Genomic DNA, 72,089 nt, shown 5'->3' on the forward strand with positions numbered 1-72,089 from the left:
CAAATTAACTTAACAAATATAAATGATTGTAGCAATTACAGTAAGGATATGGATTTTATAAAATACTACTACCTGACACGAATTAAACTTTTAAAAAATCATTTAACAAGGAAACCAGAGGAGATGCATTACACGTATTACATCAACTAGGAAATTAGTTTTTTAAAACTTCCTAGATAAGGAAATCCCAGTCATTGGATTATATCGATAAAGAAGTCAAATGAAGAACAATGGTGATACATTAAAGAATTTGTAAGAACAAGCAGACTATAACACGGCAAGAATATATGTTATCTAATCTAACTAAACTAAGATTTTAGTTTAGAAAAATAACTGTCAAATCAAAGAACTGAAGAACTGACGGTAGTTGATTTTATCGATTGTCGTTTATTTTAAATTCAACTTATCTTGCATGGCAATTGGTTTCTAGTCTGTATTTGAATACGCACTTTTTTATAATATGAATTTTTAGACTTTTTCTGCAAGAATTTCAAGAAACCCCATATGACTCATGTTGTGTAATAATTAAAGATATATTTCAGACTATGTAGTAGTAATTGAAACAATTCTAAGAATTGTTTTGATCCAAACACTATTGACATCGAACTCTAGTTTGGATCAAACAGACGCTCAGCTGTCTCCGTTAATCTCCAACAAGAAAGAGAGCCTCTATGCTTGTTGGAGATTTACGGAGACAGTCGAACCTTTGGTTAAACGAGACTTTATTAAATTCTGGCGTAGGAATACATGAGACTACAAAAATATCTAAATTGTTCGTATTGTATAAAATCTGACTATTTTCAATGTATTTCTATATAAGATTCCTTGAAAAACAATGCTTCAGCATACTTTACTTTGAATTTTTCTATCATTTTCAAGAACTAAGTATTGTCAGCGGTGATGATTTGTGCTTAGGTCCACACACTGTTTCACTTTCGGTTTGCAAGAGTAACTGCATAGGAGAGTAGATTAAAATCAACTCCCAAAAATATATATCAGCATATCAAAAAGTCACGCCCGACTGATTATTTATGTATCTGATCAGTGATTTGCTAGCAAGTTTGGACAATTGAGGGTTTCTTTGTTCTATATCAGATAAAAAATATAAGTTGTAAAGTTATTATAAAAACGCTGAATTTTCCGACTGGATTAAAAGGGTCTGGCACATTAAGAATATTGCATAACGTTTTAGACACGTAATGTTTGCATTCCGCATAACTTTATCGAAAGTGGAAATAAAGAACTGATGTCCCGTCTACCAATAAAAATGGAAACATTAGTTATTTTTATATACTAAGTCACAACGTGTTCAGTTACGATGAATATAATAAAATCGAAAATGATATAAACATAAGTTTCTCTTATCAATGAAAATGGAAACATTGGCACCACCCAGACCCCGATTTCAGACTATTTTATTTGGGATCAGATTTTGTATCTGCTATTATGTCTCAATTTACCTTCCGGTTGGGCAGTCTGTTTTCTTTTTTTAACATTATAAATTTTGCTTCTTTTAAATGGACAGCAAAATCTAATGTACTTCACTTAAGACAATATGACGATGCTTTTCAGTTGAGTCTCACACCTCTTCCACCTGCTAGACCATGAAAACTCGTATAGACGCTCTGACTTCCCAAATCATTTCCAAAAATTACCGACTGTTCTGGTTTGACATGATTAAAACACCTAACTGCACGTATATATGATATTTGTACACTGTGAACTTGTCAAGTGCAATCACTTGTTTAAAAAAACAAACCTTCTATTTTCAAGGACAAGTGTAATAAATACTAATTAGTTTATTAATTCACACTTGTAGAGAAAACATAAGTGCCAATTAAATAAGAAATATTTAGCCAGGTACAGGTATTTTTAAATAAAGCTGTTAAGATGAATATAAAGTCTCTAACTTTTTTAATGATAAATTGAGTGTTGTCTGTCCAAATTGAAGTGTTATTATTTTTTCAGCCATTATTGACAGAAAGACAAAGAAAGTGCATTATGGGTTACTAACTACTGTTTTAACTTAGTAACCAGTGCTTAGATACCTATCCGCTTTGACCACTGGTTATAAAACTGACCACTGGTTTTTAAACCATTGTATACTGACTTTGACCAAAAGTTGAATTAAACAGTGATTAAGGCTAACCAGAGTTTTGAGCAACCAAGTCCTGAATGCTAACTTAAAAGTTTTGAGAGGGGACTGTACATATGTAATGCAAGGCTCTGTCATGTGTTCACCTTCTAGTACATGTAACCCTTCAGACATATCCCACTTGACTGATTGGAGAATATTTATCTTGTGTTTGTTGTATGTGGCTTAGATTCTTTAGAGCGACTTTCAGAGGTAAATCAATTTTCTGGAAAGCTCACACCAATGAGATACCGATTTTTGGGGGTACCCTTTAGATCAAATAGAATATAGTCTCCAAAAAAGCAACAACAAAAACCCCCAAAAAACAAAGAAACCAACATACCGAGTACATGTAATATCAGTAAATTTAAATAGGATGTTCATTATATCAACATGTTTGCTTTTCTCTAATGAGAGCAAACTAAATAATAGAAAGTTATATCTTTTATTCTAGTGAATTAAACATGATTTTGACGTCAATTAATTCCGTACATAAAATCAGGAGAAAAGGGGCAATAATCGATGAATATACCCAAAATATTGTATTCATACCTTAAAGTTCATAGTAATTATACCTATAAACAATATATCAATAAATTAAAAAGAAAACATCAAAAGTGTCTAATTTGATTAATTTTGACAAGATTTCTTAATCAAAAACAAAGGAAGGAAAAACAAAAAATTCTAGAAAACAAAAGCTAGATAACAGTCTTTATTAATTATTATTTAGTATGATGTTGAATATTGTACAATCAATAGTGAAATTCAAAATGGCTATGTATAATAAGTTCTTCACAAAATCCAATTGAATGTAAAGGTCTGTCTCTGTTTATACACAAGATGGACGGACAAGCTACAAATTATTTTGAGTTCCTGATCCGTCGATCTGTTTTTACCACAAAAAAATTGTGTAACTGTCAATTACACAATTGAGTTACACAATTTAGTTTTACATTTTTCACCATCTAGTCTCCATGAGTAGCTTGTATATACACCCTGACTTCCAGAATCACTTTTAAAAGTTACCCACATTGCTTGTTAAGCAGGATTAGTTCGCCTCATTACTCGTGGCTGGAATATCTTTACACTGCGCACTGTCAAGTGCAACCACTTTTTAAAAAACCCTTAAATAGGTTATTTAAAAGAAAACAAAATGTGTTTCATAAACTTGGAAAGTGTTTTATAGATTTGTGGTATATATATTCGAAATAAAAGTATTTTAAACGAAGTGTCTCAGGAAGACCTTGTTGGATTAAGTGAAAATCGGAAGTATAGGAAGAAAACAATAAGGAAAGTATTTCAACTGATCGAAAGTGCATCGATGGAAAATTGACTTGTCCATATAAAGTTTGTTAGGCACATTTATTTCACGCTAGAACACAATCAATTTAGCTCCATTTTGCTATTATTATAGTATTGATATTTTTTTGGACTGAATAACAATAAAAACCATAATTCGTTGATCACAAACAGTTGTATTTCAGATGACAGCACTAATATATTGCTATTTAATATGAAAGGGAAAAATGTGTATAAAACACCCAGTATAAACATATAATCTATCATTTATAATAACAGTAGACTTATTTAAGTTATCCAGACCCCTTACGTATCCGAACGCTTTGACTTGGGGCCGAAAGAGTTCTGGTGACAAATGATCCACTTTACATGTAAATGCACGGAGTTTGTGAAACCTAAATAATAAAAAAAAGTAATATATTTTTTTAAAAATGGTAAAATTTCAAAACGAACATTATAATGATGCATCACATCAATAAGGAAGTTATTTTTTAAGAATTCTTAAGTTAGAAAACCCAACCCATTGGATTACATGGAAACGGAAGTTATATTAAAATGAGTGTAAACTGTCTCGTTAAGAGAATTATTGATGCACTAAACATTTTATACATACATGCAGACGTTAAAAAGGTAAGGATGTACATATATGTTTTATACATCTTTTATGTAGTAATGGGCCTTTAAAAGATCTATAAAAAAATAACAGTCGTTGACGATTGGGCGGTTTCATACTACATAGATTGTATTTTAGAATTTACAAATTATAAGTGGGAAAGGAAAAGTATAGTAAAACACTGCCATAACTCATATATAGGTAAAAACAGCCTGACAGATTAGAGTATTATCATAACGAATTTACATGTAACCTTTTTTAAGCATTTCTTTTAAACTCATTTTAAAAAGAATAAACCTATGTCGCCTATATCATTAAACATGAACAAGTGGGCGGTATTCGTATTCTTAAGGTATAACGTATTCAGCGGATATAAAGTACATTTGAATTCAAAAAGTAACAGTTAATGACTTATGCCTGTTAATAATAGTTTAATGCCAATGTAGTTAATCTAATTATTTAAATCCAATTGATAGTTACAACTCTTAGTATGCCTACAGATGTGTAAGGCTGAAAAAAGTGAACAACCAGGAAGCAGCAAGTCTGATTAAAAAATACAGATTACGTAGAATGGAAAAAAAAAATTCATAATGGCCTTTGTTTTTATTTAATTATTTCTTTATTTATTTATTTATTTATTTATTTATTTATTTATTCATTTGTGTTTGTTTGTTTGTTTGTTCCATCTATTTGAATATGATGAAAAAACCCCAGATTGATATACCTTGGTACAACTTTCAAAATTATCTCCAAAAGTGTATAATCTTAATGAAATATACAAACTATTGCAAACAATCAAAACAAACACAGTTACTATCTGATTCTCATTATATTTGACGAGATTCAAATAAAAAAAAAACAATAAAGGAAACAAAAGCTTTGATTATACTTTCATGTTAAATACTGAAATCTGATTGGTTTAGACGCAGTAGGTAATCCCTTCTATTACCCTCAGCGTTAGCAACACACTTGGCAACGGGGACCATAACGAATTGTTACATGCACGTAAATTATGCGCACACGGTTCGCTGTAGAATTCACTTCCTTTCTATATTAAAGCAGTAGCATTTTCTTTAAAATCAGGACATTCAGCATTATAAAATAATTAGTGCCTGTTTGGGAGGGTAACTGTTGAAATTGAAACCCCTCGAAAACCATTGTCAACCTCCGTTTCGCATCGGTTGACAATGGCTTTCTCGGGGTGTCAATTTCAAAGTCATTGTCAACCGATGCGAAACGGAGGTTGACAATGGTTTTCGAGGGGTTTCAATTTCAACAGTTACCCTCCCAAACAGGCATTATTTATCTATTGATAAAAGTTTTTATTAATGTTAATTGAACTCGTTAGTATAACATTGGAAGATATGCAGTCAATAGTGAAGTACAAAGTATGTATGCGTAGTTGATATTTTATTTCTAATTATTGTAATATAAAGGAACATACCTGTCTATGCACAACCATGGGTCAGCAACAGAACATATTCAAATTTTAACAAGCCCAATGATTTTTTACCTGTTTCATGTATTTTATGTTTTCGTTGCGTGTTTTATCATTCCATCTCTTTGTTGATTTTTGCATACATTTTGACAGTTCAGAAAAAAATCAATGTTTACTTTCAGAGCTATATCTAAACTCTCTCTTTCCAATTATTATTTGAACTGTGTCATTAGTGATAAATCATACATTTTGAAGGATTAATATGCACTTCAAATGAATCAATTTTCTTAATATAACACTTCCCTCGAATTAGTTAAGAGTTCCAGAGACAATATCCTTGTTTCAGAAGATATAAATTTATCATTACATATAAGAAAAAATCCCTTGAAAACGTTATGGGAGAAAATATTCCTTGTAGACGAACAACTTCTAAATAAGCGTTTGAAATTTGGAAAACGACACTGTCTTGTTATTTACCATTAATGTTAGTTTGCCTGTAAGGCATCGTGGTTTTTTTCTTTGAGATATCATTTCAAAAAATATATAAAGTCATACAAATTTACCCCCATATCACAAGGTAATACAATCAGAAAAAGCATGTTGATTTCTTTTAAATAATGGAAGGTATAAAATGTCACAAAAGGTATATGTATTAAAATAAGTTCATTGAAATTTATATGTAGTACAATGTAAATGAAAGGTAACTATAATTGTAAGTACCCATTTTGTGTTTGTTTTAGATCGATATGCTGGTCATGCTGTATTTACCCATCTTACTCTTCCTGAAAAGTGATGTCTTTGCTTTTGGTAGGTTGTCATTGCAAGAACAACTCGCTTGATTTGTTTTATTTAGTAAAGCTGTATGTATAAGCATAAAAGTATAATGTTATTTGTCCCAAATATAACACTACATGTATAACTAACCAAAGGATTTCGCATATATTTTAGCTACACTGTAAAAGTGTGTTTTGTTTTGATTTTTTTTTATATTTGCATATTGTATATGAGTTTTTTTAAGTAAGATGAATTAGGTTCTCATTTTTTGAAAAACGCCTATCAATATCTTTTGAGATACGGTGAATTGTAACTTTAAATAACATTTCTTACATGTAAATTTGGCCTCCATGATTCGTCATTTTTTCAAGTGTTTCGGGTAAAACATAATGTAATGTTATTTTTTAGAAGATTTCATGTAAAATATATTTTTACCTATTTATTTGAAATATTTGAACTCACTGGAAGTATATGACGTCAAAAGTGACGATATTTCTATAATTCAACAAATATTTTAATGAATGGGAAAATATAAAGCACATGCTTGAACTAGGAAAACAAAAATTATCACTTATTAGTCTTGGCTACATACATCTCTGATTAATATATTTTGTTTGTTCAAGTCTGCCCTCTATGTTTTCTAAAACAAAAAATGCTCGAAAACAAACTGTTTTATGCTAAAAATGGAGGGAAAAGGTTGTCTTTACGATGTCATATTTTTAAATTGTAGGCAGTTGAATCAAAATAAACAATATTTAAAAACATCACACATATATCTGTACAAAGAATGCAAATAATCATCGTAGACTGATGATGTTCATTTTCGGGGTCGTAATAAGCTCACGCGGGGGTGTTAAGGAAGCATATGGAATCTGAGTTGCATGTAATTCCGTGATATCACAAATCTTAGTTATTATGTACATATTCAAATATCTAAGCAACGAAACGTAGATCAAAAACAAATAAAAAATACTGAAGACAATTTTTTCCAGAAATTAGTTTGTGTTACGTAGATTTACACATTGATGACGTCATGACTGAAAGTTGTATGTCGTGTGAATTTGATCGGAAAGCATTGTAAACATATTCAAAATATAACTAATCTAAGAACTCTAGTAAAGTATTGTGGTGTGATTTATTGAGAATTGTACATAAGAATACTGGGGGAGATGTTAGTTTTATCAATAATTCGCTAAAAGGTATGTAAATTTGCTTTTTTTTCTCGGCCAGGCTTTCCTCTGTCGTTGTTTACGATGTGAAAATCCGACTAGAACAACACTACCCCGTATATATTGAACTTGAAATTTTATACGTATCGTTAATTTGATCAATGCTTAAATTGAAAAGTGCTGCTAGAATCCCATACTGTGTGTTGTTTTGATGCAATTTGTCGTTTTCCGTGCAAACTATATCAAAGTTTGGAAGGTTTTACTAGAACCGGATAAATAACTTTTTAATAAGGACAAACATAGGATTCTAGCAGCGGTTTTGATTAAACTGAGATGTTTTGCTTTCACTTGGTATGCTTATTTCATTTTGGAAACCACGGGGTAGTGTTGTTCTATCTCATTTTATGTTAAGGAATATACGTAAGCTATTTATAGTTGTCACGTGATAATGTACCAATGTGGCAGTAATGTACTACCCGATTTTATTGCACTGACATCTATTGTAAAGGATAATACTAAGTTTTTGATCTTATTCAAAATAATTATTTAATTTCACGATTTTGAATATAACAGTCAAAATAAGACGCTAAATTGCCCATATGCTTCCTTAACACCCCCGCGCATATACAATGAATATAGTCCATTCAAGAGGATAATATAATATCAATAAGTATTTTAGGTGTTTTTTTATAGTTGTTAATGACAACTGAATGAAAATAGTTTATACATTCTTTAAGACAAGAGAACTTCAGTTAAGCTGCAATTATATTGGTTTCAAAATATAACAAAGTGAAAATAACGATACACATGTCAAATCACATACATAATTGTAAATTAGATTTTCTTCATTGTTAGTAAATAACGTAGATTTATCAACAATTGTATTTCTAATAGCTCTACAGACAATAACTCAACAGGAATTATCAATCATTCAACTAGCAACAACTTTACATTTTTTTTTCATTTTTTATTATATTTTTTGAGTAATATTTTATGATTAATTCACAATCCCATCTTTATATAAAATATTTTACATGTATTCTACATGTATAATACTTTTAAGCACGAGGTTTTTTTTTGAATTGTTATGAAGCAAAGGTTAAGATTTAAAAAAAAACCCGAATTATTAATTTTTGTTGTTGCGGGTACCTGTTAATGATATTTCTTATCAGATATATTACTTTTAAAGAAAACATGGCACTTCATAAGAATGTGTTTGAAACTAATCCTTGGAGAGGCAGAGAGAACTGGAGAGGTGAGAATGCAGTGGACGGACGGTACACCGACCGCAGTGCAGCTGGTGGCCAGTGTGTAATATCAGAAAACAACAAGGAAACAGCTGAGTGGAGAGTCGACCTGGGGAGTGTGGTCAGCATTAGTCATATCAACATCTACTATATGACTGATAATAAACCAAGTATGAAAAAACAATGTATCTGGTCAAAAAATATAATAACAGCGCATGCAGTATATATAAAACCTAAACGTAACAAAATATAAATAAGCGAGACAATGCAGGACGGATAATCGACCAAGTATTAAAAATGTTATGATGTATCATTTTACTGATCTTTTTTATTATCACATGTTAAATAATAGTATTAATACATATGTTTATATGAATGATTAATTCCTAGTTCTCTGATTGGGCCATATCCAACTATATCGAAAATAAACCACAGAACATTATATTCCCCTGTACGTGACATAGGAGGTCAATATAACATTTGATTTTCTCTACATTTTACTAAAAATAGATCGTTTAAAAAAATATATCCTTTCAGTTTGTAGGCTATGGCTTCAAACTAAATTCTTTGCTTGATAACATGTTATATGTCTGTATCAATTTGTCGCTAAATCATATAATAAAATAAGTATTGCTGTTTTTTCGATCAATACGATGATTTGACTACCCTCGAATTACAATATTCACCACGCCTCCTTCTCGCTAAATATAGTATTTCTTGGGTAGCAAAATCATCGTATTAACCTCAAAACAGCAATAATTGTATAATATTGTTGTTAAATATAGGATACGTGTCGTAATAATGTGAATGTATATTATTTGTCATAAATAAGAAAACAACACAACCTTTTTGAATTGTCGTTTTGTACATGTATAAAACAAATAAACACCACTCTTCATACATGTACACATTAATAACATTTTTTTTTTATCATAATATACATTTTGTCTACTGTTGATAAAAATTATGATCAAAACAACGAGTTGAAGATCAATTGTATGTAATGATGTAATGATCTAAATCCGCAAAGTCAGCAATGTTCTTCATATTTCATAATATTATATGCTCTGTTAAAAAAATGCAAAATGAAAAAAAATATTCCGATTGGTAATTTTAAGCTACTGAGTATTTTAAAGATAATAATGTAAATGGTTGCAGCAGTTGCTAACAAATTCTAAATTTAAAAAAAATACATTAATGAATTGTAAAAACATTTTGCTGAACAATGAATGTACTTCTGAATAAACATTTTCTCCTATTTTATGAAAACATTTTTTTTTATTGAACAAGTATACATGAATGAAAAATGTTTTTACAATATATTAAATTTATAATTTGTTCCTACCTTAACACGGCTAAAGATAACTAAAATCTTTACATACTTGGATATAGTTTAGAGAACTATTTATACATGTATCTATCAATCAATGGATTGGAATGATTGAAAACGTTTTCAACTTTCACGTTGTAGCTGCGTATTAGTAAAATGAACGGCCGTTGTTATGACGTTTAAAAATAAAAAAAGAAATAACTATGAATTTTTTATTTTTTCCCTTAAGTATACATATCTCAATAGCAACGACAGTTTTATGTTACTGACAACTGCTGGAACACATTTGACATACATCATTTTGACATGAGAAATTTGTCCTAATAGTTGGGCAATGTGTATTTGGAAATGTTTTTATATTCAAAAATATTTTTCAAAACTTTGTCAGTGAATGCAAGAAATAAAATGATTGCTATAGCATCTGATTCAAAGACCAAAATATTGAAACGTTTTAGGGAAATGAATACAGCTTTATTTTTACAGAGTCGATTATGGATTTTTTTTTTTGCAGAACCAACTGTGTATACAGCCCGTATGGCAGGATTCTTTCTTTACGTGTCTAATACAACTGTAAAAGAACACGGGTATAGCTGTTTCCATGAGATGCAGAGAGTAAACGGAACACCATCAGAGGACCAACGAATCAACTGCCCTGTTCACGGACGTTATGTTATATACTATAACGAACGTATAAGGGGTTATGTTTATCCTAGTTATTATTCGGAATTCGCTTACTACGAATTATGTGAGCTGGAAGTTTATGGTGAGTTTACAATGATCACCAAGATTTGTAACAATATGTTATTTCAAATACTATAATAAATGTAGAACGAGTTCAAAGGTGGAAATAATGTGGGAATTCCCAAAAGAGAAACATTTTCCTCAAATTGTTGGTAAATTTAATGGTTAGGTTGTAGCAGGGAAGGCTTCTATGGTGAACATTGTAACCAACAGTGTCCCATTAACTGTCAGGATAGGCGGTGTCACATCATAACAGGTCACTGCCTTGGTTGTCTCCCAGGATACCAGGGATCAACTTGTGATCAAGGTGAAATATTGTAACGCATTCTACAAATATTAAAAACTATGTAGTCTGGTCTTACATGTATATCGGAATATTATATAGCAATTGTTTATATATCTAATAAAGATCCTTTGTTAAGACGTTATGCAACAGTTTTCTATCAGGCATTTGTTGATCGTTATCGAGTAATCACATTTGTGTGTATTGATTAGTTTTCAAAAAGTAGAAATAGATAAAAACATTTTTTTAATCACCCATTACAATTAATGAATAATTGTAGAATGTCAGCCAGGCTACTATGGTATTGGTTGTGCAGACAGTTGCAATGTTAACTGTTACTTGACAAGCTGTAACAAAGCAACAGGTCATTGTGACAGAGGGTGTTACTCAGGATGGACAGGAAACTCGTGTAATCAAGGTGGTAACACTTTTTGATTCCAGTTTAGCTAAATGCATGAAGATATAGAATATACATAATTGTAAATCCATTGTACTCAATATGCCAGGGTTTTTTTTCCAGATACGTCTAACGTACATGTACATGTATTCACAAATTTATACAGGAAGTTTTTGTTTATACTGTGTGAAATCCTTAGAAACAAATTGTTGAATTATAAACAAAATTCAATCAATTAATCATTAACAAAAAAAAAGTGCTGAAAATGTGCTGAAAATGTGGAGTAAAAATAAGACGCCCTACCTTTAAACTAGGACATGCGCTGTTTATGTTAGACCAATTTCCTATGCGGGCGGGGTTTTTTTTACCGAAATTTTGCACTAAAAAAGTAAATAGTTGCACCAACATTTGTCAAAAGTGTGTTGAATAGGCCAAATAAAACCGTTCTAGAAAAATTCAATACTAAAATATTGGGGTGTCGATGTTGGGCCTGACGACGAAACTAATGCTTATCTGATTAGATAAGAACAATTTATTTTGCGTTGGGGTGTTTCCAACGATCATTTGGTACAAAAAAGGTTCTAGGAACATTTAATACTGTCCAGGAAGTCAGACATATACCAAAATGAATTCAGATCAATTCAATACTGACAGTTAGGTTCAAACATGTAAAAATGTCCTTTTGACATAAATCTGTGCAGCAGTGCCCTTTTTACCACTTGATGATCGTGGGGAATTTTGGCCTGATTTTGCCCAGGAAAATGTTTTAACAAAATCATGAAAAATCCTAGTCTGATAACTATAAGTGAATAGTTACTATGTGTTTATTTTCTTGATATTCCCTATCTTTTGATAAAAATTGCCAAAATAAATGAAAGAAAAGAAATATTCTTTAATTTGATTTTTATGTTTCATAGAAATATTTCAGTATGTCAACAGGGTGTTTACGGTAGAGATTGTAGAGGCGTATGCAGTATAAACTGTCTCTTTGCTCAAAAGGTCTATTTAAATATCTGTGAAATTCTTATAGAATAATGCAATGAAACATGCAAAAATTTAACCGATTTCTATTATTAGTAGCCTTTCACGAAACGTGTATTAATCACTTTAGAGAAAAACAATTCTTAATTATATTATGATGCTTTTTTAGAATGCCAGCCGGGCTTTTATGGGATATATTGTAGTCGCCAATGTAGTGTAAACTGCTACGTTGCCAGACAATGTGACCCGTCAACGGGACATTGTGATGAGTGATGAAAATGCGACAAGAACAGCCTCTTTTGTTGATTTTCGTTATATCATTTCTTTTACTGTTTTAGGTTATATTTTGCATATGTTTCATTGGTTAAGAATTATTTTATTAAAAGTATTGTTATAAATCAAAACGATTTTGAAATTAGGTAAACTTTCAACGTGTTTTATATCTTATACGGATGTGTTACTTGCAGTTTAGTACCTCATTAAAAAGTAATAAAATCTGGTTAGATAGTTGTGGGGGGAGGGGGTGTGGGAGGGGGGTCATTGATTTTAATTGCTTCCAAATTATTACTATAACGATATAAACGTAACATTTTAATTGTTTTCAATAAAAAAAAAATGTCAATTGAAAGTTTAACTAGTGTGACCCTCGATCTGTTTGATCAAACGTCAGTTACCGTGATAGTCTTTGCATTACTATTGAAAATTATGTTTTTAAAAAAAAACCCAAAAACATCGCAGAGTGTAAGATTGGAAACTATGGAAAAAATTGCACAGGCATATGCAGCGTTAACTGTCTCTATAGCAGTATATGCGACAGGTTTACTGGCCATTTTAACGAAGGATGTAAACTAGGATGGATAGGAAACACATGTGATCAACGTAAATTTTAGTTTTTCGTCTTTTTTTAATCAATGTGTTTTTAAGGTAACGTAAAAAATGTGTGTTTTTGTATGTCATTTTATCTTTTTAGTATTTTAACTGAAGTATTCTGCTGGTATCATGCGAATTATCCGCTTAAAATCGAACTTGTCCACTAACTTTTTTAACAACCTTCGTACACTGAGCTCGAAATATATATCTTTATGAAATGATTGATATCGAATGATAAACACAAAAAATTGTAGAATGTCAGCAAGGTCATTACGGTAGAGACTGCAGTCAGACATGCAGCGTGAACTGTAACTTAGAGAATCAGTGTGACAGGATTAATGGGACGTGTGATGAAGGGTGTAAACCAGGCTGGACAGGAAAAACATGTGTTCAAAGTAAAAAGTTTGTTCCACATCATGATATTGTATATAATGCGTTGAAGTAATTTAAAATAACTAATCAGAGTCGATGTTTTATCAAATCATAAGGCCAATTAAGGTTAACTTGCACGCCAAGAAAATTTCATTTTTTTTTATAAAATGCAGGATTTCAATTTCAATATCAGAAAATTTAAAAGCGATTTGTTAATCTAACTAGAGCAGAGCTCGTGGCAAAGCCCCGAGTAGGTCTTCCGTTGTTGCTGCGAGTTGAAAATATATGTTATATGGTGTCAAACGATTATAATGACTATTCTTTCAGTTCTGCTTTTGTTATAAAAACGTGTTGTGATTGAAAGCCTGTATATAAAACGTGTTTTGAAAAAAGAAAGGAAGAAAATATTTTAGGAAAACTATTTGTCGAGCAGAGTTTATGTAATCGTTTCAAACATTCTTTAAAAAATGAGATGTTTTATGGCGAGTTAAATTTTCAAAGGGTAGCAAGCATTGTTATAAACAGTATGTACTCGTGATTCATGTCAGGAAGTGTATTTCTTTTTTAAACTAAACCCGCCTACAAAACACGTAAACTTTTCTCAAAGATAACTTCTATATTAAAATATTTCTAAATTTTTTGAAGACTATGTGCAAGTTTAGAATTGCGTGCTGACAAAATTTACAGACCCTAAAACGTACTACTACACCAAAAAAGCGTGCGGCCTACGTGCGAGAAACGTTTCGTGTAAATCTTTTAGAGTTTCATGTAAACCGTTTAGCGTTTCGGGCAAAGCGTGCGAGAACCGTGTGAAATGTTCATCAGATTTCATTCGGAACTCTCTGACAAGTTAATTGTTTCAAAATGGCGCCCGTGTTTTACATTACTTTAACAAAATTGAACGAATTTTAACAAACAAAAGAAAGGTATATGTATTAAAAGACGACTAGTTACAGAGTACATGTATATTTAACGTTTTCATGCGATGTTTCAGTACTGAAACAATATTAAAATTCGCTATACATAAAAAAATATTAAATACAGTTAGTGAAACATGATTTCTATTTGAACAAACCTAAATCAACTTTAACTTGCACGATCATGTTTTGATAGGCATGTACTTTTATTATTTATTTACATCGATAACTCCTACTGATAACTCTTACTGAGACCATTCGGCTGTGTACAAACAGCACACATAACCTCGGACATCGGGTGAGACCTGCACCTGGCTGAACCTGTCAATCAAACTCTGTGTATTTGTTTTCATTGGATGGTCAGGCGTCTCTCTTTTGTCAAAAGCCAATGGAAAATTAATGACTTCAAGGTAATCGGAATCAGTATTTGATGAAGCACACAATTTAAATGATAGAAAATTTATTAATTATTTGAACAAAATTAAATGTAAACATAGAGAGGAAATAAAAAAAAAATTATCATTATTGGAATCTATACGCATGGTACTCAATTCAAATAGATTATATTATGATTTTATTATTTTATGTAGTAAAATCACCCTTCCAACTGTTACTCAATTACATAACAATTGATGACCTGGGGCTATAAATGTTCTGAGCTGTGTGCGCTGAAGCGACACAAGATTCTCGGTCGCATGCGGCAATTGAATTAACACAGACTGGCCGAATAAACAAAGGGGTGGGAAAGTGAAACAAAATGTTACACATAAGAAGAATCCACCAAAAATGATTTTCGACACATCTTATTATCTTTTCTCCAATTAAAAAAAAAAATCCAGCGCGAGCACCTGTCAGCGGGGCGGGAGGAAAGGGGGGGGGGGGGGAGGCAGCAATGAGTTCGCTTCCACAATGAAACTACAGAAGTGATTAATATGTGACCGATAGAATCTAATCTAAAGTTGTTTAAACTCATGTGAATATTTTTTAAAATAATAATGGAATGCCTCAATTCAGGGCATTCCTTTATCGTGCTAGCCCCTACCGCAAACATGGAACTTTGATTATAATTTGATTTCATGTTTAAACTACCTTGTACGCTATCGTATAAATCAATGCTTAATCAACTGTACAAGTAAAATCAATTTATATTTTCGTCTTAAACCAATATAATAGTTGAAAACATAATAAAATATAGTTGTGTCCGTGCAAAATATGAAACATAAACGCGTCATAAGGTACATGTAGAAGAATACAAACCGACGGCGGATCACTTATCCACTCGCGCCGGATCTCCTCAGCCATGTGCGAGGGATGATCATCATTTAAAGGTTTAATATTTGAAGGGGGGGGGGGGTGTTGATTTAAAACATTAATTGTACAGTTTTTAAAGTACTTTAATTACCTGAACAAACGAACCATTAGTTTATGTCTAACGATTTTTCCGATTTGGAGTAATATCGTTCATTAATATTCATTTACACTCAAATATTTAATTAAATATATATACAAGTAGGACAAACTTTTATAACATAAAATTAAAACAGTTCTTGTATATACGGCTATATTAACTCAAACACGTTCATATGCATGTAAGTGTAAGTCGCGGTGTGCGAATCTTGTGTATTAAATAACCGCTTACCGCTAGGTAATGCAGCCGTGGCTGATCTCCTCGGCCGTGGACGAAGAATAGATTACGTAAAGGTACAACGCACAGAAACGCACAGCTCAGAACCAAGAAAGATTTGAAAAGTTTGCAGTATAATGACCTTACTCTATCAAATAGAAGTTATATATTTTAAACTTAAACCCCACAATTGATCTCTGTCTATTATTGCTTTAGAGAATGACATTGCTTTTATTAATTAAATGAACTATTTCTTACTTGACATCCACTCGTTTAATCCACAAAAGATTTTGTGTAATCAAAACTAAAACAATTCTTGAGTTCGCGGCTAAATAAACTCATATATGAGAGACGCAACTCTCGTGTATTAGATAACCGCTGACCGCTAGGTAGTCCAGCCGAGAGCATGGTAACCGATTTTCTCGGCCGCGGGCAAGGGAGAGCTTACGTAATGGTACACACACACATGCAGCTCTGATTCAAGGTAGATTTTAAATGCATGGAGTTAATAACTAAAATGTAATGCACAGAGTTTTTTAATTCCAAATTTTGTGGTTTACTAGAAAAGAAAAAGAATGTTTTGTTTTCCAATTGCCGTTTTTAATGATTGTGCACTATAAGAACTTAACAACAATGACTTTAACTCCTAAAGGAAAAGCTTATACTCCAACAACAACAAAAATTCTTATGAATTAATGCCTCCTGTATAAACCAGCATACTTTCTGCGGCAACTTTATGCCAGTTGTACGCACAAAGACTTTCGTTAACTTGTCAAATGAAAACAGGTACATGTCAACATGTAAAGCCTTTTACACTCATACTACACAAATCACTTACAAAATAACATTGTTAGGACCTTTATGAGATCCCAACAAGCAACTTTTCCAGCGACAGCCATATCAAAATCCTAACCGTTTTTGAGTTATTAAGCAAAAACTTTTAGAGGCTATTGGCCCTTAATTTAAGGGGCCAGCACTTTTTTATTGGTGTTAAATGAAAGCCCTTGATATTCTGCACAACTTTTATTCTACATGTCTTTTCAAAATATTTTTCTTTAAAAAGATATAAAGGAAAATATGTCTAAATTTTTGCACTTTTTGGAATCCTGTTTTTTGACCCCCTACCTTTTCCTAAATAAAAAACGTAATCTAAAAACAAAAACTAATGTGCGCCACTACAATGTCTCTGCTATTCAAATGCGTTGGATTCCCATTCCCTGCTATCATAGTTTCGGAGCCTTTGTCTGGAAACCAAAGGCCCTAAAAAAATTTAAAAGGGGAATAACTCGTTACCGGAAAGGGAATTGTAACTTTTATGAATTGATGAAGATAGTGTTTTGTAAAGTGCATTAGCCCTGAAAATTTGAGCAAAAACCGTTCAGAAATGAGCACGATATGAAGCCTCAAAGTTCGCGTCTAGGAAGAAAAAAAAAAGAAGAAAAACTAGAGCAAAGCTCGTTGCAAAGCAACGAGTGGGTCTTCCGTTAATGTCGGAAGTAAAGCTGGAAGTTCCTGTAAGATGCACATCTCTTAAACCAATAACAAGAGTAACTCAAATAAAAAGATGAAAAAAATCGAATTATTCCTGGTACGACTTAACAAAATACGAATGATTTAAAGTACGACTTAACAAAAACCTTTCTGATTTCAAGAACGACTTAACAAAAAAAATCCGAATGTGTCCAAGTACGACTTAACAATTATTTTTGGTACGAGTTAATATTACTTTGAACATTGCGCTATTTTTTAAACCAAGGACGCGGAATCAAAATTTCCGGAAAAATCAATTTTTAAACCCCGATATCTCTGTAATGCATTGTCCGAATTTAAAACGGCTTTCAGTGTTAGATTCAGCTTAATAAGCTCTACAAAACACATATACATTTTTTATTAAATCAGAAAATTCATTTTTTCGAAAAATTTGTTTTACTTCCGGTTTCGACCGGAAGTGAAAGATTTTCATTTCCAGCCTTATTACAGAGGTAAATCGATCAAATCATAACCATTCAAAATTTCAAGCCTCTATCTTAAAGCGTTTTTGAGAAAAGTCCGGGACAAAATGACTTTTTGAAATTTTAAAAAATGACGTCACGTCAAAACGGAGGTGACGTTCTCTTTAAAACTTTAACATGTTTGAGGGACGCCAACTTGCAAAAACCTCTGAAAATTTCATCAAAATCGGTTAAAAATCTTTTGAGTTATGAGGCAAAAAAGGAGTCAGAAGAAAAGAAAAAGAATAATAACTAGACACGATCTCGTTGCGAGCAACGAGGAGGTCTTCCGTCCGATTTTTAAAAGGTAAATCACGTCATCGACTTTAATTTTCGACAACAAAACATGATATGGAAATAGGAGTGAAGTACTAATGCTTACCTGTAATGCTTTTTATAAGTTCTCTTACGTAGCTTTTTTAAATACTTGCATTTCTTTCAATTGAAATAGACAAGATTAAACTTTTTTACCTCTGGCCCCTAATATCCCTAGTTAGGTAACGCATGAGAAAATCATTATATTGTAAGGATATATAAACGTATTATACCTAAAGTCTGTCCCAAGATATTTTTGCCACACATTCTCTTAAATTATTTGATATTTGTAAATATCTCTTGATTCAGACGATGTTCATTCGATAGTATGAAAAAATCCCAAGATTTCCCTTTTGAAACGCCCCCTCTAGCTTGTCAGGTTCTAATACACGGCTAAAAAAAGAACGTCTACGGGGATTTTGCATTGCATCAGCCATTATAAAGCCCGGATGATAACTTTAAAAAATTGTGCTAGATATTCCGAAAGACTTCCGAATTGAGGAAAGATGTAAACATTCCCCATTATAAATATCCGTAGGAAATCTGTTTTCGATCCTGTGAATGTTAACGAAGGAAAAATGGTAATTTGTAAATGAAGTTTGACCCCTAAAAACGTTATTACCTAATTACGTAACACATGTTAAAATCAATAGATTTCTTGGATACATAACAGTTGAGATCGACACAAAATTTTAAATTTTGTTTAATTCATGTGATTTTGAATGACAACAGTTGTGAATGAAATTGGAGATCATTGTGGAGAATAAGCAGGTATTGAAAATAATTAATGCACATGATCATGCACATTAAAGTGTCTTACACATGTAAATCTTAATGTTAAAGCTGCTTGGTCCGATTTTCAATAAAATAATTGTACGCTTTTAAACGATGGTTATGCTAAGTATGTGTGCAATAATATACGTTGCAGTACATGTAGTTTTCCCTGTCAATTAAGCCATATTTCAATGAAAAAATTATGTACATGTTGAAACTCGTTGAATCCGGATGTTGTTTATTACGGCATGCTGCCCAATCCGGCGACATTATTCAGCCGGCCCTTGACATTTTCCCATCATTTTTGTTTAAAAAAATTTGTGCAATCCGGATCCTATCTATTCTGTTAACCGGCGCAATGAAAAAGCCTACTGCATATTATTAGTGAGAGTTATCTCCCGTAGTCCGTCCACTTATCGATCGATCGGCATTCTGCGAGATAGTAATGCTCAATTATTGACCAATTTTTCTGTCGTTGCTATTGATTTAAACAACTGTTAATATAGATCCAAAGAAGCAACTTTTTTCAGTTAATACCGTAAAGTCTTGTTATGAATTGCAATTGGATAATTAGATTATAGTTCACCCAATTTTTTTCAGGCCGTGATTCAGGATACTGCGGGAGTAAGACTGCCGATATCGTTTGTTATCCCCGTTGCATGGCTACACGTACAGAGTTGCATATTATTCTGTCAAAACGCTCAATTTTTTTTATATAAAATTCTCATTTATATTAATATTTATCTATTGTTTCCCTGCATCAAAACAGTTCTCGCCATCAGGTATTTCAGCCACCTGTTGACTTGTTAATGTTTTGTTTAACAATTTACGGTTAAGCATGCACTTTTCAGGTAAATCGGATGTTTGAAAGATTATCAATAACGACGATTTAATTCAAGGATTTCCATCGTATGTATTCCGTTATGAATTTATTGTTTGAAAAAAAATATTTAAAATGAAAATTTGTACCGTAAATAAGATCGATGAAATCTAATATAATTCAGAACAATTGAACATTTTGCAAGAATACACGATCAGGACCTACTGCATTAAATACTAAAATTAATTTGCAACAATATCCTCTAAACCGGATGTTGCCTAATCCGGCCATTTTTTTTTCAGAACCACCCTCCGCCGGATTAGACAAGTTTTGTTGTGTATTCGCAAAATAATCGACATAAAAGGGTTGTGCTTTACTTCGCCGCGTGTTTAAACTGGCCCCTTACGTCGAAGCTAGTATGATTGTATTACGACTTTGACATCTGTTTTTTTTATATAATCTATTATAACATATAAAATATATAGCATGACTATTTAAACAAAAATAAAGCAGTGTACATTTGTTCATTAATAGTTTTGATGTTTACCTTGTTTATAATCATTGCAAAACATGCAGGATGAATAAACCCAATCATTCGGAGGATGAAACCCAACGGTTTCCTTGTTTAAACATTCCAATGATGTATTTTGGGGGGTTTTTGTATGCCCCAAATTTATTTTTATTTACTTTGAATATTTCTAACGTTGAAAGGAGAGCACTTCCGTTTAAATACGTCTATAAATTTGTAAGATTATTCATTAGGTTTGCAAGGAAAATTATTTGATACTGTAAGAAATTTCTCAACTTATTATACCTCGAAACGTTATTTCAAATCAGGCACCAAACAATGAAGGGAAATGGAAATATTCGGCGGATCCAAATGTTAAAATATTCTTATGATAAAAATTGGTATTTATGGCAAACAGATTAATCATTTTTTATCTCTTAAAGATATAATCGCACCTGTGTTATGTATCCATCTCTTTTAAACTCTTTGTAGCCAAATCTGTCAAAATTCGTGGTCGTTTCACCCTCTTGTTGCAACCCCAAACCCCGCTGAAATGTTACAGAACGTTTTTTACGCGATCGCCGAGCGCTTCTTTTTGGGGAAGTACAGTCCTAATCAGACAGCAAATACATAATACAGCATACAGACGTTTTTATTAATATAATTATATATAATTTATGAATAAACTATTTAAGTGTGCTTGAATATGCAAATTTTAAAGCCAATTCGATTTGTATTAGACAATTAATCTACTAAGTCTAGTGTTCGCTACTCGATCTTCAACTGTCCGAATACAGTCAAAACTTTTACAATGAATGTACATGTACATTACATTTTTAAAACTCACATATTCTTTCAGAATAAAAAAAAATTAATTTATAAATGAATAAAATCAGCAATGAGCTTTTTAATGAATCTGACTACCACTGAGAAGAGGTTATTCCAATATTGTGACCCTTATTATTTTACTGCTTGAATGTAAATAAAACATCAACTTGTTTAAAACTGGTTTGTTTTATCGTGCCCGTACCTCCCGCAAGCATGTAACATTGGACTTCTTAAGCTGCCTTATCTCGAACGCTTTTTAAATATATTTCAACTTTTACTTACTACATCCTGCTTAACACACTCTCTCTCTCTCTCATAACTCATAAAAATTCTAATATTTTGTTAGCCAAATGAAGTATCACATTATCATAGATATGTGAATATCGCCTATATTTTGTTGAAATTGGTAGTGTAATGCATTTAATTCTCAGCAGCAAAATGTCACAAACGGACACAAGTGAATTTATTTACATTTCAAATCGTACGACTGTAAAACGTACAATTGTATTATATTCATTGATGGCAGCTTTTTTTTCCCTTTATTATACGAACTATGATTTAGATCAATGGTTTGATGCATCGTTCACCAATATAATTGAAAATGAAAATAACAACGAATCAATGGGCATTGGAATGTGTGATAACGTATAAACACGAGAAGCATGTGTCCTACAGTGAATCGGCTGTCCACTAGCGCGGCATCTCCTCGGCCCGTGTTATGAAACTGTACACTCAACGTGGTGGGTTTGAACTGTTAACGTTTGCAGTTTGATAACTGAATTTTATTTTCCAACAATAAAACTGTTTCATGACATAGACAAGAACACAAAGAACGCCTTTTTTTCAATGACAGCCATACCATCTATTTTTTTTTTATTACGAGAGCAAAACAGCAATACTTCGTAGGTAATAATATAGTCTTTTTTTTATTTACTCTTTAATATCGTTAAAATCTGGATTCATTGTATTTGCAGCTACATAAATAAACCCGTGTGTGCATTACAACAATGCGTATATCTTGTGTATTGGATAACGGCAGACCGCTCGCTAGTCCAGCCACGACCTATTTTCTCGGCCACGGGCAAGGATCAGATACGTATAATTGTTTACATACATGAAGCTCGGAATACAGCTAGCAAGATATTAAATGCGACTCAAATACATTGCATAGAAGCAATTCTTATATACATAATATATTTCCCTAGAAAAGAATTAAACTGTTTAAACACTTTCCGAATGCAAGCTAGTACACTGTCTATGGTATTAGGTAAAGGTATAATCTTTTTTATTTACTATTAAAATCATTAAAATCGGAAGTTTTGTGTTTGCAGCTACATAAAAAAACCCATGTGTGCATTACAGCAAGACGCAAATCTTGTGTATTAGATAACGGCAGACCGCTCGCTAGTCCATTCGTGACCTATTTCCTCGGCTGCGGCAAGGGATCGGATACGTAATTGTTAACATACACAGTTCGGTATACAGCTAGATTTTAAATGCGACTCAAATGCATTGCATAGAAACAGTTCTTTTATCCATAATGTGTTTCACTAGAAAATAACTAAAATGTTTAAACACTTTCCGTGTGTAAACCGGTACCCTTTATGTCAGTTATACGCACAAATACCCCGTTTATTTGCCAAATAAAACACAAATACATAGTAACAAGTCTGGCTTTTTACACTCATATTACGCAATACCCGAACAAAATATTATTGTAACGACTTTAATAAGATCATAATGAACAACTTTTGCCGCGACAGCCATATCGAAATCTTAACCGCTTTTGAGTTATAAAGTGAAAACTTTGAAGGGTTCTAGGTCCTTAATTTGAGGGGTCAGCCCCTTTTTCTAGGAGTCAAGCAAAAGATCTTGTAAATATAATTTTTTGTTCTTCTACATGTCTTAACAAAATATTTGTGAGAAAAAAGATAATCTAAGAAAACCAAGCAAAATCACAACGCTTTTTTCATCTCATTTTTCGAGCCCTACCGAGCTTTAGCGCCTTTTGTGCCTGAAATTTATTAATGCCTTATTACATATCTACAATCTTTTGTCTATCATTCCTGAAATTTTGAACTTAATATCTTTTATAGTTTTTGATAACTCTCTTGGACAAGCCGACACTCTGAAAATCAAGAAAACGTCGATATTTCAAAAACGGAAATGACGTCATCAACCAAAAAAATTTCCGATCAAGTTTAAACTAATGTCAATAAGATCTGCAAATATTATTAAAATCGATCAAACAGTTTTCGAGTAATCGCTGACACAAAATCGGTAAGAAAAAAAAAGGAGAAGAATGAGAAAAAAAAACCGAAGAAAAACAATAAGGTCTTCCGTTGGAAACGGAAGACCTTAATAATAACTAGACACGATCTCGTTGCGAGCAACGAGGAGGTCTTCCGTCCGATTTTTAGAAGAGGAAATGACTTTGCCTTTTATCTTCATCAACGAAACATATCAGGAAATGCAGATGTGATCTAAAAGAGCGATGGATGAAGGATTATACACCCCGTTGGATCCCCAATTTAGGGACCAGCCACATTTTATTTCATATCAAATAAGAGGTCTTTTGATTTCGATACATTTTGTGTAAAAAGTTATTTGTAACCGTTCTTGATTTATCTGGAAGAGATCGTGGGAACTGATAACAAACAAGTTTTGGTTGCAGATTGTTAATCACATTTTTTAGCGTATTTTGTTCAATATTGCTCCTTCAAATTGCTTTTTTTTAATTTTGGGACATTGATGATAAGTTCGGACTTTTGACCCCTTAAAATCCCTTATTACATAACATAGGAGTAAACAATTTTCATGTATAGGTACATAACATTTCGATTAACATAATTGCTTCCGTAATGTATTACAAAATATTTCACAATTAAAGGTTATGACTAAAAGACTTTAGAACTCTATCGGCTCCTAATTTGAATAGCCAGCCCCTTTTTCCGGATACAAAAAGAAAGCTCTTGTCATTTTAAACACATTTTGTTCAACAAGTATGTAGAAATTATGTACCGTTCTCGAGATGTCTGGAAGAGATCGTTTTAAGGGCCGACTCCTTTTCGGGACCGGATAACAAAAAAATTATGGTTGCAAATTGTTAACGACATTATTTGGAGTATTTTTTGTTCAACATTGCTTTTCAAAATTTCTCTCCATTTTCAGATATATAAGATCAAAATTTCGGACTGCTGGCCCCTTAAAATCCCTAAATACGTAAAAAAGGAGTAAATAACTGTCATGTATAGGTACATAACGTTACGATGAACATAATTGCTTCTATAAAGTATAACAAAATATTTCACATTAAAAAGATATTATTAGAATACTTTAAAGCCCTTTCGGGCCTTACTTTAAAGGGCCAGCCCCTTTTCCCTAATGTCAAATGAAAGATCTTGACTTTTTGAAGTTTTTTTGTTCTATAAGTCTTAACAAAATACTTTTGAGAAAAAAGATATTCAAAGAAAACCACAAAAAATTCATGACGCTTTTTATCTCAATTTTTAAGCGCAGACGAGCTTCGGTGTTTTTCGTCACAGAACAATGAAAATGCTTCTGTCATATCCACAAACATAGGTCTACAAACCCTGAAAATTTGAATCAAATATCTGTTTTAGTTTAGGAGAAAAACACCGGACAAGCCGACCCTCTAAAAATCGTAAAAACGTCAATATCTCTAAAACGGAAATGACGTCATCAATGTAAAAAATTTCCAATAAGGTTCAGATCAATATCTGTTAGTTCTGAAAGTTTCATTAAAATCAGCCAAGCCGTTTTCGAGAACTCGCGTGCACAAAAATGCGTAAGAAAAAAAAAGAATAATAATAAGGGAAACAGAAACAAAGCAATAACAAGAAGGTCTTCCGTTGGAAACGGAAGACCTTAACTAGAGCAAAGCTCGTTGCAAAGCAACGAGTGGGTCTTCCGTTAATGTCGGAAGTAAAGCTGGAAGTTCCTGTAAGAAGCAGAGCTCTTAAACCAATAACAAGAGTAACTAAAATGAAAAGACAAAAAAAATCGAATTATTCCTGGTACGACTTAACAAAATACGAATGATTTTAAGTACGACTTAACAAACACCTTTCCGATTTCAAGAACAACTTAACCAAAAAAATCCGAATTGGTCAAGTACGACTTAACAATTATTTTTGGTACGAGTTAATATTACTTTGAACATTATGCTATTTTTTAAACCAAGGACGCGGAATCCAAATTTCCGGAAAAATCAATTTTTAAACCCCGATATCTCTGTAATGCATCGTCCGATTTTAAAACGGCTTTCAGTGTTTGATTCAGCAAATTAAGCTCTACAAAACACATATTCATTTTTCATTTGATCAGAAAATTCATTTTTTCGAAAAATTTGTTTCACTTCCGGTTTCGACCGGAAGTGACAGATTTTCATTTCCAGCCTTATTACAGAGGTAAATCGACCAAATCATCACCATTGAAATTTTCAAACCTCTTTCTTAAAGCGTTTTTGAGAAAAGTCCGGGACAAAATGACTTTTTGAAATTTTTTAAATTGACGTCACGTCAAAACGGAGGTGACGTTCTTTATAAAACTTTAACATGTTTGAGGGACGCCAACTTGCAAACATCTCTGAAAATTTCATCAAAATCGGTTAAAAACTTTTTGAGTTATGAAGCAAAAAAGGAGTCAGAAGAAAAGAAAAAGAATAATAATAATAATAAAAAGAAACAATAGAATAACAAGAGGGTCTTCCGTTGAAAACGGAAGACCCTAATAAAAAGAAACCGAAGAATAACAAGAGGGTCTTCCGTTGAAAACGGAAGACCCTAATAGGAATAATCTTAACCAGCACAATAATAGAAAGGTCTTCCGTTGGAAACGGAAGACCTTAATAAGAAAATAAGATGATTATTGCATGCAAACTGTCAATAAACAAAGAAAACAACATTGACACATTTTATGCTATTAATTTATGTTACATAATTTTGGGACGACAGTATTATATCTCATTGTGGACCACACATGTTTATGATATTGATGAATTAAACATAAAAGAATATTCTTGCAGATTGTGATCCCGGGCGCTTTGGTAAAAACTGTATGCAAAGATGTAGTGTAAACTGCAAAGTCACCAGTATATGTGACATGTTTACTGGGAGATGCGATGGAGGCTGTAAATTAGGATGGAAAGGAGACACGTGTGATCAAAGTAAACGTTTCAAATATTTAAGCATTTAAATTCTGCTATAATTATAACACTACCACGCGTATCTTACGTAAGTAGTGTACACGTTAAGTAAAAGTCTTAAGTGATCGTATAGTAGTTTTATTCGGCAAAAAGCAAACTAAATACACAGTCCCAATTCGGGGAAGTCAGAGAGAGATGTTGAGAGTTCGAAAGAGCGTCGGAATTAACCTAACTTGCGAGAAGTTGGAAGTTTTATACTATTTGGGGAAAACAACTATCAAAGTAATACAAGTGTTCATTGGGTGTTGAAAAGCCCATTAAGAGGGCGCCACCACCTTGTTACTATGATGCTCCAAGATGGCGTCAAGCTGGTCAGTCAAGAACCCGCCCCTAATCAGTGTACTTAGGGTCAACCAAGGTCGCGACAGATATTTACTAGGGGGTGGGTCACTGTATCGTGACCAATTACTGTCATCTACATGAACCGATCAAACGACTAATTGACTTCAATTAGCAGATTGATGTATGTAATTGTTTGGTTTACATCAAACTTTACCCCCTCAGGATATTTGTGTACTAATCGGGAACATAATGTCCAAATTGGAGACATACTGACCAGCAAGGATTTAATTACGGTCATTAAAGGATCCTCACCTCAAAACAATATACCCCATAAATATGTAAACATGGTAGCTATTGGCTCTCTCTCTGACCTTCCTTTGAAGCAATATAGTCTTTGATGGACACATACTATTCGTGATTCAATTAACATGGAATATACATTAAATAAAGGTATTTACTTAACGAAAGCATTCTATACTGATTCTGAAATTAAATGATAAAGTCAAATCAAAATAGTTCAAATAATAGTATGTAACGTCCAATCAGTATAGTCAAAGTTATAGGATACGTAAAATATAAAGTCCAATCACCAGTGTTCGATTATATAATAATAGGTAAAAATAAAGTCCAATCACCAGTGTTCGATTATATAATTACATGTAACAAGGGCTATTTTGTTACACACCTCCACCACATCGGGAAAAAGTTGCTCAATACACTGCAACTTTTTAAGCACAGTCTCGATACACAAAAGAGTCTCTTTACACAAAAAAAAGTCTCTATACACAAAAGAGTCTCTTTACACAAAACAGTCTCTTTACACAGAAAAGTCTGTATAGAGTTCAGCGTCCGGTATTATCGGAGAATTCATCGAATAGCGTATGACACTTCCGGAATCATCGGAAACGAAACACAGGTCTGGTGTAGGTTCGTCGTAGTCGGTGTCATCGGTAACATCGTCGAAGTGATACTAGAAAGTGGATACTTCTAGAATCATCGGTATTTCCTCGGCTCTGGTTGTGATTATACACAATATACACAAAAAGTAGAAGGTAATTCATCCTTCCGTCATCATCGGAATGTTTAACATATTCCATTTCCCTCATCTGCTTCACTATACATGATTGTAGTTTGCTGTAACAAGTATTTAAAAGTTATTGGCTATGGGTAAGGTAGCACATACCCACGGAAAGTTCTTTAGGAAAGTCCAGGTCGTTGATACAAGTCCAGATCAGGTCAAATAAAAATAAGGTCGTTGATTTACATGAGACGTGCCCAATACATCCCATGTCCGGTAAACCGGAGATGTCCTAATTTGCCTTAGTCAGTAATAGATGTCGGAGCTGACCCAATAAAAGATGAGGCCCGGCTTGTAATCAGTTCAAATCTTGGTAGGTTTGGATAGATAGGCCCGTGTTCAGCAGTCATCCTGAGCGTCTCTGGAGATTGTTGAGGTAGCAAGGTCGCAGTAGGTTCAGTCTCTGCAGGCGGTGCAGTGGATAGTGTAGGAATGTCACCACCTTGGGTCTTGACCGCTGCATACGTCGGCAGTACAGACATCTTATATTCCTCACTATCCCCCTTTGCATTCCAGAGCCCAATTATTCTACTCTTGATTCGTTTACGACATTTAATACCAATTAAACATACGACAATGAGTAAGATACCCACAATCCCTATAAAAGGAAAAGACCAATGTGGTAAGTAAAACTTTTCTTCAGGTGGAAAATACATGTACTTTAGCTCATTTTGCAAATCATCCATTTCAATGTGTTTTATTTTGTTTAATTTAAAAGGATAAGTAGAATAGGTAAAGTTTGGTAAGGTTCGGTGAAAATTTTCCCAATTATTTTTGGTGTTGAGGGTGTGTACAATTGTAATATTAAGGTGGTTTTCGGGGAATTTGACAGTTGTTTCTCGGCGAAAATATGGGAATAAGGTTATTTGACCGTGTACAGCTCGACATGACATCGGTAAACTTCAAACGTAGAATATCCGTCTAAGAGAGGGTTGTGAACAATGGGAAATAACTGCTGGGCTTAAACGTCCCATGACCAAGAGTTTTAATTTATAGAAAAGAAAAAAATTATTCTTTACAAACAATGCTTTAATCATGTATCTAGCTATTCCCACGCTTAAGTCAGTCATTATGACCTAAAGACGTAAATATCGTCCGGATTTTAAAATCCACGTGGTGAGGGTATATACGAGTTTACAAAAATTGATACAGTGCTTTCAAAAGACCCTTAGCCTTTATGCTCCTTGATTTGGGTCTCTTGACCTTGACCTCCCCAATTGACATGTCGTCGTCCGAATTTGACCTTATGTCATCCCTCCTGAGTTGCTTGTCTGTCAGTGGTTCAATGTCATTATTCATAGTCTCATCGGTCTCAATGTCGTCGGGGTCGAGTGTCAACTGATCACTAAGTTCGTTTGGCCTATCAGTTAAACGTTCTTCCCTATGTCTTATTCGTCTCTGTAGTTCGGCCAGTGGTATGTCATCCTCATCAGAGGAGTCCGTCCTTTCGTCTCTGAACTCTGAACTGGCCCTTCGTCTTCGATTGTGGAGTCCATATGATCCTTAGGACGAAAATAAGGACGAAAATTAGAAGAATCAAGGACTCCGATCTCGTACGTCTTGTCGCTTACATCCGGTCCCGTCTCTGTGCAAATATCAGAGTTATCAGTCAGTAGTGAGTGATCTATCCGAGAGAGGAGGTCAGCACAAGAGTTTTCTGTACCCGCAATATATTCTACGGTACAGTCATACCCAGCCATACACATTGCCCACAGCTGGATTTTCTTGTTCTGCATGGGGGATTCCAAGACATACTTCAATGGTTTTATTTTAACTTTACCCGTGGTTCGTAGCAGGGGAGATATGCACAAATCATCATCCAATGGTACGATAGAATCAATAATTTTCAGTGAGGCCAGTTTGCAACTCGTACCTTTTTCTACAGATGAGATATGCACATCCTCCTCCAGGGGCACATACGCATTCTTAATTCTTAAAGATTTTAGTTCAAAATACAACCTAACACCGTTACTAAGCAACCAATCACGGCCAAGGATTACATTTCTGGTCATTGAGCGCGTTACATAAAAATCTTGTACAACACTATTTCCGCCAATAATAAAAGAAATTCTAGCCACCCCATCTATGTCTAATGGGGAACCATCCACACCCATTAAATTTAACCTTTTTCTTTGTAGTTCCGGTTTGTATTTTAGTGAATCGTAAATTTTCCGTTTGATAAGACTCACTTCTGCTCCAGTATCCACTAAAGCCCTAAGTTTCTGGTTCTGAACTTTAATTAAACAAGAATTTGGACTACCAGCAAAATTAATGAAAGCTGATTTTAACCTCTTGGCGGGTGATTGATTACTTAGTTCTCCTACTCTTACCTTTCCTCCTCCGCCGCCGGCCTCATTGCGACGGAGGGTTTTTAGTTTAAACGGTTTTTCGGGGTGGGACGTTTTCGAGCTTGGGGCTGTCTTGTTCTTTCGGGGCAATTTCGAGCTATGTGACCTTCTCTTTTACAATTAAAGCATGCATTCTCAAATTGTTCAGTTCTGGGCCTTCTTCTATACCGCATGTGACCTATTTCCATAGGCACAATAGTGCGAGGGGCAGGGAGGGGGTTTTGAGGATTTAAAGTTGGGATAGGGTTAGGCGGATCAGGCGCGACAGGTCTGAGCCTGGGAAATACCACCTCTTCCGGATCTCGCGTCGGGACAAACTCTTTCCCTAACCGCATTTTAACCTCGGTATGAAAGTTCTGTATCGAAAGCGCGCTATCCGCGGCAACCGTCAGCGTAGTCGGCTTTTGATGCATGATTTTGATTTTCATGTGATCGTCGGACATACCGTCAATGAATAATTGTACCAACTGGCGCTGTACCTCAGGAGGGTCAAGGTTGTCAAATGCATCGAGGGCCAGTCGAGAGAGTCGAGTGCTGTACACTTGGACATTTTCGTCAGGTTTTTGTTTAATTTTGAACAGGGATGCATATGCGTGATGTTTGTCATTACATTCCCCAAATCTTAAAATTAATTGGTTTTTCAGGTGCCCCCATCCCCTTTCTACAGTTTGGTCATGCACGCGCTGTTCAATGTACAGGCCGATATAGTCACTTACATCCCCCCTACTATGTCTTAGAGCAAGACGGACTTTTTCATCATCTGTCAAATGGGGATTTAAGACCAAAGCTTTGTTTATTGCATTTATCCAAGCCCGGAATTCCGACGGCTTCCCCGAAAAAGGAGGTGTATCAATTATGATTTCTTGCTTTTTAATGGCGATTTTAATTTGTTTGAGTTTCTCATTCACTGTCGTACTAAGTTCAGTAAACCCTTGCTGTATCGTACCAGCAACAATATTTGTGGCTTGTTCTAAACCTTCAGTCATGTTTACCAGACAATAAATACCCAAAAGAATAATAGAATAAATAAGAATAAATCAAGAGTAGATGAGACTCGGACTTACAAAACAGGACAGTAAAGAATAATAAAATTGTCTTACCGTGACTGGTTAGATAGATCCAAAAATCCAAAGTCTTTTAAAGAAGGTACAAATCCTGGTCGCTGGCGCCAATCAGCCCGTATAACACTACCACGCGTATCTTACGTAAGTAGTGTACACGTTAAGTAAAAGTCTTAAGTGATCGTATAGTGGTTTTATTCGGCAAAAAGCAAACTAAATACACAGTCCCAATTCGGGGAAGTCAGAGAGAGATGTTGAGAGTTCGAAAGAGCGTCGGAATTAACCTAACTTGCGAGAAGTTGGAAGTTTTATACTATTTGGGGAAAACAACTATCAAAGTAATACAAGTGTTCATTGGGTGTTGAAAAGCCCATTAAGAGGGTGCCACCACCTTGTTACTATGATGCTCCAAGATGGCGTCAAGCTGGTCAGTCAAGAACCCGCCCCTAATCAGTGTACTTAGGGTCAACCAAGGTCGCGACAGATATTTACTAGGGGGTGGGTCACTGTATCGTGACCAATTACTGTCATCTACATGAACCGATCAAACGACTAATTGACTTCAATTAGCAGATTGATGTATGTAATTGTTTGGTTTACATCAAACTTTACCCCCTCAGGATATTTGTGTACTAATCGGGAACATAATGTCCAAATTGGAGACATACTGACCAGCAAGGATTTAATTACGGTCATTAAAGGATCCTCACCTCAAAACAATATACCCCATAAATATGTAAACATGGTAGCTATTGGCTCTCTCTCTGACCTTCCTTTGAAGCAATATAGTCTTTGATGGACACATACTATTCGTGATTCAATTAACATGGAATATACATTAAATAAAGGTATTTACTTAACGAAAGCATTCTATACTGATTCTGAAATTAAATGATAAAGTCAAATCAAAATAGTTCAAATAATAGTATGTAACGTCCAATCAGTATAGTCAAAGTTATAGGATACGTAAAATATAAAGTCCAATCACCAGTGTTCGATTATATAATAATAGGTAAAAATAAAGTCCAATCACCAGTGTTCGATTATATAATTACATGTAACAAGGGCTATTTTGTTACATAATTAGATGACTGAATATGCGTAATTACAATAAATATCAGCTGTGTAAGAAGTAAAGGAAAAAAAATAAACTAATTTAATTATTTGAAATATTCATCTGCAGTCTTATCTTAAATAAAAAAAAATGTTGATTTAAATGATATGATGAACATCATTTATCAATTCAATTTAATTGATACATGTATCATCAATTATTCTTACTAAGGAATGATAAGCATATATACATTGAAGGTAACATTTCATTGTTGTATTTTCTTTTTAATCAGTAATGCTACTCTGCCAATAAAAAAAACATGTAAACGTAAAAAGTAGTTTTAATGTAGATGCATCAAACCATAACTAATTTGCATGTGCATGTTGTTAAAATGTGGCAAATCATCAATGATATTCATATACATACCAAGCAAAAATCAAAGGGTAGGTCTTTGATTTTAATTGCTTTCAAATTATAACTACAACGATGAAAAAGAAACATTTTTATTGTTTTCAATTAAAATTAAAAAAAAATATTAAAAGTTTAAATAGTGTGACCCTCGATCTGTTTGATCAAAACAAAAACATTTTAAACAATAAACAACTTGTAGAATGTCAGCAAGGTCAGTACGGTAGAGACTGTAGTCAGACATGCAGCACCAACTGTCACATAGAGAATCAGTGTAACAGATTTAATGGAGAGTGTGACGAAGGGTGTAAACCAGGCTGGACAGGAATCACATGTGATCAAAGTAAAACGTTTATTTCACATCAGAAGTTATTGTATATATTGCGATGAAGTAATTTACAATAGCTAATCTTAGTTATTGTTTATCAAATCATAAGGCAAATTAAGGTAAACTTTCACGCAAAGAAATTTTATAATATTTTTCTTATAAATTGCAGTATTTCGATTTTGCTATTAGATCAGTTATTGGGGATTTGCTTGTCTAATAAGAAAATAAGATGATTAGTGCATGTACACTGTCAATGGACATAAAAACAACATTGACACATTTTTTGCTATTAATTTATTTATGTTACATATTTTTTGAACGACCGTATTCTACCTCACTGCGGACCACGCATATTTATATTATTAATGAATTATACATAAATGGATATTATTGCAGATTGTTATCCCGGGCGCTTTGGTAAAAACTGTATGCAAAGATGTAGTGTAAACTGCAACGTCACCAGTATATGCGACAGGTTTACAGGGAGATGCGATGGAGGCTGTAAATTAGGATGGAAAGGAGACACGTGTGATCAAAGTAAACGTTACAAATATTTAAGCATTTAAATTCTGCTATAATTAGATGACTGAATATGCGTAATTACAATAAATATCAGCTGTGTAAGAAGTAAAGGAAAAAAAAATAAACTAATTTAATTATTTGAAATATTCATCTGCAGTCTTATCTTAAATAAAAAAATGTTGATTTAAATGATATGATGAACATCATTTATCAATTCAATTTAATTGATACATGTATCATCAATTATTCTTACTAAGGAATGATAAGCATATATACATTGAAGGTAACATTTCATTGTTGTATTTTCTTTTTAATCTGTAATGCTACTCTGCCAATAAAAAAAAAACATGAAAACGTAAAAAGTAGATTTAATGTAGATGCATCAAACCATAACTAATTTGCATGTGCATGTTGTTAAAATGTGGCAAATCATCAATGATATTCATATACATACCAAGCAAAAATCAAAGGGTAGGTCTTTGATTTTAATTGCTTTCAAATTATAACTACAACGATGAAAAAGAAACATTTTTATTGTTTTCAATTAAAATTAAAAAACAATATTAAAAGTTTAAATAGTGTGACCCTCGATCTGTTTGATCAAAACAAAAACATTTTAAACAATAAACAACTTGTAGAATGTCAGCAAGGTCAGTACGGTAGAGACTGTAGTCAGACATGCAGCACCAACTGTCACATAGAGAATCAGTGTAACAGATTTAATGGAGAGTGTGACGAAGGGTGTAAACCAGGCTGGACAGGAATCACATGTGATCAAAGTAAAACGTTTATTTCACATCAGAAGTTATTGTATATATTGCGATGAAGTAATTTACAATAGCTAATCTTAGTTATTGTTTATCAAATCATAAGGCAAATTAAGGTAAACTTTCACGCCAAGAAATTTTATAATATTTTTCTTATAAATTGCAGTATTTCGATTTTGCTATTAGATCAGTTATTGGGGATGTGCTTGTCTAATAAGAAAATAAGATGATTAGTGCATGTACACTGTCAATGGACATAAAAACAACATTGACACATTTTTTGCTATTAATTTATTTATGTTACATATTTTTTGAACGACCGTATTCTACCTCACTGTGGACCACGCATATTTATATTATTAATGAATTATACATAAATGGATATTATTGCAGATTGTTATCCCGGGCGCTTTGGTAAAAACTGTATGCAAAGATGTAGTGTAAACTGCAACGTCACCAGTATATGCGACAGGTTTACAGGGAGATGCGATGGAGGCTGTAAATTAGGATGGAAAGGAGACACGTGTGATCAAAGTAAACGTTACAGATATTTAAGCATTTAAATTCTGCTATAATAAGATGACTGAATATGCGTTATTACAATAAATATCAGCTGTTTAATAAGTAAAGGAAAAAAGAAAATTAATTTAATCATTTGGAAATATTCATCTGAAGTCTTACCTGAAATAAAAAAAAATGTCGAATAATATGATGAATATCATTTATCAATTCAATTTAATTGATGCATGCATCATCAATTATTCTTACTAAGGAATGATAAGCCGATATACATTGAAGGTAATATTTCATTGTTGTATTTTCTTTTTAATCTGTAATGCTACTCTGCCAATAAAAAAAACCATGTAAACGTAAAAAGTAGTTTTAATGTAGATGCATCAAAGCATAACTAATTTGCATGTGCATGTTGTTAAAATGTGGCAAGTCATTAATGATATTCATATACTTACCAAACAAAAATAGAAACCTATGAACTAATGAGTTTCAAAAATGACATAATATACATAAAAAAGTGTACATATCATTAAAACTCTGCAAAATTATCAATGGAGTTGTTGAGAAAACTGCCTATCCCGGAAAACTGTAGTTATTTCAATATTTAGTATTTTTACAGGTTTGTTTTATATTTCCGTTTTAAAATGTTTAAAAAAAAATAAAAATACTTATTCTGATATAGTCGTTAATTGCAGGTTAACCGATCTCAAATTTCGTGAAGTATGAAATGTTTTCCAGTTTGTTTCACCCCCCCCCCCCTTTTTTATTCTTTGAAACAATGAAAACAGTATCTCAATCTATATCTTAAGTAAAGGTAAAACAAAATGACGATTGCGATTGACAAATCAATGAAAATGCAGTAAAACAGAAACAATGTTTAAAATATTATGGATGCTAATGCTTGTACACCACGCAGATACACAGACAATGCATAATTGCATCCATCAACAAAACTTTGCGATTTTAAGAAAGTTCGTTTAGTTCACACATTATCAAAATACCGGATTTGGCTGATTTAGTATTACTGATACAAATTTCTATATTGATTTGGCGTTTTGTCGTTACGTATATAGCATATAAAAGCGAATGAACAGCTAAAAGACCATTATGTAAACATAACGGAGACAACAATCTTTAAAATGTTCTCCGTAAGTCAATGACCTTCATCAAAATAATCAAAGCCTATCGTCAATAAAACATACATCTTGTTTAATAAAAAAAAATATTTGCTTACCTCAATTTCGAAATCCATTCATGCACGAAATGTTCAATAACGACACCGCACTCTTTAAAACCGTTTTAAGTATTTTTTATACTGACATGTGCTGAAAGCATGACACAGCAAAATGACGTCAACTTATCTTGCGATTTTTTACGTCATAAAAGCGATGTCAATAAGTCCCTTTTTTCAGAGAGAGGTCCAATTATATATATATATATATATATATATATATATATATATATATATATATATATTTGTTTTCCCTCGGACTGAAATCTCTTAATTTCATTATATTAAACATGGCACGTGATTGCCTCATATATTTCTATGTACAGTACCGATCAGACCCAACCTAACAGAAAGTAAACCCCAACTAAACCCTGGGTTTACTTTCTGGGTTTACTCTAGGTTTACTTCGGGTTTACTAGAGTGGACCCAGAGTAAACCCAGAGTGGACACAAAGAGTAAACCCAGTTAGAATTATACCCCTTAAAAAATACGCTAACTGTGCATTCGGAATATACAAGGGGCAGAAATTACAGGCAGTAGGATGGTAATATAAAAGACGGGTCTGCTTTACACTTCAGTGCGTTCTGTTGACCCCAAAAGCAATATCCAAGTAAACCCAAAGTAAACCCCGAGTGGACCCAAATTTTCAAAAAATAAACCCAGAGTAAACCCAAAAAGTAAACCCGGGGTTTAGTTAGGGTTTACTCTGGTATTAGGTTGGGTCTGATTAATATTAGGCAATATGACCGTCATTGGCCACCGCCTCACCTACTCATCTCGATATTGCATATTATTTAACACAGAAATTGTGTTCAGTAAGTCCTTAAAATATTTTGAGTAGTTGCCCTTTAGAATTTTTTTTAAATTAGAGTAGTTGCCCTTTGAATATTGGCGTCACATTGTTGTGTATGTAGCAGAAAAAAATGGCAACGTCGAAATTTGCTCAAATCTCTGCAGAGGCTTAAAAAGCAACAAAACATTGTAAGTAATATGGGTTAAGCGACGATTTTTAAAGCGTATTTGAAAGGGGGTATTGATAATTTTGAAGAGTTTAAATGAGTTTAATTGGACGAGATGTTAGGCATCTTGTACATGGCTTTGCGTAGTTCACCGCTATCTGTGAATTAATATGTCGCTTGATAGTTTCCGGGAAAATAAAACACTTATAAGATTAGTTACTGACTCACTACGGAAATATATTGGGTTGATCAATCTCATAGATCTCGCCATCTATGAGACTGATCAACCCAATACATTGCCGTAGTGAGTCAGTAACTAACTTAATAAGTAGTAGTAATAATGATAATAACTAGACTCTTGTTGCTATAGCAACAAAAAGGTCTTCCGTTCCTCATGTATAAATCTGTACAAAAGATCCATTTCTCTCGTAAACAGAAAATGGATATAATTTATACTGTAAAGGAAATCCCAAGAAATAAACAAAACAAAAAACGTCATTTTTTGAGTACTCTCTGTGACGACCGGAAGTTACGCCGGATCATACAGAATATAGTAAACATATCTTCATACATTGCCTTGTCTTTCCTCAAAGTTCAGACGTTCAAATTTTTGTTAGTTATAATATCTCATTGAGAAAAGGTTATTGTCTTGGGATTGGAAACGAACGAACGGAAGTGATTAAGAAATTTAAAATACATATTTTAGTACATTTACCTATGATACGTTATTGATCATCACATTGAGTAAAATGTTAAAAAACAATTCTAAAGTTAAAAAAAAACTTTTATGCTTGAACACTTCGAGTGAAAACCGGAAGTAACGTAAGACCAAATGGAACCCGTTAAACACATGTTCAATCAAATGTCCATTATACATACAAGTCTTGTGTCTTGATCTCTCACAGTTTCTGAGATCTTGGGGGTAGTTTGTTTTTAAAAAAGAAGGCTACCTGAGATATTTGAGATGTCTCACCGGAAGTAGAACTTTTTTTGTTTTGTTTTTTTCCAAAGTGTAGATGACCTCTTGTATTTTTAAAACTTAAATGTTACTTCCATGCTACATAACCAACATATTTATAAAAAATCAGAAATTGGTGTACTTCCTGTAACGACCGGAAGTTACGCCAGATAAAACGAAATAGTGCTAACACATGTCCATACACAGGTCTATCATCCTACAAAGTTTGGTTGTTGAAGTCGCTACTGTTTTTGAGATCTCGTCGATATATGTTTTTTGTCTCGGGACAGGAAACGGACAAACGGAAGTGCTTAATGAAACTTAAATTTTTTATATCTTGTTTACTTTTCTATTTTACATTATTTTTCATCAAAGTAGCTAAAACTATCAAATAAAAACAGTTCAACGGATAAACAGTTTGATTTGTTTGAACTCTTCCGCTGTGGACCGGAAGTGACGGAAGAAAAAATGAAACTGTTTAAACACATCTTCAATCAAATGTCTATGATTAGTGAAAGTTTCGTGTCTTGATCATGTACAGTACCTGAGAACTTGCGGGTACAAAATATGTTTTAAAAAAGCTTCCTGAGATAATCGAGATATCTCACCGGAAGTAGATTTTTTTTGTTTATTTAACATTGCATAGATGACATATGTAAGGATCTATACTAGTATCTTTATTATATGGAAAGTAAATTAAATACGTAAAAACAAAAAAAAATTGAAGAGCTTCCGGTGACGACCGGAACTTACGCCAAACAAAACAAAAATGTTTAAACACATCTAAAACTATAGGTCTATCATCCCTCAAAGTTTGAATGTTCAAATCTTTATCGTTTCTGAGATCTCGATGTGACAAGCTTTTTGTCGGGGGACAGGAAACGGACGACAGGAAATAAATTTTCAAAAAATGAAAATTTTTTCAAACAGGTCCGCTCCGTCTAAAATTCACCAAAACAGAGTTGTGTTTTTAAAAGAAAATATAAAACATAAAAATTTGCTTAGTTTTAAGATAGCCCAATGACAACGAGGTCGAAATGGGAAATATCCCCCTGTATATAGTTTTTATATGTCGCAGTTTGTCGGTACTCCAGAAGCGTGCTTAATTGCCATATCCGCTGCAGACACAGACGATGAAATTATTTACATCTGCCTGCTGATCAAAATGTCGTTTCTATTCATCTTTCTGAATCATTAATAGTTTACATAATTATCTATTAATAAGGTAAATGTAATTCATTCAATTCTTTGCTCAAACACAATCTATGTTTTCGTCGGAAAGAAGTTCTGAATAAGATTGCAGATATCCAAACACAGTTCTATTTAATAACAATACACATGGAACTTGCATTAATTTATCAATTTTAGGATGTGTGGCAACTTGCAGAAATAATGTATGTGATGGCTCTGGAAACTGTTACAATGGCTGTGTAGACGGATATTGGGGACGGGCATGTGAATCTCAATGTCCTGCAAATTGTGATCAACGGACCTGTGACGGTACAAATGGATTTTGTACCAGCTGTAAGTCTGGTTACTGGGGAAATGCATGCAATTCACTATGTCCAATACATTGTTTCGAACGAGTTTGTGACAAAACCTATGGTAGCTGTACACAGGGATGTACATCAGGACGGTATGGAGAAATGTGTAATAGAACATGCAGTATCGGGTGTGTAGGAGGGACATGCGACAAACAAAGTGCAACCTGTTCTAATGGATGTGTGCAGAACTGGGCAGGGTCTAGATGTGACGGTAAGAATCACAATATTTAACCAACAAAAAAAACAAGCGAGTCAGATATACATGCTTTTTCCCTATGTGTACTTTTAAATTATTATTAAATGTTTAAAAGTTTGTTCTTTCAAATGAGGTAAAATAATTCTGTAATGACTAAATCATTCATGAGGAAAAAGTCCGACTTGTAAACAAAAAAATTTTTCTCACTTTTTATTATTTTCTTCAATAAACAGGATGTGACTCAAATCATTATGGATTTTCCTGTTCCCTGGAATGCAACCATAACTGTGAAAATAGTACTTGTAATGACACTACTGGTTTGTGTACTTTGGGATGTGAGAGGGGGTTCTATGGCGAACAATGTGACAGACAATGTACAAGTTGTCCGTCCAGTTGTGATCGACTAACAGGACGATGTGATGGAGAATGTACAGTAAGCAAGTTCGGGGTATTCTGTGACAAAACTTGTAACCAAGGTTGTGCAGATGGATGTATGCGAGAAAATGGTATATGTAGTAGCTGCATTGATGGAATGTTCGGAGACGTATGTGATAGGAACTGTAGCAGTTGCCCATCAGGGTGTGACAGAATCTCTGGGCGGTGTCGTGGAGATTGTCCAGCTGGCAAATTCGGGGAGTTTTGTAACAAAACATGCAACCAACACTGTAGAAATGGATGCATCAGGAAGACGGGCAGCTGTAATGATGGTTGTACTGTGGGAAAATTAGGAGATTTCTGCAATAAAACGTGTGATGCTCGACACGAAGCTTGTTGTAATCAGGATACATGTACAAGATACTGTAAGCCTTAGGGATTTTTTAAAGATATATCTGTTTAAAATGATGTTATTTTTTATTTTCTTAAATAAATCAAGTAATTTTGCATTCATTAAAACTATATAAGTGATGTCCTTTAAATCTGAGCTACAGTAAAGAAATTCTGCTTAAATATAGTTTTATCTATGTTGTTATTTTTACAGGTAAACAATCACCGATACCAAACACAGAAAATATGTCCATTTTGTATGTAGTGATTACAGTCCTTTGTATCAGTCTGCTCGTCAACATTTTTACAATAACCTGGTATGTTAATAATTATTTACATGACTATAATGTGTTGGCATTTTATCTGGAATTTGAATTTCATTGAAAACCAACCGTTTCTTCTTTAACTGATAAATCCTGAACATTACGCAAGGAAATGAAAAAAAAAACACATCATTATTAGTTATACGTTTATTCAGCATAACAAAGTCAAATTTAGTATTTTATGTATTTGCGTACATAGAGCGTCTAGTTCCTAAAATTGTTTATTCATTGCCTCTTTCTTCATCATTTGATTGAGTTGTACATCAATATTAATTTAAACCAATCAGTTTGATAAAAAGAAAATCAAAAATAGATTTATCAAACCAAACATTAAACATATAAAATGAAATAAACTAAAAAGAACTCAACAAAGTCCGCATAGGAAAGATTAAATATACTAGATGATACACCACGCAAGCGCGGGAATTAACATTTTACACATTAATATGATATAATGCTTAATATATAATGTTGAACCATATTTTTGGTTCCAGGCACGTAGCATCGTTTTTGAAAGTGGGGGGGGGGGGGGGGGCAGACTCATCCAAAAAAAACTTGACAAGCAAAAAAAAAAAAAAAAAAAAAAAAAGGGGTGGGGAAATTTAAAATTTTCCTAAATCTTCAAATTCCTAATCCGGGGGGGGGGGGGGGGGGGGGGGGGGGCTAGCGTAATTTATAACTTCAAGTATATAACTTCAATTTCAATCCTTTTCATATCAATTTTTTACATACTTCCAAAAAAGTGGGGGGGCCCAACTCTATGATAATTCAATTTTTTATATGTAAATTTTAAAAAAAATTGTTGCTGCGAGAAAAAGTGGGGGGGGGGGGGGGCAGGCCCCCCCTGGCCCCCCCTGATGCTACGTGCCTGGGTTCATTTTTTGCACATACTTTGTCCGATTTTTCCCTAACTTATTCTTTAAAATTGAAATAAGAAAACTGCATTGTTGGATATTTAGAGGAGCGGGCAGGGATGAAAAATCTAAACTGAAATGGATGATATATACATACGTAGCTTTAATTCTGTTTGTTGCATCTGACTGAAAAAAAATATTAGGTTCATTTCAAACCAGTAAATTGGTATTTGGTGTATATCAGTAAAATTTCTATTACTGCCCAAATAAGTATTTCAGATAAAAGAATGTTTTGAAAAACAATATGAAGAGTCGGGGCACCCCCATTAAACTTCTCCGTTTTATGCATGCATCGTTTATCCATATAGACGTAGAATCTGTTAATTAAAAAATGTTTACAAACTAATGTCTAAGTTTTACTACCAATATGTCATGATATGAAATTGTATGAAATTAAAACACGCTATGTTATGCATACTTATTTGGATAATTTAAACCAAAGTTGTCAGATTCAAAGTATCTGTCCGATGGCTACCTCACCCTACACATTCCGCCATTATGTCAATTAATCAACCCGTTTCTTGGCACCCCGTTCTGAAAAGTTCTTTCCATCAATACTTAAATAGCATTAATTGTTCCATTCAATCTATTTGTATTAAACAAAGTCCGATCCAAGGTATCTGCCCGCGATGCATGATGAACTCGTCCTACACTTTTCGTTGATTAGTCCCGCTATCTTGGTTACCCCGTTGTGAATAGTTCTATCCCATTCTCTCACCATAGGTTGTGCTTCGCAAGTGAATGAGTATCAAAACTAAAACCATCCACTGAAGAAACGAATCGACTCATTTTATTTATTCAATATTTGTCAAATCTTAACTTCTATGCATTTCTTAAATAGGCTCATAAATATATTCACTCTTAACGTTTTTATTCAATATTATTTCATTGCAAGTATTTATTTTGATCGAGATTATCCATGACTTGGACCAGCCAAAGCGTGTCTACCACCTGGGTATAGTCCACTAAAGCATTTACCATAGGCGGTAATATTAACGTAATGGTTCATAGCTCCGGCCCTAATTTTTGTTCAGCAACGAGGGACCTCTTGAATGAAAGCTTATCAAATTGTCTCTTTCCTGTTAAAATTTCGAGGTTTGAAGGCAGATTCGTTTTCCGGCAAAATGCGTCTGTATTGAAAAACTCTGAAAATGAAAGTAAAAGTAGGGAATTTCTCAGTTTTGGAAAGGGTGTACATCAAACAATTTCATTTCTTTTCTTCAAATTATAAATCAATTTTGACACTTGTTTTTAAAATTGCAAATCCTCTTTTCTGACATGTGTCAAGCATTCTGATTTAAAATGTCCCAATAAATGTTTATACACTCTGCAAGTACAGGGACTATTTTGCTTAAAGGCACTACTTTGTTGTCCTACCGATTCTAAAAATAGTTAGAGGGATATACCCACCTTACTCTCATTTTTGCTATTTCGGGCTTATTTCTGGAAAATGGAAGTAGGTTTTTAATTAGGGCCCCGCAAGGATTTGCGGGTGCCCTATAGTAATCACTCTGTCCGTCCGTCCTTCTGTCCGTCCGTCTGTAACTCTTCCGTCCACAAATTTTCTGTTTTTTTCTAATAACTTTTTTACGGTTGCCCAATCAAGTTCAGATTTGGTATGGTAGTTCAGTATGCAGAAATACATATTTTGATGCTAAGTTTGGTTCTCTATGTATTCTGGTTTGGAGCTGGGGTGGTGGGGTAGATTCCTTAACTATGCATAAGAATGAATGAGCAAAGGGAGATAACTGCATAAGAATGAATGGGCAAAGAGAGATAACTGCTGAGAATGTTACCATTGTATACATGGAAGGCTGTGCAATATTTGTCCTTTGGGATTAATTAACCTTCCGCAGGAAGAAAATCCTAAGCTTTATCTTTATCTGTCAGATTGAGATTAATTATTGCAGTGCCTGTGTCTGCAAATGAAGTTTGTTTTGAAGTTAAGGTCAATTTTGATTGATGTGTAGTATTGTGTACATTCTTTGAAATATGGATTTGAAATATAATATTCATACTTTATTTTGGTTAAAATACCGTACACAATGATTTGTGATAATTTTATTAAATTCTAAAATCAAGATATATATTAAGATATCCCTTTTCACTATTTTATTTTTCAATTATTTATTTCATTTTTTTCTGCCTTAATGCTGTTAATTTTAACAGGTAATCAGATAATAACCCCATTCTGTCATTTCTGGAAAAAAATCTTATTGTAAATTTAGAAGAAAAGGTTGAGAGAGCAGAACAATTAATCTCCTGGGATTAATTATATTGCCTGCTGCAGAAAATTTAGAGGCTTATCTCTATCTGTCATATGAAGATTAATGAACACCTTTGTCTTCAACTGATGTTTGTTTTGATGTTGAGGTAAACCCTGGGTGATACAAGGTATTTGCATTCACCGAAGGCTTGCATTTTATAAAACACCTGTTTAAATCTTTTTTAAATACACATTTAATTTAGTTTTTTTTATATGACATGAGGTTATCCCTGTTTAATGCAGATACAAGGTTACTTTTTAGAGTTTTTGGACATTCAGGAATTATCTTGAAATTTAAAAAATACAGTTGCTACTTATGATTTTCATATTTTTTTTACCACTTTATATATATTGCAGTTCTTTACATCTTATGCCGGGCATTTATTTTTCATCATTGTTAATATAAAGAGGATGGAATTCAATTTTTTTTTTCACTTCTCTATATTAATTGTCATAGCGGGGCCCTTCCTGACTGGTCATTTTTCTAGTTAATTTCACAATTATAACTTATCATTTAAAATTCAGTTATACCTTACGGACATCATCTCATGATCACATGTGTTGAAATACCAAAGGTGTAAGCGGTTACTCTGGAGCAGGCGTTTTGTAGTTTATTTGCAAAATGCTTAAATTTATAAGTATAGATATGATTACACTATAGGCAAAACAGCCACTTACCGCCCAATTATGAATTGTAACTTTAATGTTACAGGATTTTTAGAAACAATGCATGCAAGAGACAAGATGTTAATGAAGAGGAAAAGAAGGACACTGATTCCATTTCCACCCCTGGGATTTATGATACAGCGGAAGAAAACGCCGGATACCACGAATTAGGTCAACTCAGCGGACCCTCTCACTACGATCAGCTCCGAGGGCCAGCAACTAATAAATAGACAATGCATGTATATATTGTAAGCGAACTGAGATTCTTTATGTTTGATGCAAAATCGCATCGATAAATGTGGGAATTAATTTTAATTTCTCATCTATTGTATATATGTTGTAACCTTTATGAATTTTATCGCAATAAACTTTGTATGCACATTTATTTGCTTTCTTTTTAGGTTTATGATAAGAAACTGTAGCAAGAAAAAATAGTTTGAATGGAATGTTTTTCTTTTGTTCTTTTTGTTTTCAATATATTTTATACAAATCATATCATATAGGTCAGCATTATTTTCTTCCCAGAGTGAAAAACCCCCATAAACTATCAATTCTAATTATCTGTTTTTTTGGGGGGGATGGGTTCTTGTCATTTGTTATTTAATATAACTATACAAGTACACCTTTATACATGTAATTGTCAAATTATTGATTTAATTGCTACATATATTAGTAAATGTAAAGTCCTTATAAGATAGTGTTTATATATCAACAGCTCAAGCAGATATACAAGTAACAAACTATTGTTGCATTTCAATTTTTGGTAAATATAAAACCATTCCGAGCTTTCTTTTGTTTTACATTATAATTTTTTTATGGATTTTTGAGATAGTTCACGGCTTGTTATTGTCATTTATTCACTGTAAAACAATTTTTGTAGTATTAAGTTACAGTAAATACATGTTTGCTTGTTTTGAAATATACTGCCAAGAGATAGCTACATACCTATTAATAATATGAATATTTGCATGCTAAATCGTATTTGTTTTGTTTCAATAATTTTTGGTAAGTGTATCAAACAACACTGGTGAATGTGATATATCAAGGACTATTTGCAAATGCAAGTCAGCTTGCTGTAAGCAACCTGAATCGGTTTATAGGACTATGTATTGCTAAGGATGTAATCAAGATAGTAATTAAAAATGACAAAAAAAAATTATCATTATCTACTTGTATATATTACATGGTTTTTTTTTAATATAGGCAAAGAAAAGATTAATGCATTTTGGCATGTATAATATTGCACTTATCGTAGATAGGATTGGATCCTTATAATATTGCTCCTTTATAAAATGACAGCTTTTTTAACTATTTCAATCGTTTGTTTTATTTTCATTAAGTAAAATAAAATTTTGACATATGATTTATTTTGTCGCATTTTTTAACATGCGTGAATATTAAAACAGAGAAATTGGGACGTTCCAGACATCCAAACCCCCTCCCCCAAACTTATGAACTTATCAAACTTATTGAATTGATTTAAAATATTGAAAACGGGACTCATGCAGTGGCGAACAAAACATTCCCCGGATACCATCTTTCTCAAGGGAAAACAATTCTGTACTAAATTATAGTACATGCTATATATTTATACCCGCACTTTCTATAAATATTTTATTTCGCACTTTCAAAGTTTGGGTATATTGTTGTTACCCCGTTTCGTCCGTCCGTCCGTCCGTCCGTCCGTCTGTCACGTTTTACTTTCTCAAACTGCTCTTACATCTTATAAACCAGCAAACTGAACTCTTGGAGTTTGATTTGGGGTATCATGTTGTTTTGTAAAAAGGTTTCAAAAATTCTCTGTTAGTCCTGGGGGTCAAAAAATTGGTAAAAAATGATGTTTTTTCACCAAAAACCTTCTTCCTCGAACTCCTCCTACATTTTCAACAGCAGACAAATCATCTTTTGGAATATGTTTTTGGGTATCCTACAGATGCGCAATAAGGTTTCGGAATTTTCAATTTTGTCCTGGGGGTCATTTATTGGCTGAAAAATGACGTTTTTCACCAAAAAACTGGTTTCAAAAACGTCATTTTTTTTTGGCAGTAGCCAAATGATCTTCTAGAATATGATTGGGGGTGTCATATTGAGGGGTGATCAGGTTCCAGAATTTTTGTTTATTAAGGGGATCAGTGGACAACAAAAAAAGATGTTTTTTAGCCAAAAAGTATGGTTCCCAGAATTCCTTTTACAACTTTTGGAGTAGCTACGTCATCTCTTGGGATATAATTGGGGCTGTCATATGGATGTGCAATAAGGTTTTAAAAATTTAAATTTCATCCAGGGAGTCAAATAGTAGCAGAAAATTGACGTTTATCACTATAAAAAACCATAGATCCAAGAGCCCCTCTTATGATTTAATGGATAGACACATCATATCTTGGGATATGATAGGAACTGTTCCATAGATGTGCATTACGGTTTTGAAAAATTAAATTTAACCCCGAGGCCCATTACCTACATACCTTTGGATCAAGAATATATATGGTTAAAGGCCGAACATTTTTACCGGGTGGTAAATCTCAGGTGAGGGCGGGGCTTAATTATTAGAGGTGTGAAACCCTCCGGGGCTTGCAGTCTACCTGTTGTCGTGAACGCTGCTAATCGCTATACACAGGAGGCAAATAAATACACAGGAAATAAAGAATTAGTCAGAATTGGTCTTAGTTTAAATATCTTATTGTTCTAATGACCATAATAAGCGATTTTATACGGATATGGTATGTGTCGTCCGAATTTTCTCTAAGCACACGTGTGTAAAGCACAATTGAAAAATGCCGTAAATTAATTCTGCTATAAAAGTATAACTTAGTACACTGTGTTTAGCACTTGACATTGTTTAAAAACTTAATTTTAAAGGGTACCTGCAGCCAAGCCGATGTAAAACATATGTCAAAGAGTTTAATTACCAAAATTTAATGCAAAAAAACGCATCGAAATCGATGCAATAATAACGGAGTTACGCCGCTTCAAAGTGGCTATTTTTACCTGCTTTGGGAAATCTAATCAAGAGAAAACAGAATTAGGCGATAACAAGGCTTCAGCGGAAGTGACGTCACGAGGTCAACAGGGGGGAAATTTCTTTACAAAGCTATACAAATTAAATTCGATTTTTCAGCCAAAATGATTAATATAGGTCTGATGTTTTGATGTATCTAGTTATTTTAAGTATTGTAGATTTAGAAATTTCTATCCGTAATTATTTTATTACAGTCAAATTTATTTTTAAAGGATTTTAAAATTTGCTATTCTCGTCGCCCTTTTACCGATGAATACGATATCTTAAAACGCTTGCATTGGCAGATTTATGTTCATTATTCATTCTTTGATTACATAATATCCTTTCACACACGAGTGATCCGAGACAATGACACAGGTAAACTAACGAAGCCATTGCTCCAGACACACGTGTATATGGGGTATGTATACACATGGTACACGAGTCTGGTGAACAAAGAGAGGGTTTCACACCTCTGGACTGGTTAATTAAATTGTGTATAATTAGCTACTCGATTGTTAAACAATAAAAAAGAAAAATGAATTAGACTGTGTGAATCAAGCATTCGCAAGCTAATACCTGTATATAGTCCGACAATCAGTGATTAAAGAGTATCAAATAGTAAAACTAATGTTCGAAGTAATTGCCTTTATTGTTACTTATCTAATCACTGAAATAATGACCAGCAATTTAAACCTTTTTTTATGTGATCAAGTAATTATTTCGGAAGTAATTACATTTACGTTGGTCTAAATTTCTTATTTAATCAAGTGCAACTTTCTTTGGAGCGCTATGGTCAGCAATTTAATTAACGCTTTAACTCCACATTACTTAAATTGTTACGCTGACAGCGAATAATTATGAAATCTGAATAAACTTGAACATTTTGACAAAGGATGTAAATAAATGTAAAATGAAATTCCATTATCGTATTTTTAAAGGAATACGAGACAGACTTAATCATGCAGCCATCTTGGACTTTCGCCTTGATCTGTTTATAATCCCGTGTTTGTTTGTTAAAGAATGCATACTATTTTGATTGTTATTAGTCCTATATCATTATTATTGAATAATCGGGCGAAATCATTTGTAATTTTATGCCTTATACGAGGAATAGACCCCGCGTTACCTTTTACGAAATATGTATTATCAATATTATTAATCAGTTAATAATGTCACGGAAACATCATTCGAAAGAATGACAATATTAACAAAATATGATTCTTAAAACAAAAGTTTGATTAATTGCCATTTTGTTACATATGCCGTGCATTTATATGCAAAATGTGTTACACATTTGACTAAATTCATGAAGTAAACAATTTTCCGAATTCGGCATTTTTGTTCGATAAAAAACGGGTTTAAACTCAAACAACAGTATATTTAGTCATCAAGGGTTGATAAAGAAATAAAACAACAGAAAAAGATGTTCATATATCGATAAAACAATGCAAGAAAACGAACAGTTTTCATACGATATTCCTGTTTCTCATACAGTCGCGTTGACCCCGTGACGTCACAGTTCATCTCGCGCCAAATCGGCTTGATTCAAAACTCGTTCAGGTGTGAAATCGGGTTTTCCCCAAATATCTCGAAAACTACTTATGCGATCGCTGTAAAATTTTCAGGATGATGTTTTTACACATTATATCAAAAATTGACCGGCACTGCAGGTACCCTTTAACAATTATAATAGTATAAGAAAACCATACGATCAATAAGAATGTGGAATGTAAAGACAGCCTTTATACGTCGACAATTAATGGCGTTCGTTTTCCATGGAGTGACGTTTACATGCACCAACTTCCAACTGAGTGAATTACCAGTAAATATGGCTTTAGTAGCACAGTGTACGTTTGTTGTAAAAAGATAATTTTATTTGTTTTCTAGCTGTCCATGCATGTACGTGGAATTTATTAGGTCACACACATTCAACATAATTCAAATATAAATTGTGCGTATTTTCAATCACTGAATAATTTTTTTTTCAGAATCAATTTTAATACTGGTAATGTTTAAAAATCAATTTTCAATTCCCCCTTTTTAATACATGACGGAAGATATCAAAGATAACGTTGTTAATTGCTAGTAAACAGAAATCCGCGGACCTGGCAAGATCACGCTCGGACGATCACGTCAATCAAACTGGGTGCTATTGTTTCAAACTTGATTGACAAGCGGCATCATTTTGAAGTTTGTACAGGTAAAAAAGGGGGCGTTTGTAAAATGTTCTGCCTTTAAGTGTGGTGGGGATTTCAACCGGTTTCGAGATAATCGTACACTTCCTGTTCGAGGGGGGTTACATGTATGACCACCCCCGGGGCCCATGACCTACATACCGTTTGATGCCCCTTGACACAAGGAATAAGAATATATAATGTTTAAGGGTGGGGATCTCAACTGTTTTGAGGATATTAAGGGACTTGCTGTTTGAGGGGGTCAGGACCACCCACAGGGCCCATGAACTACATAACATTTGATGCCCCTTAATATCAGAAACATGAATATATATGGTTTAAGGGTCATGATTATAACAGTTTCTGAGATATTTGGTAATTTCAAATTGCTGGGGGGTGGGGATGACTCCAGGGGTCAGATCTAATAAACCCTATATATTGCCAGTAACAGTCAATATATGATTATGAAAACCCTATATTATTATCTTTGTCCGTTTTCAAGTTACCATTTACAATAGAGTCTACGATTCTTCCTACAAGGTTCAATGTTAGACCCCACACCCTTGGTTGTCTAACCCAAAATGAGAAAAATCAAACCGGGGTGCACAACTAGATATACAGGCCTATCATTTCCTAGAGTTTTGTACAATTCTGTTCAGCCATTTCTGAGAAACAAGTTCAGAGCGGGAAAAAAGAAAAAGAAGAAGACGAAGAATAATAATACATGTATCAAGAACCATACAAAAACAATAGGTCTCCAAATTTCATTCGGGAGACTTAATAATAAAGGTTAAATAGAGATAGGATCATCAAATATCAATAATGTAAAGATAATTGACAATTTCTGATTCTAAGGGGGTCAAGATGATCCCTTAGGGTCATGACTTACATGCCATAATGATATGATGCACCATGACCTAAGGAGGAATAATATCTTTGAATTAAGGTGGGGATCTCAATGGTTTTTATGATATTTGATAATTTCAGGAAGAGCACTTGAGATCATGACCTACATACCATCTGAAATGCCTTGAACAAAGAAACAATAATATTGTACTGGGTTGGGAGAAATAATGACGGACCAGACCGGGTTTCGAACCCGGGCCCCCTGAATCTCTAGTCAGGTGCTCTACCAACAGAGCTATCTGGCGCCGGTATTCGAACCGGTCTGACCGTCACATTCCTACCCCCTTAAATGATCTTCGTCCCTGAAGATGACCCCAGGCTCTTCCCCTGGCAGGAGTTCACCTGTCAGTTCCAGGGGTTGGTCACGGCACCAAATGTTACGGGATGGGAGAAATAATGACGGACCAGACCGGGTTTCGAACCCGGGCCCCCTGAATCTCTAGTCAGGTGCTCTACCAACTTAGCTATCTGGCGCCGGTAATCGAACTGGTCTGACCGTCACAATATAAGATGTACATGATATATGATTCAATTTAAGAACCCAGATACAGATCAATCATCTATGTTTTGTAATACTTCCTATGTATATATACATGTATTAGTTTGTGTTTTGTTCTATACTATTCATGTTCATGACTGTAGTATGGCTTAGTCTTAATTTAAATTACATTAAAAAATTGTCAAATATATAACTTCGAACCCCCATCCCCAAACAAACTCAAATATAAACTGCCCCCCCTTTAATTGTCGAATGATCTATTAAAATCAAAATATAATTTGGGTGTCTAAACACTTTTATAAAGTGGTAAAAAATGTTATTCATTTTTAATGTGTTATACATTATACTTTGCATAATTGACAAATGATCTATTGAGATATGATCAGAGGGATCAATAACTCGTATTCATTGACAAGTTAAAATTAATTACAATAAATGATTCAAATTATAAATGTTTATACTCCACATTCACCCCCCCCCCCCAATCTAACCTGGTTCTAACAAGAATAGAATTCCTAGGTCCCCCGCCGGTCAAGCAGTATACTAGTATCGAGTCTATCGACGAAGGCTGATTTAGGAACTTGACCAAAGTATTAGTGGTATAAACATTTGGTATAAATTTAATGAAAATCCGTCAAAATTTGAAGGCATGGGAGCGCTTACAAGGTCATTTTTTTATAAAACGGAGTCATTTTTGTGGTCAAAGTCCCATACCACCAACAAAAAGTATCGAGTCTAATGCTGATTTTCGAACTTGACCAAGGTAATAGTGGTATAAACATTTGGTATAAATTTAATGAAAATCCGTCAAAATTTGAAGGCATGAGAGCGCTTACAAGGTCAATTTTTTTATAAAACGGAGTCATTATTGTGGTAAAAGTCCCATAACGCCAACAAAAAGTATTAACTTATGCTGATTTTCGAACTTGACCAAGGTAATAGGGTATAAACATTTGGTATAAATTTAATGAAAATCCGTCAAAATTTGAAGGCATGAGAGCGCTTACAAGGTCATTTTTTTTTATAAAACGGAGTCATTATTGTGGTAAAAGTCCCATAACGCCAACAAAAAGTATTAACTTATGCTGATTTTCGAACTTGACCAAGGTAATAGTGGTATAAACATTTGGTATAAATTTAATGAAAATCCGTCAAAATTTGAAGGCATGAGAGCGCTTACAAGGTCAATTTTTTTATAAAACGGAGTCATTATTGTGGTCAAAGTCCCATAACGCCAACAAAAAGTATTAACTTATGCTGATTTTCGAACTTGACCAAGGTAATAGTGGTATAAACATTTGGTATAAATTTAATGAAAATCCGTCAAAATTTGTAGGCATGAGAGCGCTTACAAGGTCAATTTTTGGATAAAACGGAGTCATTATTGTGGTCAAAGTCCCATAACTCCAACAAAAAGTATCGACCAATGCTGATTTTCGAACTTGACCAAAGTATTAGTGGTATAAACATTTGGTATAAATTTAATGAAAATCCGTCAAAATTTGTAGGCATGAGGGCGCTTACAAAAAAGTGTGACGGACGGACGCACAGACAGACGGACAAGGTGATTTCTATATGTTTGCGGGGGGTATACATGTTTACCCAGTATACGTGTACTAGCCTGTATGCGCTCTACATTTTACACAGTCATATATGCTGTTTTATTATATAATAATTAAGAAGCTAATTATACAGAAAAGTAAAGATGTGAAATCTCATTTTGCTATTATGCATTCTAAAAAACCCTTTTTTGATATTTCCTGATTCACATATATATATATTATATATATATATATATATATATATATGAGCCGCGACGGATAGAAATCGACCTTATCTCATGTTACGTCATAATGAGAAACAGGAAGAAATAAAACATTACATTTTAGCGTATTTTTATGTATGTTGTTATGAAATGTAAACACGTGTGTGAATTCATTTATCCTTTGAAACACAACTTTTAAAAGAGCATATGTGGCTAAGAGACTTCAAACATGTAAACTGGTATATGCTACGTGTGGTTTTATTATTTCCCCGTATTGAGCCCCGTATCCATGGTTGTATGTAAACAGAAGCTAACAGAACACCGAATCCGACGTTAAATAAAACAGCAGAAGATACAAGACTATGAACAGATGATTAACAGCGATAAAGAATTTTACATCTATTTCACATATTAGGTATGTAGAATTACATATTCCATAGCATACATAACGATATTTTTCCTTTATTTGTGTAATTTAGTCCAATGACGGAAAATAAACACAGACTGCATGAACAATAAACATCTGTGAATGTGTACATGGGCGCATTTAGTTACTACAACACATAGACATGATAGGTTTTACGTTTTTCTGAATTTCTGATGATTTCATGGGGAAAAAGAATCAAAAGTAATTGATATTGGTCAGAAATAATATGCACAACAGTTATTTATAGATTGTTCCACCACTTTTTCTCGCAGCAAGTGATATATAAAATTTACATATAGAAATGAATTATCATGCAGTTGCCCCCCCCCCCCCACACACACTTTTTTGGAGGACAAAACAATATTACGTCTCTTAAAAATTAAGATGTATTATTTAATAATTGTCATATTTTAAACATTAAACGGTGCCAAAAAATATATCATTTAAGGCCAAAACAACTGATATCGATCTTCTGGGTTTTTTTTTAAATTTATCTGCCCATCTGTACATAAGTATATACCCGTGTGGGGGGGGGGGGGGGGGGGGATGTTGTACCTTTAGTTCCACAATTTCTTTTTTTTTTCCACCCAAATCATGAAAATCCTAATCAGTGTCGGGCGGAGGGGTAGTATGCCTATGACTCCAACTTTTCAATCTTTCCCGGTAAGATTATGAAAAAATACATTTTTCCGGCGCGAAAAACTAGGTTGGGGGGGGGGGGTGCTGAACCCTCAATGATGCTTTGTGCCTAATGGTGAGGTCTAATTTTGCAAAAAAAGTGGAGGGGGGCTTAGCCCCCTAGCCCCCCGGTTCCGACGCCCATCCTCCTTTTGAATACTTATATCATACCTATCTATGATAATCTAGTCCTTTAAAATCGTTTTCCTTCACAATTCAAAATTTATAAAAAACAATTATATAAAACCCGTAATTAACCTGTTTATGACCCAAAAAATATCTATATGAATGTGAATATCTAGCATACAGGTAATATCGCAGAAGATACATGTACATATTTGCTTTAAAATTCGACAGATACATAGCGTGTTTTATAAAAAGGCTGAATATATAGGTGACATTTTTTGTTTTTGTATTTTCGTTTGTTTTACATGTAATATTACAATGTTTACCTTTTATCTATACCACTATGATAGTAAGACACTTTCACTTGGAGTTTTGATTAATGTTTCCTCTCTTGTTACATTTTTTTCCCCAATCATTTCTGGGGTAAGTTTCATCTGCCCTTCCCAACTTTGCTTTGTTACGTACCACTGATTAACAACCCCCCCCCCCCCGTTCGGAAATTTCTGGATTCGCCCGTGTGTGAGAGCAACATATGTTTCTTGTACTCCTATACACAAATGTAAACTAGCTGATGCAGATTAGCCCCTTCCTTTTAAAAAATCCAGTTTAAGAAATTTAAAGTACTAAACGTTGATATTTGAATAACATTTTTTCATATTAGAATGAAAAAAAGAATGTGACTTTAATTCGTTCAGTTTTGATCCCAAAATAACTTTCTTTATTCAGTGAACAGAATGGACACGATTCTCATTGCGGATCTTGGATCCGGGGCCGATGACTTTGAAGAGGAAGCTATACAGTACTTTTATGAGTATGTTCCCCCCTCTGCAACACCGTCGGTGTTAAGTCGCTCAGAGAATGACGATACTGATACAGATGAAGTTGACGAAGATGATATAAGAAACAGAGTGGGTGATTAAGCACCGATCGGCCTACCGCGACAGTCTCAGACCAAAGCGAGGACACGAATGAGGAGATGGGGTACATAGAGCGGACGTTTGAAAGCGGATGCGGATGTACGGAGAAGTGTTTCCTTAAACTTGCCTCCTTCAAAGATCAGGCATATTCCTTGATTTTAAGACTTCGAGAATATACAAAAGGTGAAAGAGACATATACATTTTGTCTCAACTTGAAGATCAGCTCATCACAAAGGACGTCGGAACAAGTTGAGGAAAAAGAGAACGGCAGCGATTTCACTATTGTTTTCAGGGAATAGAAATCTGTGAAAGTGCATAGAGATCCTTGTTTAAACTGGAACGTTCAGAATTTAAGAATTTGAAAAGACAGTTTAAAGAAAATGGTGTATTCCCATGCGTTCATGGCTTAACAGGAAAAAAATCAAATCACGGTCACCAATTTTGTGTTGTAGAAGCTGCTGTATTGTTTATAAAGAGATATGCGGATTGCCTTTACCTGCTGCCCCAAGAGCCCGTGACGACACAGCTCCTGTGTTGTTGCCATGCAGTGATAGTAAAGTGTCAATTCATGCGAAATATAAGGAGGCGTGCTTGGAAACTGGAAGTCCCTTCATGGAGTAACGACCTTCAAAGTGTGTTCCTTACATACAATTTATCAAACCAAAAACCGACTTGTGCAAGACCTGCCATGACCTATGGGAAGACATAGCCGGTGCCTTTACAGAAGAAATCAAATAACAGTTAACACAGCGACTTATGAATCATGTAGAACAGGCGAAACAGGAACGTGATTTATACAAGCTTTGTACGGAAAAAGCTAGAGTTGAGCTTCAGAATGTTGAGAGACCTCATGGAAAATATCTGCAGTCATGTTCCATGCCCTTCACTGAAGTTCATTACACGTTTGATTTTTCTCAGTATATCACTATACCCAATTCCTCACAGCAAGTCGGAGCTCTCTTCTTCCTTCAACCTAAAAACGTCCAAATTTTCGGCATCTGTGATGAGAACTTTTCCGTTCTGACAAACTACCTCATCGATGAGAGTGAAACGATAGGGTAAAACGGAAGCAAAACACATGGACCTAATGCAGTTTTAAGCATGGTACACCATTACTTAAATGCCAGCAGTTATGGAGAAATAGCGTGCATTTTCATGCAGATAACTGTGTTGGACAGAATAAAAACAAAACGACACTGCATTATCTTGCGTGGGCTGCTGTACTGGACGGCATAAAGAAATCCAACCTCATTTCATGATTGCTGGTCACACGAAATGCCTTTGTGATTCCTGTTTCGGCATGCTCAAGAAGATATTCCGCAGATAGGAGGTGAATGGCATCGACGAACTTGAAACAGTTGTGAAAAATTCCGCAAAATGCAACACCGTGGCACGATTTGGAGGAAATGGGAATGGGCTGCAGTGGTATGGATGGAATGTTTTCTTCAACACTCACTTCAAGCCTTTAAAGGGTATCGGAAAATTCCAGCACTTCCAATTTACTGCCGATGAGCCAGGTGTAGTGTTTGCAAAACATACGCTCGATTCCCCTGAAGTCCGGATCAACCTTTTTAAAGAAAGGGTAATCATGGATGAAGTTCTTCACGGATTTCCAGAGGTTATAGCTCCAGCTGGACTTTCAGCAGACAGAAAACGCTATCTCTTCAATGAGATTAGACCTTACGCAAAAGCGCCGTTATAAGACTTGACGTGCCCTGCTCCTGACGAGGAATAACCAGAAAATGTAAGAATTGGTAAACAGTGGTATAAAAAATTGCGAAAACCATCTACATGCAATTACATTTTATTTGACAAATATAATTTTTTAAATCTTCTACAAAGAATATTGCCAATTTACTGCAAACTCTAATTGCTGTTAAATATAAAATACAGCATATTATATAGTTAACATAAAATTCCGACTGACGTGGGTCTTTTTATAAGTTCTCTTATATGACAAATGATCTTTTGTTTTTTTTGCTTTGCATTTTTTCATAATGACTATTTTTTTTTTACTTCTGATGACATATTATTTGGTTGCTTAAGAACTTAGATGTTCTAATGACCAACTCATTGATACACGTATCTGCAACTATAGCTTTTGCAGATTGTAAAATATTTATAAAATTGTAAAGTAAATTAATGCCTTGTTAAATAGTTCTTTACCCTTTAATTCAAGAACTTACATTCATCACACACACCGCTGTACATATCACAAGATTGACACTCAATGCATGACATACAATCAAAATCATCTGTATCTACTTCGCATCCTAAAAATCACCTTCGCACTGGCATAATTATCCGGCACAGTGTTTCTAATTAGTTATTTGTTTGAAGTAGTTTTATATGAAACGAAGTTTTATTAAGAAAAATATAAAGTTATAGTGTCTGTTATACATGTGAAGTATTTTAAGAGAGATGATTCTATTCAATCCTTTAATAATCATGTTGGGATATTGCCACAGTGACTGGTTTTTTTTATTTGACGCTGTTTTCGGTTTTGCAAAAAGGGTTCAATGACGAGCGTGTTATTTATGGCTGCACCAAATTTGGTTAAATTCGTATGTTTAGCATTTAAGGACGATATGACATCCTGTTTACATGTAACAATCAGTGCCTTTTAAATACAAACGATGATCGTTTTGCAAAGGACTACATGCGGTATTCTGCATTCTTTGTCCCCAACATTTAAGTTGTTTCTCAATGATGTCATAACGTAGAAATGATGTAATGCCGATTTTTTTTCCTTTTTCTTTTGGTTAAAATAATGTTTTGTACCAAATATGAATGTTCTTCCACGGTTTTGTAACCGAGAAACATTGAACCCATGCTGGCTCTAGTACCATTTTTATCTATGATGTGTATTATTCTGTGAACAAAAACATATGTAAAAATCCTACTTGAGCATAGCTACTCTACATACTTCCAAAGGGAAAATATGAATAAAACTGTCAATATGTTCGTTTAGTATGAAAAGTTGTGAGAATTAGACCATTATAGTGACGTTTCAAATTAACTGTTATCGAGCAATGATAAGTGGTATCAAGATTAATGCAATAAATATCCTCTGGTTTACGTAAAGTTGATTGCATACGGTACAATTTATAAAATGGTTAAACTGGGGACAGATATATTTGACAATATCAAATGTAAACCTTTGTTGAACGTTAGAGTTTATTACGTTTTTATGCTTTTAAATGTTTACAGGGCCTACTCAAAGCATTAGTAAAGGTTGTTAACAGGTCTTGTCTTTTATAATGTAATTTATCAGCTTTCTACTAACTGTACAACACATATCATTTTAGAAACAAATCTATAAAGTTATTGAAACTGAAGGATTAATGAATCGTGCATCAGATAAAATTGTATACACGCAGGGTAAACACATTTTAATAATAACTTTATTTTTTTAAACGAAAGATATGTACCTGAATATGCCTGTATGTCTGTGTGGATGAAAACAATTTTTTAAGGGTGTGGGGATGGTTGGGTGATGTTTTATAGATGAAGGCAGAAAAAAGAAGTACATGTACCTGCAATGTTCAGACAGTATTGTATCAATCATGTAAATCATTGTAAAAATAAAAGAACTTATTTGCTAAATTTAATATGGGATAGAAAAGGACCTTTTTGTCAACATTCGGGATACATGTATTATTTTAAAATGTATCATGTGAAGTAGCAATTTTCCATTTGTAGGGAACAGTATCTCAATTTTACTTATTTAGCCTTGCGTTTAAGAATTTAAATTTGATTTGCGTTCTACGTTAAGATTGATATCGCTTTAAGACACATACACACTATCAGATCAACTATTTATATACTTTAGATATCTCATATTGAGAAACTTTTTGACGGCTCTAATACTGCATTTATTAACACATTTGTTTATGCAGGATACAAAAATTTTATTCAGACAGTATCTTTCGAAGTGAGTTATCCTGCATTTGTCATTTTGTTTTCAAGTTAACATTTAACGTCCTCAAATGCCGTGCAAAGAAGCGTGAATCATTTACATGAATTGAACCTGATTTTGTCATATGCCAAGGAACCTGAACCTGTTTAAGAAATTATAGTAACTCTATTGAACATACGAAGTATGTTATCTAATGAATGCAGATATACGACAAATATCATTTGAAAAGACTGGGTTTCTATTTATCTCATTAGTTTGTATATATTATTTTGAGTGTCAGTTCTTTGTGAAGAATCATTTACTATTTTTTTTTACCTGCTGCCTGTGGGACATATTTAAGATTGCAATTATTTTATTTTGACAAGTAAGGCAACATAAACCCTTATTCTCTCTATTTATATATTCTTTATGAAATATTACCCCCAGAAATCATTAATACCGTAGGTCTTTTAAAGAGACAAACATGGCGCACAAAAAGATGACTAATACAGATATCAGATTAAAAAAAAAAAATTATATCCCTCAGATATTTCACAATAAATTTTTCGTTTTGGGGCACTGTAACTGTTCCTGGTTCCTATATTTTTTTTTAATAGATTCTTATTTAAGATAACGAAAGTAAATAAAGTTATATATTAGTTTATTGTTGGCGAGAGAGGCCACTGCCTAAATTTGTACCACCTTACTCAGAAGGATGGCCCCATTACATTATAATTATAAATTACATTACATTATATTTCATCAAAATAGTTACATAAATGTAAATCATGGTACATTCATTATCATTATAAAACATTACATTACATTAATTGTCAATTTCATTACATTAAATTGTCAATGAGGACTATTTAAAATATTAGACCTCTATTAAACATTATGTCTTTAAGATTTGCCCAAAGGCGATTCTTTCATTATCATTTTAAAGACATGACCTTACATAACATTACATACTAGTATACATGGTCTTGTAGTCTTATATTTGCTGGTACTGGGTGAACAGATGCTCAGCAAAATTGTGTTTCAATAGTATGAAGCAACGCAATTTGAATTTATTTTAACTGTAATAGACAGATTCAAGCATTTCACATTGATTTTATTGATATTTATGGGAAAAAAATTTAAATCAATATTTCATTTTTTTTTTTTAAATTAAATTAAAATGATGCACATTATTTTAAATTGATAAGGTATGATATCTAACCAAAAATGAATTATAGTTCTGATATATACCAACAATTCTCATTCCTATATATCTAGGCCTTTAATTTCGTTACCTTCCACATAAACATTATTTAAAAAAAAAAACATTGCTAAACGCAACTTTCATAACGAATGTTTTTTTAAGATATCTAAAAGGGTTACTAATATTCTGTAATTTCTTGTTAGTCATTACAAATGTTCTCGGAGCAAAAGAGACACGCTTTTTTTCGGTGTCTCTTTGTTAAAATCAATTAAAGATGATACGATGATAGTTATGATTTTGCTAGCGATAAGTAGCATTTAAATTTGAAAAAAAAAAGTCCAATAAATCAAATTGAATAGCTTCCTTGTTCATGTTTTTGTATAAAATTCCGCTAACAATTTAAAAGTATCGCTGCACAGGTAAAATGATACCTTTGTCTTAAAAATGTCGAGATTATGTAATGCTAATGTAACTGTTTTAATTAAACATTCTGAACATTATATAAATCAACAAAAAAGGTTAAGTTAAGAAGGCAAAACGTTTTTCTGAATATTCCAAATTTAAAATTGCTGCAAGCATTAAACTGGAAATAAATAAAGAGGCACGGGGACCAATCTATACATACATGTAAGAACATGTTGTATTGATAAAATGTACTAACCAAACCGTATTATGCATAATGTTTCTGTTTTGATTGTAATACTTTTTTATTCAAATCAGTAAACTACATTTTATGTACCATATTTAGGAAGATTTAACTAAAGATAAAATGAACTGTGCATGATGTACCAGTACAGTAATTTCATGCATGTCTTTAACAAATTATTGCTATGCTATGGTATGCGATTGTATTGATATGCTATGAGATTTCAATGCAATGTTATGAGATATGTATGTTATGCTATGATAAATTAAAATGAATTTACTTCCAAGTAAAAACATTTAAAACTGAGTTAAAATCATGTTGTATGCTATGCTATGGTATTATATGACGAATGAGATTATATGAGTTTATATGCTTTGATATCAGATTCCAATGCTATGCTATGAGATTTCAATGCTAAGCTATGCTATGTTATATATTGTAATATATAAGCTTGAACCGACTGTACCAGGCTCCAATTTCACAAAAAAAAGTGAAGGCAAATCTCAAATATTTGAGTTTTTTTCTCAAATTTGTCAGAACTCATATATTTGCATTTCTCCAAAAAAGACATCAATTTGAGGGGAAAAAAACCCTGAAGCTACCACCATAGCAGATCGAAGTCAAATCTCAAATATAAAAATGTCATTAACATCATTAATACAATATTGTATTGTCTGTAATGTTCATTTATTAGATCAAGTCCACTCAAAAATCAGCGCATGTGCAATATTTAATGTAGGATTAATAAATATCTTTTTCATTAACAAAGTTGTTTTGCTACAGTGTATATGATATATAAGATCATGTAGATATGTAATCTATATTTAGCATAACAAAGTGTACATTTTATGAATGGTTAACATTTTATGTCTATTGTTAATTAAGCCAATCTTTCCTCTGTTGAAAGACTAAAAGACAATTGTTGGGGGGTTTTTTTGTTGGATAAATTTAAAACAAACAAGAGAAGTTATAAAGGGCAGCCTGTGACAATGAAAATTCTTGACTCAGCTAAGTAAAAAAATTCAGCTCAGCTGAGAATTGACTAAGTTTGATTTCAGAAACGCAAAATGAGAAAAATCTAAGCTGAGTAAATTCTCAGGATTTCACATTAAATTTAACGTTTTATTTTGTGAAATCGGAGCCAGGTGCTCGAGCTAGTTACTTCTTTTAAGTATGAAGGAAATAACTTGTTTAACTAAAGAAAATCATAACTGTCTAGTGGAAAAGCCACGTTGTTAAATACAATGTAAATAGAGAACACGTACCAAATGCATCAACACTGAATATTCCTATAAAGTATGCAATAAACAAGACAAGCTGCATCTTTGTGACGGGAATGGTTTGCAGTACTCATACATACGGAAGTGTATGGACATGCAGGTGGTATTACACAGGTAGAACCCAAATGCGTATTGCCAAATTGAATTGGGTCTTTCAAATTTTAATATAATCGGTAGATATTTACCCCATTAACATTCTGAACAAAAAGTGTCATAATATTTTTAAAATATCCTTTAGAATATCAATTCTATGAGTTTAAATCCCACCTGTAGCAAACAGTCAGTCAAATATGTTCAATTTACGATAAAAATCGTTCAAATATTCAAAATACATCATCAGAATGTAGTATGATAAGGTAAAAAACATCGTACACTTAATTTGCATATATACTCTTCAAACTTTGAGGAAAAGTGTCATACATGTTGTGCACCACATGAAATACATGATCCTTTTCGATTAACTTAAATAAAATTAAGAAATAACATGTAGAAATGATGCATGACATGGATTGTCTACAGTTTATGTTCTTTTTACTTTAGATACTGATTTGGAGTCAGTATTCCAAGTTAATAATACCCATATCGATATTCCTATGGTCAGTGTCTGCCCGCGAAAAAAGAATTGTCGTTTTTTTTTTTTTTTTTTTTGTTTTTTTTTTTCGTATGGAAAACGTCTTATTTTATGAGACCATTCTAATTTTTCCAAAGACACATATGTATGTTGTTGTCAGAAACTTTATAAAGCCAATGCAGAAGACTTCCCTCTCCGACACGAATATTGGCAAGACGGTAACAAAAGCTGTGCCCTATTTCACTAGGTGATTTTACGCAAGGACATTGTGACAGGAAATGCAGCGATTGTTAGATTTAACAGCAGTGATCTTAGTATTGTAAATCTTATTTAAATTCAATTGACATTTTTTAAGACGACTTTCGAACATTCCTTGAAATGGCTAAGGTATAGTTGGGTTTTACTGTACATTTCAGCTTATTTCCATACATCTGTGCAACATCAATGATCAAATATAATAAACAGATAAATATCACTGTAGATATGAGCTATTCCATTGAAAAAAAACCCCATCATGAATGGATTTTAATAACGGTTTTTAAATACTGAATTAACCCGCATGTTGAGATAAAATTCCATACATCAATGATGAAAATATCACGGACCAGAGCTTGAGCTTTCTTTACTATATGAAAACGACCGATCTATAGAATGAATTTCTTAACTTACAGATCATCTCAATTTGTCAACTTGTATATAACTCAACGTGTCATTCGTATCAAACACAATCGTTAATGCACAAGACAGTTAGAGAGAGTTTAGAAAGGGTCATCCGTGGCTGTTTGAAGTTTTATAAATTCTGCCGAAAATTGCTCAATCGTACCAGAAATAGACCTTTACCTAGATATTGTTATGATAAATTTGTATGCTAATTTTCGAATCAATATGTCCGCGAAGAAAATAAACGGAAACTGTTGGTGGACAAACAGAAAGACTGACGGACATCAGGAAGGCAATATGCCTTTACTTCTTTGAAGGGAGGCATAAAAGTATTTGAGGTGGCTCAACCCACATTAAAAGAGTTTCTAAGATCAGCAGAAATTACTTGATAAATATTATTATTTGGGATGCTCTACGTTTTTCTTAACAAATGAAAAAAGGTTGCACAAACGCAGGCGATGCAGTTTCTCTGTATGTGTAACTTTGAATGATTTGTGTTCTTTGACAAAATAAGAAAAAAAGATGTTTCACCTTGATAAATGAATGGATTATGCTAAAATGCAGTACGGAACAAACTATGATATGATGTTTTTTCTTAATGATTAAACCAACACAAATAAAAATAAAAAAATAAAATTATTTATTCAGAAAATGTACGATTTTTTCTCTTTTATTATTATACTTTAACAACTGCCTGGAAAATCAAATTAAGAGCAGAAAATACTGCTGAGATGCTTTCTTTGAAGGCAGTCCACCATTCACAACAAAGACAGTCTGTTTTACTGACCATGCTCACCAAGCATGTTAGTTGGTTGTATGGTGTTTCCTCCCATCGTTGCATCGCGGTTTCTCCTCAAACCATTATATCGGAGAAAAGCTGAATAAAAATGTAGTTAATCATTATTTAACAACAGATCTATCATTTTTATTTGTTTTGCATTCCTCATTATTTTACAAATGGTTTTATTACCTTTCTTCATGCAAAGCGATGTGTTAAAGATTTGTATTTTTTGGGTGTTGTGGTAGGTAGAAATATGAAAAAAGGGTCAATATTAATTTTGACAGCAAAATGAGATAGGGAAATGAGGTACATGTAGCTACATTCCAACAAAAATAGAGACTTTTAAATAAAACGCTAAAATAATCTGAAAAATAAACCACACAACGTCTACAGCTATATTGTGTTCGTCAAATCAACGTTGCAAATATTTTATTAAGTACAAGCGCCTGGGCGAATTGAAATTTAATATGAAATAATTAAACAAAAGTGAACTCTTAAAAAATATTGGCACTATGTTACGTTAAAGTAGAAGAACATTAAAACAATTAAATGAAGTTGTTTTTGATTAAATGGTATTTGAAATAGCAAATAAATGATACAACCCACACTTAGTAAAGATGATTTTGGGTTTGATGTTTATCAATGATACTTTTCAATGATACTGTATCGTTTTTATAAGGTTATCTATTTAAAAACCCGTAAGATGGTATGATACACTAAAAATTAAAATTGAAAGATGATGCATTTAAAACAAACCCCTCCGGTAAAAACCGGTAGGGGACTAATAAAGGTAAAATACAAATTTGGTTTCGAACTCATAAAAAAGTTATAACATATAAACGCGTTAACCAACTGTGCAACACTTTTACATGTAAGGCATTAATATTACTGACTAAAAGTATATGATAATGAAGCATATTTAATTTTAAACTTCACCTACACAATAGAAATACAAAACACGTGCCCTTAACTCTTCTTTTAGAATTAATAGTATACACGGCCTGTTTATTTCCCCGGTAACTGATTGTTGCACTCTTTGGTGCCCCATATTCTTTTGGTCAAGAATTTCCCAAAAAAATAATAATAATCAGATATTAGTAATAGGTTTAGCATTTTTTTAAAATTTGATATCTATGTAAATTTTTGTATATGAACAGTTGCATGCATGACAAAAAATAAGAAAACTATACTAGCGAAAAAAAGAAACTGTGCATTACAAAATTTAGTATAATTTTTCTATATCTATTGTTTGTATTTACAAAATTTAAACAATTGATAATGGTAATGTTTTTGACAATATCGGATGGTAACCGTCCGGGTGCACGGACTTTTCCATGGTTAGTGAGCACATGTTGTTTATTGAAGAATTTGTACGCACGAGTTTTACGGGCCAACACTATTTGGAAAAAGAATTGTAAAGGATTTGTTTAAACTTTTTTTTGATCAGGAAATCACTTTAGTTTCAACAACATTTACCCCTATGTCATGTCACGACTCAACGAAAACCAACGTAATCGCGCTGTTGGGCTGCTGCAAGCTGTAATGGAACACAATACAGTAACAAGACAGTTTGGAGTTCATCGGAACACCATCCAGTCATTATGGAGACGTTTTTTTAACAATCTGGCAACACTCAGGATCGACCGCGCTCTGGGCGACCTCGTGCTACGTCATGTCAGTAGGACAACCACATTAGACTTGTGCATCTGAGAAATCGTTTCTAGACAGCAAGTCTGACTACCCGTAGCATTCTAGGGCTTCGACCAATTCGTCCAAGAACTGTGCGTAATCGTCTGCGCGAGCAAAACATCAGACCAAGACGTCCAGCGGTGCGCCCAGTACTGCTTTAACGTCATTGTGTTGCCAGACTAGCGTGGTGCACACCACATCTGCGATTCAGAATACAGGACTGGGCCAATATTTTGTTCACTGATGAATCCAGATTTCATTTTGATAGCAGTGATGGCCGTTGAAGGGTGTATCGTCGCGTTGGGTAGCGTCCAAGGTCGCTTGTCTTGTGCAACGTCGACAATTTGGTGGAGGTAGCGTTAAGGTGTGGGGTGAGACATCAGCACGTGGAAGGACCCCTCTACAAATTGTCAATGGAATTTTCACCGGTGTACGCTATCGAGATGAAATTATCCAGCGTCATGTGAGACCCTTCATACAGAGACATCAAAATCACACCACTCTGCAGCAAGACAACGCAAGGCAACACATTGCACGTGTAGTCAGGGACTTGCTTGTTCAACAGAAAGTTGATGTCTTTCCTTGGCCAGCTGTTTCCCCCGATTTGTCACCGATCGAGAAGGTCTGGGATGAAATGGAAAGAGGTTTTCGCCGTTTACCAAATCAGCGACATTGGCTGATTTGGGCCAGGCTTTAATCAACATCTGGAACAACATTTCTCAAGCATTTCTGAACACTTTAGTGGCATCAATGAGGCGTCGCTGTCAAGCATGCGTGAGCGCAAAGGTGGTCACACGCGTTATTAATTTTGTTAATTAAATTTCAAATAACAGTGACTTTCGAGTGTGCTGAAATTGATGTTATTCGAGATTGACATTAATGTGTTATGAGATGTTGTTACGAATACATGTGTTAACAGTATTACAAAAAAAAATGTTCATTGTAATGTTTAAATGTTTTTTCGTATATTAAAAAATACAGTTTCTTTTTTCCGCTAGTATATTTGAAAAATGCCCGAAAAAGCAAACAACACAGAAAATGATGTTTTCTTTTAATTTATCTTCATTTAGTTTTGCATTTGTTTAATAAAATACATTCATCGATGGATTTCGATCACTTTGTTTAACAGTTCGTAAACCTGGCTGGTCAACAAAACAAACATACCAAAAAAATATTACTTTAAAATTTAAACTGTTTTAATTTTTTTTTATATTCTTTTTTGTCTTATTGGAGTAGAACAGGCCTCTTATTGATCTCATCCATCTATCTTTATAATTTATCTACAATAAACATGCGAGTTTCTTACCTCTTTTGTCTAAATTAAAAGATCTCACGACATTGTTATACCACAGGGGACCTCTCGAGGCACCGCTTGCCAGAAAAGCATTGGAAATAAGGCAGACCATTAGAATCGAAATCCAATACATGTTGGATGACCGAAGGAGCCTTTCACTGAATATAAATGAATGAATAAGGTTTACGCTTTATCTATCTTTAAAAATGTTAAATTAAGTTTCTTTATAATTTCTTGTAGACAAACTTACCTGCCAAAGGTGTGTATTCAATAGTTTACAATTGATGCAAACATAGCAACTTATATATTATTTGCATCCGTGCATAGATCCGAGTTGGCACGTTTTACCTTAAAATAACTTTAACAAAGCAAAACATCGTGACATAAGGAAACATTTGAAATAGCAAGAGCTGAAAATTAACTTCGTTAAAGTAACACATGTTACCCCCCCCCCCCCCTTTTCAAAAAAAAAAAAAAAAAGTAAAACAGAAATAGAAAATAACTTTTTTTTATTGAATACGAAAGTGTTTTGACGGACGTAAATATTGAAAATAAACACGTTATGCACTATGTAGTAAGTGTTGATGTCAAATAACTAGTATTATAGTTTTTTTTTATTGTTTGATTGTTTTTTTTTTTCGGGGAAAGGAGGGGGGGGGGGGGGTTTGTTCTTCTTTTTTTTTGGTTGGGGGGGGGGGTCCGGTTCTTTTTTGTGGAGGTTGGTAGGGGGGGGGGGGGGCAAAAAAAGTTGATAAACAAATAGATGAGAACATGAAAAATGCTTTAATAGTATCATTATATTTGTTTATTATTGTTAATATTTTTTGGTTTCTTATATATGAATCATACTTTGCATCCATTAGAAGAAATTCGATATATACTTGCTGTGCATTTGATATCAAGTTTGAAACTATTTTGTTTTATAGGTGTTTTCTTAAAATCATGGCCAGGACATGTTATTTTTTTAATAATACTGGGGTCCGTTTCACTAAAAGGCGTACGCCCGGCGTAACTTTACGCCAGTCGTAAGCCCAGACTTAAGTCATATATTTGGACTAAGGTCCGTTTCACTAAAAGGCGTAACTTTGCACCCGCCTTAAGTTAAGACAAAAATATACGCCTAGCCAAGGGTAAACGTAACTTATGGCGTAAACAGGAATTAACTGCTAATTCTGTTGCTGAGAATATCGGTGCTGACCTTAATGTTAAATTGTACAATTTGTCATGTAAATTTTATGAATTTCATATGAAATTAAGAAAATAGAGAGTTGTTGATAGGTGGTACCAATTCTCAAATAGAAACTTTCTTACCATCATTTATGCACATTCTTTTTATATTTGCACTTGCCGTTTACATGTTAAAATGACATATTTAAACAATCAATACATATTGTTTTCTTTTGCTTATTTTCATTCAATAATTTGATTTACGTTTCATATATTTTAGTAAATTGGACAATGAATAATGCAGAAAATATAGATACATGATGCCCATGTAGTACAAAGGTATATTTGTATAAGAAAGTCTAGCATTTCAAGCATTTCACCCCCCTGCCCCCAAAATTTCCACGCAAAATATGTGTTAGCGGGATATATTGAAATTTAAAACTCACTAAGTGAATTTTTGAATTTTAAATTTTCCTTTTTTTTTATTTCTTTTTTGGTGAGTAAAAGATGTTAGCTTAGGTAGTTAAACGAAGGTTAATCACAAAAGTAGTTTCAGTATTGTTAAAATGTAAATACCAAAATATGACGAAAGCTCCAACTATGTTTTAGAGTGGTCAAAATCCCCTATTTTTTTTAAATATTAGATAATGTATTTATCATACAACCGATGCAAAACACTGCCTCCAGATTAAATAAGATCTTATTCCGTACGCTACATACACCTACTCGTTGTTAAATGCAAATTTATATGAAGCCTCGTTCAATATACTAAATACACATATAAGTGTACTTGGGTAGTTTATGTTGAGTCCACAATACGTCTGACACATACATCTGTACCTTGGATCTGATAACTTTGGTGAAACATTTACAAATAAACGACCATGCACTTATGGTTTGTATGTACCTTTTCACTTAAATAATTCGAACAAAAAACTAACTTCGGAGACAAATTGTGTAAAAATAAAATAAGACTTGTAATTCATCAAGTATTCCCTAGGTCATTTTTACTCCACCTTTTACTTTAACACAAATCTTAATATGAAAGTGATTGACATATTTATCCGAGCCTCTTCGGTTTGAGTTAATAATTTTGAATGAACATATCCTATATGCTTCATCAAATATATCTTAAAAAAAAATATTTTAGCAAGTTTTGCTGTTTGGTTTTGTCACTTAACTTACAATTGACAAGTTTCAAGTTTTATCAATCTAAAGAATATCTATCTATATCTATCTTTTTATCTTTCTTTCTACTGTTTATCATTTGTCTGCGCATGTGCATAAGCTCGTTATCAAGGACGTAAGTCTTGCCCTAACTTAGTCCGATACTAGTGTTCACGGCCAGGCATACGCCTCTTAAGTGAAAAGCAGTGCACGCCAGACTAAATGTTGGCGTACGCCCTGAGGCTTAACTTAAGTTTCGTCGTATGTTACGCCTTTTAGTGATTTAGTCATTTGGATGAGCATATCTTATTACTGCATTGTTTAGTCCAATAGTTTTTATCAGTTGGAATTTCAGTTCACGTTGTCTGTTGCAAAAATAGTACTTTGTATTTAGCTGACCAATGGCATGTCAAGTTGTATAATGTATTGTTTACATGCGTATCATTGGCGGATGTATTGGTCCTACATTCTGATAATGGTGGAAGATAAAGTGGTTGGTTTTTTTTTCAAAGTTGATTTCATTGTGTGGTACGGTTATATGAGTTTTGGGTAATATGTTTTGATTTTATTTGAATTTTGTTTTGTTTAATTTTGATGTTCATTTATAACAGCATACTCTACTGGAAATGTCAAGAGCCAGTTCAGCCAAAAGGGGGAGTATGTAACCAAGGTTATAGAAATAAATATGTATTTGCGCTCTAGCATTTGTTTTGAGAGTGTGCGTGTGAGTGTTTTTTTTAGCCCAGCGACGACCGACTTTATCTATAAATAAATGCGTCTTGACGACCGACATAATATCTAAAACCAGTTCCAGCTGTTTCTGCCCATATGTTGCACTAAATGTTATATGTTAAATACCTGGACACTTTTCACTTCAGAGTCCAGACAGACAGATCGGTTATAATCATGATGAAATATAGATTGTCTGTCTTGGGGGAAGCTGTCCCGGTAAGGAATTTTAATAAATGTAATTGTGTAAGTGCTTTATGTAAAATGATTATGTATTGAAGATATCCGATGTGAAACGACACATTTTGTACCTATTAAATGAAAGGTCTGATATTCTTAAACATGATATCAATTAGAAGGTGTTATCATAAAAAAATACTCCGCCAAAGGAGTTTTCAAAATTTTGATTATGGTCCGACTAATTACACCTTGAATTTTGCATTGAAATCTATGGAAAACGTTTTATTAAGATAATTTAAAAAGTAACTTAATTAAACTTTCTCTTTTTTTTCAATATGACATAAAATGAACCATTCACCGCAGATATATTGACGAAATCAAAAAATGTTCTCTTTTTTTTTCATCATTGGGATATAATGTCTTTAAGAATTTAAGGCGGCTTCTTATATGTTTTCAGTCATGTGAATTTGGTTCATTTTACCTTCATTGTTATCAAGCAATACATTTTTAACTAGTTTAAAAAAAATTAAAATTAGTCAATATCCCTTCATTATACATTGAATACCTTAAATTTAAGAATGGATTATTACAGGTTTTTTGTTTTATATAACGTATAATTCTACTGAATGAAGTGAACCTTTGACCAGATCAAGTTGTCCGTGTTATTTCTACCGACACCGGCTACATTACGTTACATAAGTTTGAACAATCATCAGGAGTGTAATAGTAATAACGATACATGTATGAATCTTTAACATGTTTCAACAGCATATTCCTTCCATAATTGGTATTTGCAGCACGATCTGTCTGTACTCTCTGAACATATGAGGAGCTGCTGGTACTAGTGGCAACACGTGACGGGTTTGGTGTATCCGATTCTGGAAGGATAGTCTGCAGAAGAGCACGTTCTTGGGAAAGGCTGATTTCTAACATATGTCATTTGGAAATTGCTGGACGTGTTCTTCACCTAACCTACATTGGAAAGCAAAATCATAAATGCTAATCATATTAGCTCTGTTATAAAACGTCTTTTAAGATTAGTTTACCATTTGGAAAATAAGACAATACCTGCAGCCATAAAACTGTCATGAAAATTGTCGCATCCATAAACTGATGGGAAAGATTGTTCACCTTATATGTTGCATCTGTGATATAAAATAAATAAATATCCTACATTTTCAAATAAAAATAACCAAAAAAATCAACTAAAATGGGCACTTATGTACATATAAATTGATTACCTGTTTGTCCTTTTGGTTCTCCCTGCTCTTTTTGCTGTTTGTGTCTTTAAATTTATAAAGGAATACAATTTGACCCAAGTTTATTGATCAAATAAAAATCATACTGATCATGAACATAAGGAAAAGACGTTACACATTAATGATATCATTGTCATAAAGGTTGAAATAAATCTATAAGCAAGGACATCTCAATCTTAAAGTAATGGTGAATGAAAAATATATTACCTAGAATTTTGTTACTAATTGTTTCTGC

At 33.4% G+C, this 72,089-nt stretch overlaps 1 protein-coding gene across 1 annotated transcript; it reads left to right on the forward strand.

Moving 5' to 3' along the window:
* Window positions 1-3,988: 3,988 nt before the first annotated feature.
* On the forward strand, window positions 3,989-46,314 carry LOC136270013 (multiple epidermal growth factor-like domains protein 6). Its single transcript, XM_066066196.1, has 16 exons — window positions 3,989-4,063; window positions 6,225-6,291; window positions 8,617-8,844; window positions 10,516-10,767; window positions 10,915-11,052; window positions 11,309-11,446; window positions 13,531-13,671; window positions 26,473-26,613; window positions 33,086-33,226; window positions 33,608-33,748; window positions 34,372-34,512; window positions 34,894-35,034; window positions 39,530-39,916; window positions 40,135-40,701; window positions 40,881-40,983; window positions 44,882-46,314. Exons 1-16 carry the CDS (start codon window positions 3,989-3,991, stop codon window positions 45,063-45,065), a joined length of 2,985 nt encoding a protein of 994 aa, XP_065922268.1. The 3' UTR covers window positions 45,066-46,314.
* Window positions 46,315-72,089: the final 25,775 nt, after the last annotated feature.

This window comes from Magallana gigas, chromosome 1, assembly GCF_963853765.1.
Source record: "Magallana gigas chromosome 1, xbMagGiga1.1, whole genome shotgun sequence".
NCBI lineage: Eukaryota > Metazoa > Mollusca > Bivalvia > Ostreida > Ostreidae > Magallana > Magallana gigas.

Bases quoted from the DNA above. Each gene is read 5' to 3' on its own strand.
- LOC136270013 (XM_066066196.1), top strand. From the start codon at position 3,989: ATGAGTGTAAACTGTCTCGTTAAGAGAATTATTGATGCACTAAACATT. The intron at 34,513-34,893 runs GTAAAACGTTTA...ATATTATTGCAG, and splicing joins AGGAATCACATGTGATCAAA to ATTGTTATCCCGGGCGCTTT. The intron at 39,917-40,134 runs GTAAGAATCACA...TTCAATAAACAG, and splicing joins GGCAGGGTCTAGATGTGACG to GATGTGACTCAAATCATTAT.